A 72,089-nucleotide genomic window follows, 5' to 3' on the forward strand; every position below is an offset into this window, starting at 1 on the left:
GTTAAGATAAGTTGATTCACTTATGGTCATGCTTTCTTATCAAGTACATCTTCACCTTCTAACGTTTGTTTGATTCTGATGAATCGGATGACAGATCTATGTTCAAACATAAGGGATTTAGTTTTGATGATGGAAAACGTCTTCTATTTTTCTCAAATCTATTATCGAAAATTATTTGTCATTAAGATAAACAAAATATTTTTTCAAAGCACTATACATATAATTATGAAAATCTATATTCAAAAGATCGTATGTGTTGTTCGTCAAAATTGATTCAAAATGAAGCAAAATCTTCAAAATCAGTAAGGTCATCTGTCGACTGGTCAAAGTGACCTGTCGACCGATTTTTAAATTTTGGCCCAACTATCGACTGATACTTATGCATCTGTCAACCTGTAGAATGGTTGTTTTTGAAATGACATTCATCTATCGATAAATTGTTTATTATCTATCGACCGGCCATTTGTATTGACCTTCATCTGTCGACCGATGCTTACGCATCTGTCAACTAACAGTATGCATGTTCTAAAGGATGGTTTCATCTGTTGACAAATACCTCATCGTCTGTTGACCGACCTTATGTTTTCTTATGAATTTGTCGACCGATGCTCTTACATCTGTTAACCGACAGAATGTTAATCCTTGGTGCTTCAATAGTGGGCAAGCCATTTGTCGATTGATGTTTATGCATCTGTCAACCGACAGAATGTTTGCACAAGGAATTGTCGACCGACTTTTGAATTTCTACTAATCTGTCGATCGATGCCTTGCATATGTTGATCGTTTGTTTCGCAGAAACACATAATGGCTAGTTCATCCACTACTCTCAAGTGCTATCTCCACTTACAACGGCTTAATTCGAGCATGGGCTTTCAAGAGACTATAAATACAGGTCAAAAGGAGATTTCAAATCACCCAAGTGATCTATCTACAAGCTCCCCAGTGCTGAAACTATTATTATGCTTCATTGGTAAAAATGTTCTCTCTTTAAGGTTTTGTATTTATTTTGAGCAATTCATTTTCAAGTCTTGTCTTCATTTTTTAAGAGAACTTGTAGCTGAGAATATTATTTCTCAGACCCTCTCTTATCTTTTAACATCTTATATTTACTTAGCTTGTTATGATAGAGGGCCTACATTGCTTGTAAGAGGATTTGTAATACCTAAGCTTTGCCAGATGGCTTGCTTGTTGAAGCAAGAGGATTGTATTTTCCTAGCTTGGTGCTAGAGGGTCTACTCGGTGAGATATGAGGGTTATAACGAGTTGCTTGAAAATCCTTAATGATGAGCTAATGTAGTGGATTAGGCTTGTTTAAATCGAACCACTATATATCGCTTGTGTCTCTCTATTGCACTTACTTTTCATATCCTAAATTGTGTTTTGCAATTGTCTCAATCGTCTTTTAACGTGCATCAAAATTTTCATTCTTATCAAGTTAGAAAAATTTTCAGGTTTAAATCAAAATTTTAATTAACCCAATTCACCCCCCCTCTTGGGTATTATTGCCATAACTATTCGATTTTATCAGATTCTGTCTAGGCAGTTCAAGGGATGGTGGTATCTAATGCCTTAGGGAGGGGCTTACTCCAAGTGCATGGAGAATGAGATGGCAAGGTGGAGGGATCATCGGGTAAAGTGGGATGAGCATTGCCAAGTCCTCACATCACATGTCTGGTGGCAAAGGCAGGAGATCGAGAGGTTGCGAGCCTAATTATCGGAGGCTCAAGTTGGCTCCTCGAGCCTGATGGGGAGAATCAGGATCTCCGCCAAGCTAACAAGGACTGAAAGCAGAAGTTCAGCGCCCTATAATCGACACATGAAAATCTCCTTCAAGAACATGCCCCGGGGGTCACTGAGTTGGTTGAGAGCTAAAAGCAGGTGTAGGCTTTTGGGTCCTAGTGAAAGGAAGATGTATTTGCCACCTGTGCCGACGAGGTGAGAGAATATTGCCTATCCAAAGATTGTTAAGCAAGTAAGAGTTGTTATGCCTCTAACTTCACCAAGTACGAATTTTACCTTGCCCGCTTTTACTTGGAGATGTAGTGTCCAGGGGAGACACTCCCAGAATTGGTCCTTACATTGAAGGTGGAAGAATTCGAAGCCCCTAATTGGTGCAACTATGACCCGGACCCCTCAAGCCCCGACACCTGCATTAGATCTTGTCATGTGGATGACTTAAGCAACTTGACGGGCTCATGGGAGCCATACCCTTTTGACTCAGAGAGAATGAGATGATTGACACTTTTCAAGACCTAGGGGGTCCTTGGTTAGGATGGGGCTAGAGATGTGCCTCCTGAGAATGCTCCCCCCACCGTCGAGTAGGAAGACGGTGAAATCCCAAAAGCTCATGCTAATATTGATCCTGCCTCTTGAAAATGCTCCCCCAAACAGTCATTTACTTAGTTTTCGAGTGGTTATTTTCTTTCTTTTTCGTTTTCCTTTGGGTTTAGCATGTAATGCAATTCAAATTTCAATATTCATTTCTTCATTCTTTTATTTTATCAAGTATCACTACATATGGGTGTTAATTTCTCATTGGACATAAATAATAAGTTAAAATATGAAATAATAGATTAATAATAAAAAAAAGTAGAGGTGACCCTCTATGTCAATATGCCCGCCTAGGGTCTTATTTTGACTTTGGGATTTTTACCACATAGGGCTCGGATTGCTGAATCATGCTGCAACGAGGACCATGGGTAGTTTCATTCCATTTTGTAGAATTTAAACCCATGGTGGATCTTTGGCAGCTTACAAATTTGTTTTTGTAAGGTTGAACAAATTAGCCTATTAGTGGGACAACCCTTAAGTCCATGGCTGCTGGGCTATGAATAATGTATTGTTTGTGGGGCATTTTTCCATTCATTGTCAAGATCAGCACAGAGTGTTGTTGAAAGGACAATTTTTAGTTCGTTACCAGGCTAAGCAGAGTGCGTTGCTTACGAGATTATTAGTGTTGTGTGCTCTAATGCTAGATTTGGATGACATCTAGCGGGTTTGTAATTAATACATTCATTGTATCTTTGTATATATCAATATAAGGAAAGCTTATCTTTTTTCATAAACTCTCCAGTTAATACATGAATGAGTCCCTAGCTTCTGTTTGAGAATCTTATTCTTAAGATGTTAAGACTGTGTAATAGAATTCTCTAGTAACAGAACTTCTTAAATGATTTATAGTCCTTAGATTCTTCGGATGGGGACTCTGATTAGTCGAGTATGGACTAGCATGGAGGTTACTACCTCGTTCAATATAAGATACTGATGGGAGTGTGGTGTATCACACGTTATATGACATTGGGATGTTGCCAGTAGACCTACGGGTGGTTGTTGGAGAATAACGCACTGAATGTAACGCTGATGAGTGACCACATGGTATAGTGGATAATGGTCATGTTGTCAAGTTACGATAGTGTAACTGATCCTTAGACTAAACTGACATGGTTGTCTTGTGTATTGGTGTGCAGAATTTGCTAATGTGCCAAAGCATCTAATTGCAAGGTGGAGACGTTCATCTATGTGATTTCGTATTGTTGGTGCATGGAGGTAGGCTTAGGGAGAGGATATGTCACCCTCATCGTCTAATAGGGTGAACGTCTTATGTGATCTATTGTTAGTTTGACAGGACAATCCCTGGTCAGGGTAGATTGATTATCAAGAAATGTGTTTCCTGATATGTCATCTACTCACACTAATGAGGTCAAACGCATAGTTCCTGAGTTTGTGAGTTTATCACTCCATGACTCTCGTTCAATCGGGATGTTAGGTGATGGAAGGATTATAGCACACGGTAATTGACAATTGAAATAGGTTCACTAAAAGTGAAACTTCACTGCCACCTATATTGTCTTGAACCATTGCTAGGCGCTATTTAAGAATTCTCAAATTGTCATCAAGATATAGAGAGATTCTGGTAATGGGTCAAGGGGTTGGCCAGCACCGAAATAGGTTTTGGTGTTATTTGATTGCTAGCAGACAGTGAACCTAGAAAGTCACACACCATATAATATTGCATTTGGTATCGACATCATGTGTCTGGAGCATCTCAGGAATTGACGGGTCAAAAGCTAACTGGTTAGGCAGGAGAGTCAACTTTTCTTAAGAGAAAGTCGACTTCTAGTGCCTACAAGACTCGACTTTCAGTGCCTACAAGAGTCGACTCCCTTAGGCAATAGAAGTTGACTCCCAGTAGTAGGAAAGTTGACTTCCGACACTGCCTCAACCAAGGTTGGTGTGTCCCACGTGTCAATCAATTGGAGGGGTTGGTGGCTTAAGCGACAAAAGGTGAAATTGGACACGAGGGGTTAATTTGAAGAAACAAATTTCATTACTTGCTATGTCTTCTTCTTCCTCTGCTTCCTCTGTAATTTCTGCTACCACTGAAATTAATTTATGCGTGATTATCACGCTGAGAATTTTGAGACATGGGTGCTAGTGATACGAGCAGCCTCTGGTCTAGCATAGGTTGAGGTAACCAGAACGGTATCAGATTGCATGCTAGGTGTGAACAACCTAGGGCCACCATATGAGGTGGAATCTAGTCTTAGTATAGAAACAATTTATGTACCCCAACCTGACATCGAACTTCAAGTACGCATTTATTGTTATTCATGAGATGAATATTCATATCGCTTAAATACCCAAACTATGTATGGTATGTGTTTATTGTATTCCGTTGTGCATCTAGAATGTGTATAAAAAATTTTATGTTTACCTACACCACCATACATGTAATCCGTCAAGGATAATGATTCTTTCCCCTTCTTATTGTCAGATAAAACAAGGTAGATTGTTTGTGAAGTAATGGGTTTTTCCTTTCTTCATTGTTGAGCGAAACAAGGTAAGTTGTTTGCGGGATAGTGGATCTTTCATTTCCTCGTTGTCAGGTGAAACAAGGTAAGCTATTTCATTAGGATAATGAGTTTCTTCATAAAGGGGGGGACTCATAGCTAGTTAACCATGCACATTTTGTCTTGAAAAATAAGACATATAAAGGCAAATAACAATGTCATATGGATAGATAATAACTCATGCACATGAGACATAGATATTTTTTTAAGTGGTTCAACTAATTGTGCCTACGTCCACGGTCCTATTTCGAACTTATTTCATTATTTGTAGTTATAATTTACATTTTTACATGTTGGGAGGGAAATACAACTTCAAGTGATTTGCATTCTATGTCTTACCCATGGTCTTGCCTTGGAGTGTCTAAAGGATACACATATTGGGGTCGATCATTTCTTAAATGTGATACAACCCTTCCTATTTAGCTCGCAGTTTCCCATCCCTATGGAACATATTGGTAACAACTGATTTTCTATGGACCAGATCTTTTTCCTTCAAAGGCTTGTTTCTTACTCGGGAGTTGTAGTAACTAACAACTCTTTTGTGGTAGGCAGCCATTTGGATGGTATCCATATCCTTTTTTCTTTGATAAGATCAGGATGCTCTTTCAATGATTCAGAGTTGCCATAGCTGCCAACTTCTTCAAGAGCATTCAATTTGGGTGATTTGATAGTCACTTCCATGAAAATTAAGGCTTTTATCCTACATACTAAGTTAAATGGCGTTTCCCTTGTTAACACCCTACTGGTGGTTCGGTAGGCCCACAAAATAGTCGACAATTCGTCGACCCAAGCTCTCTTTGCCCCTTCTAAGCACGTTTTTAGGTTATGATGGTTTTGTTATTGATCTTAGTCTTCCCATTGGCTTGGGGGTACACCATCGATGCAATTTGTAGTTAAATTCTCAGTCCCTTATAGAAACTTCAGAATGAGTCACAGTGTCAATGACTCTTGAGACTCCAAATCTACATGCAATGTCCTTCCATACCATAGCTTCTACCTTTTTTGCAATAATCGTGGCAAAAGATTCAACTTCAATCCATTTTGTTAAATAGTCTGTTGTCACCAGAAAGAACTTCCTTTGTTTAGAGGCTTGAGGAAAAGGACCCAAGATATCCAAACCCCACTGAGCAAAGGGTATTGATTGGAATATTAATTACTTGAAGATTTGATATCGGGGCAGACTTGATAGGGATGTGCCTTTGACATTTGTTGCACCCTTTAACCTTTCTCATGGCATCTTATTGCAATGTTGGCCAAAAGAATCTAGTTCGCAATATTTGTGCCACCAGAGCCCTTGCTCCCAAATGTTTTTTACATATCCCACTATGAATTTCACCCAATGTATAGTCAGCCCCTTCAGGTCCTAAGCACTTAAGGAGTGGCTGGTGAAAACCTGTTTGTATAGTACTCCATTAATAATGGTAAACTGAGGCCCATGCATTTTCATCTTTCTTGCCTCAAATCAGATCATTTGGTAACTCTTCTTCAGTAAGGTATCCGTAGATGGGTGTCCTCCAATCATCTCCAATCTTGATACATGTGACCTCACTGTCTTCAATGTTAGGTCTTTGTAGGACATCTAAAAACATTGTTCTCCTAGTTGTTTCTTTGGTACTATGAACTTGGACGAAGCATCGACATGGCTATTGAGGGACCTATTGATTTGCACTAGTTGGAAATCCTTGAATGATTGGGCAAAGGGCCTTGAAATTTTGCAGATATTGCCTCATGACCAAATCCCTAGTTTCATACTATCTGTGGAATTGCTGGACAATTAACTGAGAGTCGTCATGGGTTATTAGTTGAGTCATTTCAATCTTTTGGGCTAAGTTCAACCTGGTGATCAGTGTTCATACTTGGCGACATTGTTTGAGCTAGGAAATGCAAATTGCAATGAGTACTCTAGAATTTCTCTCTCATAAGGGATAAGAACTATTCTAGCCCTACTCCATCAACAAACAACATCCATTCTAACTTGTTTTCCCCCTTGGACTCACTGATGAGAGTGCATTCAACAATGAAATCAGTCAGGGTTTGCCTATTTATGGCTTACCTTTGTTGGAACTGTATGTCATATTTGTTGTTGTCAAACTACAACAATTAAATTTATTTTTCTTGGCAATAGCTAAAGTAAAGTCCCTTGGGAAAACAGAGAGGTCTAAGATGTCGCTAAAGGGTCAACAGGGACTGGGGTCTAATCTGCAGCCCCGAAGGATTGAGGCTTCGGGGCCCCTGAAGGGTCTTCAAAGTCTTTAGGGGATATATTGCCCTCGGGAGGTCTTCGAGGAATAGTCTCAAGGGTCTTTAGGGAATGGTCTTAAGGGTCTTTGGGGAATAGTCTTAAGGGTCTTTCAAGAACAGTCTCAAGAGTCTTTAGGGAATAGTCTCAAGGATCTTCAGGGAACAGTCTCGGGGATCTTTGGGAAACAATGTCGATGATATCTGTAGCACAGAGGTAATAGAAGGCACATGAGGATCTTCCCCACGCGGGCCCTCTGATGCCTAAGTCAAACTTTGATATATGAGAATCGGATGCAGATGTGTGCAAATGCATATGTATGTGGTATATCCAATATATCTAGTGTGGGTCTTTGAGGGAGTAGGCACCAGATAGGTCGTATAGGGTCCAGAGTCTTGAGTCTTCTAGACTATGGTCTCAAAGAGGTTCGGTCAAAAAGGTCCATCCAAAAAGATCTGTTTTCCATGGAATAGTTGGGTATTTATAGACATTTAGTGGGGCCCACAAACAAGAGTCTCCAAACTCTCTAGGAAAGATGCATCAGTTGAGGCTTCCGGCCTAGAGGTATCTTCGGGGTAAAAACGCCCTAATCAGTACCCTTCAGGTGGGTCCGAAGACTCTTCAAAGCTACTAGGTGAGTTAGGCCTAGAAGACTTTAGGGGAGTCTTTGGGCTAAGCATGATAAGGCTCGACTACTCCGAAGACTCTCTAGAAGCTCTGGAGGACTCTTGTCCGAGAGACTCTTTATGGTCATCCAGGTTTATGTAAAATAATTTTTCGATTTTTAAATTTTCTTAGGGCTTCCCACAACAATACTTAATCAGCTCTACCAACCATTTGGTAAGCCAACCTAAGCATTATAGCTTTTGTAAGATACCCTTCAGTGATTGGTGTAATACCTAGACAGTTCAAGGTCAAGTCCAAAAAGGGACTCTAGAGAAGCTAGTATATACATCGACGATAGTAAGGAAGGAAACAACATCAGCTGAATACCTTTTGGGCTGAATGTGGATAAAGAACTTCCGAGTTAAGTATGCTTGAGCTAGGGTAGCTCAAGGATGGGTGACCCTTAGGAAGTTTGCACAGGCCCATCAGGGTAAGTTGATTCGGTCATTACTATCGCTTGATGGGGGATGTTACAGGTGGTATCAGAGATGACCCTTAAAGAAGGCGGTCCGATGAGGGCGGAGAGTGGCGTCGGGACACGAGAACCTGAACAAGGAACGACTCCTAATAGGCTTCTAGTTGTAAGGTCACATGGCGAGGATGTCATGTGCTCAAGGGGGGAGAATGTAATACCCCAAGAGCCCAATGTCAGGTCCAAGAAGGGATTCTAGAGAAGCTAGTATATATATCGAAGATAGTAAAGAAGGAAACAATACTAGTTGGATACCTTTTGGGTTGAATGTGGATAAAGAACTTCTGGGTTAAACTTGCTTGAACTAGGGTAGCTCAAGGATGGGTGACCTCTGAAAAATTCGCATAGACCCATCAGGGTAAGTTGATTTGATTCTTCCTATCGCTTGATGCAGAATGTTATAGTTGGTTAATCAAGACAATGATGAGTGAGCTTGAAAGTACAACCTTAACTTTCTGGAGGCATTGACTGATAGGGCTTAATTGTATATATATTTTTATTTTAACCTTGTGCTATTTTTCTTATAGAAAATGTGTGTTTATATAGATTTTACATTATTTTAATCTTGTTTTGTAGGAATCCAACAAATGAAGTAAATTTGAAGATTTGGGGTAAAAAGAAAAAAAATATTATAAAGTTAAGTTTAAAATTAATATTATAATATAATTAAAGTTACTATAATTAATAATATATTAAATATTATATATTAAATTATAATATTTATATATATTATATTATCTTATATTAGTTATATATATAATATTATAAAGGGCTATTAGTACCAAAAAGCCAAAAGTTTTCAGGTTTCGACAATTTTATCTAATGTTTTTAATTTTGGTAAGAATAACCCAATTTCTAAAATTAGTTACAATTTTAGCCAATGCTGAAATCAATTTTGACCGGCGTGTGGCTTTTCCCGGGTGGCATGCCACTTGGTATTTAATTTATTTTTTAATTATTTTCATTATTTTCTGAAGAAAAATGGTCTCTCTTCTCTTCTCTACACATACACACAACATATATATATACACACACGCATCAACATATATATATATATATACACATACAACAACATATATACACACACATACAGAAATATTTACACACAACAACATTTATATATATAAACATATACACACAACAACATATATACACACACAATAATATATATACAGTGGTGGGGGATGACGGCGACGCTGGCGAGAGGGAGAGAGAGGGTGAAAGAGAAAGATTGATAATGAAGTTCGATGACTTTCATAAGAGAAATCTGATCGGAATTCTCCGATTGAACTTCTTTAATCGGACTTCTACAGCCTTCATTATCGAACTTTTCCAATTGGACTTTTTTTATCGGGCTTTTTCGATCGGACTTTTCCAGCCTTCATTATCAGACTTCTACGCCCTTCATTATCGAGCTTCTCTGATCGGAATTTTTCGATCGAGCTTTCTCGATCAGACTTTTCCAACCTTCATTATCAAACTTTTATGCCATTCATTATCGGGCTTCTCTAATCGGAATTTTTCGATCGGGCTTTTCTGATCAGATTTTTTCAGCCTTCATTATTAGACTTCTACGCCCTTCATTATCGGGCTTCTCCGATTGGACTTTTCTAGCCTTCATTATTAGACTTTTACGCCCTTCATTATCGAGCTTCTCCGATCGAACTTTTCCGATCGGGCTTTTTTTATCGGACTTTTCTAGCCTTCATTATCAGACTTTTATGCCATTCATTATCGGGCTTCTTCAATCGGACTTTTCCAGCCTTCATTATCAGACTTTTACGCCATTCATTATTGGGCTTCTCCGATCAGACTTTTCTGATCGGGCTTTTCCGATTGAACTTTTCCAGTCTTCATTATCAGACTTCTATGTCCTTCATTATCGGGCTTCTCCGATCGGGCTTTTCCGATCGAACTTTTCCAGCCTTCATTATTAGACTTCTACGCCCTTCATTATCAAGCTTCTCCGATCGAGCTTTTTCGATTGGACTTTTCCAGCATTCATTATCAGACTTCTAGGCCCTTCATTATCAGGCTTCTCCAATCGGACTTTTTCGATCAGGCTTTTCTGATCGGACTTTTCCAGCCTTCATTATTAGACTTTTAAGCCATTTATTATCGAGCTTTTTCGATCGGACTTTTTCAATCAGGCTTTTCCGATCGGACTTTTCCAACCTTCATTATTAGACTTTTACGCAATTTATTATCGGGCTTCTCCAATCGGACTTTTTCGATTAGGCTTTTCCGATCGGACTTTTCCAGCCTTCATTATTAGACTTCTACGCCCTTCATTATCATACTTTTCTGATCGAGCTTGTAACACCCCGCCTTACACAGACGCGTACTATAAGGGAATCCCCGAGAATCTTTTTTTTTTCCAAGTCTGTCACACGTGGCGCCATGGGAACAATCTTCACATGCAGATGAAACATCTGTCGCATACAATGGCCGGCGCTCGCGATGATTTCAAGAGCAATCTTCACATGTAGGTAAAAATCCCGAGAACCCCATTCTTGCTCGTTTAATTAACAAGCTCAATAAACTTAAAACTAAACGAGATATAATATAATGCAGCGGATTAAATAATATCAAAACGTTGTGACCTAACGCGAGTTCCTTACAAGGTGTTCCCACACCGAAATATGTATTACAATCTATCAAATGATATCAACATTATCATACAACCGTTCATACATATATTAAAATAAATACTAACACCTCTAAAATGGTACAACGACTATCAACTAAACACCGTTGGCCCCACCGGCCATGTCCTCGACCTCACAACAGTCCCTGGCTGGAAAGTTGAATGTTCCAGGGGTATAACCCAGGTTAGATGATAAAACATCTAAGTGATGGCATGAAATAGTTTACATAATGCATGTAAGACATATAAACATGGCATAAACAAACAAACGACAACATGCAACATGTCTAACTTGAGAAATTTGCCGCGACGTACTTAATCCCTCGAGTGCCCTACCGTGTCACTCGTTCACCAGGATTAACCTTATCCCATTCTCCCCATCCCGTCCCATATGGACCCAATAATGACACGAAAATCGACACCCCGATGATACGAAAATCACACGCTATGCACCGACTCTTTTATAAGTTTAAAACAGTTGATGCAATATACCACATGTTCAATATGCATATGATGCCACAAGTACATACGAGAAAATACCTTTGCAAAACAACCCAAGTTCTAGAGGGTATAACTACTCACTAGAACTGGTTCAATCACGTGTATCCTAAGCTCGGGAGGGTAAAACCGCTCGCCAGAACCCACTACACACACTCCAACACACATTCAAGATAAGATAAAGGTAGAATCAAACCACTCACCTCAATTCGGAAAAGATTAGTTTTTGCCTCGAAAAACGTGTCACACCTCAAAAATCGTGCAATCCTTCTTCAAAAATCATGCAATCTTTCTTTCCAGCAACCCAATCATCTCCTATTTACCATTTAAGACCTTAGAAATCAATATTTCTATTTTTCTCAATTTTCTCTATTTTTCTCCATTTTTAAACCTTTCTTACCTTCGAAAATTTATAAAAAATACCTAACACCAAATTTCACCAAATATTTTTCCGTGATAATTCCTAAAATAATTTTATCAAAATTACAAAATTAATTTCAGAGAAAAAGCATACCTCACGCGCCCTCACGCGCCACCCAAGGACTCGGCGAGTGAAGCCCACGCGTAGCCAGTGCAGTCGTCTTCTCCGGCCTTCTTCTCTGACTCCGACGATCTCCGATGCTCCAAACGACTATAGGGGCTTGAAGGGCTTGATGAGGCGACCACGATGGTGCCTTCAAATGGCCAAAACAGTCACTGGAAAAGGGTTTAAAACCCAGTTGCAGGTCGCAATCCGGCTGAGCCTATTTTCCGGCGAGCTTCGCGAAACCCCTCCAAACCTATACCGTGAGCCTTCAAAGAACAAAACCCCCTTATCCGTGAGCCTCAATTTAAGCCAAAACGCCCTTAATTTCTCTCGATTTCTTTGAAAAACCCTCGGCCTCGGTTGTCTATTTATACCCGATCTCGATCCAAATTTCCACCACAAATCGATTGATCTTATCCCCTTAACCCTAGATCTAGCCTCCTAACGAATCAAAAAGCTCCAAATCGCGAGCTAAAGCCCTCGAAAAATTCAGCCAAATTGGAAATCTTTTCCTCCATTATTTCCGATCATATCAAGGTTATTTTCGGCTAATGGCAACCACAAACCACCTCATCATCACCTGGAGACCACCCTAGCCCTTCCAGGCGACCTTCCGGACACCCCCGGGCAGTTGGCCGGCGGCCATAGAGCGGCCGGTCGGATTCACACTATGATTTTTTTGGTTTTTTACACTTTTGCCCCCATATATTTTCTAATTGCATTCTCTCCCTATCCATGGCACCCCTAGATTTTTTTGTTAGTTCCTTGACTACCCACAAGTTCTATATTTTTCATTTCCCTTAGAAATTTCTAAAAAACTTGTCAATTCGACCTCTCTCGGACAGTTTACAAAATCTGTACTTTTGCCCGGATACCCCTAATCACGTGTTTTCGACCTCAAACCTTCAAAAATCTCTTGATTTTGTTGAATATCGCTTATTTGGACAATTTTACCTTCATTGGATTGCTTGACATAGTCCCTCACCCTTCGGTTGCATTTTGAATAATACACGTAGGCCCGAAATTATAGTAAATACCAATTTTGACCTCGTAACTTCTGAAGGTACTTTTAATATTAAACATTGGGTATTACAGGGCTTTTCAGATCGGACTTTTCCAGCCTTCATTATCAAACTTCTACGCCATTTATTATCAGACTTCTTTGATCGAACTTTTTCGATCGGGTTTTTTCGATCAGACTTTTCTTTTGTGTATGTATATATATATTAATATGTGTGTATATATGTTGTTGTGTGTGTATATGTTTCTTTGTGTGTGTGTGTGTATATATATATATGTTGCTCTCTGTATGTGTATATATATATTTTGCTCTGTGTGTGTATATATATATATGTTGGTGTATATGTTAGAGAGAGCATTTTTCTTCAGAAAATAATGAAAAAAAATTAAAAAATAAATTAAATGCTAAGTGGCATGCCACCTGGGCAAAGCCACACGCTGGTCAAAATTGATTTTAGCATTGTCTAAAATTGTAACTAATTTTAGAAATTAGGCTCTTCTTGTTAAAATTAAAAGCATTGGATAAAATTGCCAAAACCTGAAACATTTGGCTTTTTGGAGCTAATAGCCCTATTATAAAAGGATAACTATTATATATATATATATAATAATTTGTAACAGAGGCGTGAATCCGTGAGTGTGTTGTTTGTGTGTGTGTATATATAATAATATATTAATATAATAGATGAAATCCAATTGCAATGCAATTGGAACTCCATGCCTTACGTGTATATATATAATAAGAACAAAACATGAAACGAGGAGATTGGAGGGCTTCTGAGAGCGGCGCAGTGAATGAATCTGGAGAAGCAGCAACCAAGCACCTGAGGCTCACAATGAAGGAGATTGAATGGATGTAGTGCAGCGGCAGAACAGAACAGATGAACTAGAGGCCGCATAAAATAACGCAAGTAAGAAGGGGAAATTGTGACCCAGATCTGAAACATATATGGGCAGGGAGTTTTTTTTTTTTTTTCATTAAACTTTCAGTGTTTATTTTTATTTTAATTATGTCTAGCTAAATTATTTTATCTAGGTTTTGGATGGATTTTAATTTTGGGATTATGTGATTGTTTGTTTAGTTTGATTCAAAACTCGATTATTATTTGCATGAAGAGTTTATATTATTGCGTTTAATGCTTTAAAAGATTAGTCACATTTTAATGATTTAATGATTTATGCTTAACTGACTAAAGGATTATTATAAATTAGATCCATAGGGAATATAAATCACATGCTTGACTATGAGATTGAAAGATGATTAGCTCGTGTATGGAAATCAATGAAGCTTAGTGAGTCAAATTCCCTTCCGAGATTAGAGGTTTCCAAATAACTTAATACTTATTTATTTTATTGATATCTGCTCAGAAATCTGACAGTGAAGTTGAATTAATAAATTATTAATATAACTTGATAAAACTTATTAATTAATTGAGGGAAATCCACCATCACATGCAAATAATTATAAAATACTGTAAGAGTATTTTTAGTTTTGAATTGGACTGAATAGATAATTACATAATCTGGATTAAATGAAATTTAAACCCTAGTACATTTATTAATTAATTTTTCTCATAAAGAATTCAGTCTTTTCATTTATTTTTCTTTTTATTCATCTGATTAATTAATTAGTTCAACTTAGCCTAAATTAAAATTATTTTGGTATTGTGATCTAGTTCTCGTGGGATCGACAATCTTTTCATCACTATATGCATATTTGACTAGGGTACACTTGTCCGAATTAATTGTGCATAAATCAAACAATATTGACCAAGGAAAGCTCCACCTTCTCGGGGAAGGAATACCGAGTCTTAGCGCCTTGAAGGAACTTGTTGACATAGTACACAAGCCACTAGAGATAAATTAGAAATTTGTTCTAAGTATTTCTAAGAATTTTTTATTATGATGCCCAATAAATCTTTTTTCCTTTTAAATTTAGTATTTCAAAATGAATAAAAATTTTGAACTCCTTAATACAAGTTATAAATTAAATTTGGTTTGATATGTGAAAATGGGAGCATACACAAAGACCTCGCCTTAATAAAGTAAACCAAACATAACAATTTAAGTGAAAAAGTGAGACCACTAGAGATAAACCTTCACAAGCATTGTTTATGGATAATTTCTAGTAAATTTAAAAATAATAATAATAAAAATAGAAGATTAAGAGAATGAAAGTTTTGAAAGCAAAATATAATTTGTAAAGGTTGGTAAAGGGATTTTGCAATAAATGTTTTCAAAAAAAAAATAAAGGGTTTTGAAAATAAAATTTTTGCAAATTGTGATAGTAGAAACATAATCTAAAACAAAAAAATGGTAGGGGTGAGCAAACGGTCAGTTCGGTTGCTCAATCGATTCGGTTATTGAATCAACTAAACTATACTAACCGACTACAACTGAACCAAGCCTACTAACCGAACTAACCAAAAATCGAATTAACTAATTGCAATCCATGTTAACTGAACCAAAACGAAAAACCAAACTCCTGCTCACCCCCAAAATCAAACTAATTGAATTCCGAAACAAAAAATTGAACCCCCCAAAATCAATACAGAATGTTCTAAAAGGAAAAGAAAATGTATGAAAGAAGAAGAAAATTTAAGCATCAACTAGACAACATCAGAAAATTTAAACATCAATGGATTGAAAATCTACGCAACAACAAAGTCTTGCAAAAATTATATCTAATTATTAATCACTACCATAGTGCAAAGAAACAAAGGAATTTCAATCTACACAAAAAAACCAACAAAACAAGGAAATTCTCAAACTCACATCTATAACTCTGTCTTTGTGGAGTGTGGACTGCTAGTTTAGGGTTTAGGGTGAACAAGCAAGGAACAAGGAAGACCCAAAGGGACGAAAGGAAGGTCGAAGGTGGCCGATCGAAGCCAACAAAACAGTAAGGTGAGGTTAAGGTTAGGGTTCGAAATCGAATCATTCTCGGTCTCTTGAAAAAGATAGGATAAAGGAGACGAAGGCAAAGGGATGACGAAAAGACCAAAGGCAGAGGACCAAAGTCGACAGTGATGACGAATGGTTCCGATGACCTCACGATGAGGTTACTTAGGGTTAGGGTTCGAAATTGTCGAAAGCTTTGAAGAGTGAAGACCAAATAGAAAGCTCAGTGTTTGGTATGAGTCGGTTCTTCCTCTTTTCTTTTCTTTCAAGTGCTATCTACCAGACATAAAATGACATCATTTACAATATTGGTCGATTCGATTTTTTTGGCTATTCGTACCAAAAAATCGAACCGAATTGAAGAACCAATTTCCTTGGCAAAACTAACCGAATTGAACCACTTTAAGGCAAAAATTGAACCGACCAACTTGAACTGGTTATGTTCAGTTAATTATTTTTACCCGAACCCCTGCTCACCCCTAGAGAAAGGTGTTACACCTCTCATTCTCCTAAGTGATTCCTTCTATTCCGAATGACGTAAAATTGTCCCAACTCTTTCCCTCATCTTTTCTTCTACAGTCAATGCATAGACCATTAGCACAATATATAGAGACACTCATAGAAGGGACAATCACCATAGGGAACCTTATCGTAACCATTGAGGCAACGGTGAAGCCCATTGACGATCGACACGACTTTCTCTCTTTCTATATATTCTTTTTTTTTTTTTAATTCGAGGTAGAGTTAAATTATAGCAGCGACAATCCTTCATTAGCAATAAGACTCTCTTTATTTTTTTTAATTTGTAAAATTTTGTTGTTGTTTTTATTAGACTAACTCTTACAGTAATCTCTATCTTGCTTCCTATTATATTATAAATAATTCGCTCAGTATTCTAATTTTGCCTCAAAATTGTGTTTGATGTAACAACACTCCATGTTCTCCTCTCTATTTCATTTATTTATTAATCAACTCAATCTAAACATGTAATTTATTAGTGTATAATTTTGTATAAAAAAATATAAATATATTCAACACAGTTATCTCTAATTTAGATAACTGGTCACATTTTGTTTAGGAATTCATTTAATCTAAACATGGGATTATCTTTGAACACTTAATACACAAAATAATCAAATACACACATATACAAAATAAATAATCAAATACACAAATCAATAATTAAATACAAAAAATAATCAGATACATATATACACATAATCAACAATCAAATACACAAAATAATCAAATACACGCATATACAAAATTAATAACCAAATATACAAAATAATCAGATACACACATATATATAATTAATAATCAAATATACAAAATAATCAAATACGCACATAACAAAATCAATAATCAAATACACAAATTAATAATTAAATCACAAATACACAATATCACTCATCCAATACAAAAAAAAAAAAAAAATACGAAACATCCAAAGTCACAAACCAGGCTAGATTTGCTGGAAGCCGAAGAAGACGCCATCTCCGCCGCCGCCGCTGGTTCTGCTTGTCGTCACCACCACCTCCACTGGTGTTTACAACTCGCTTGTTGCGCCTGCAACTCGTCTTTTTTGGATCTACTGTCGCCATCTCTTCAAAGTCTTTTCTTCGGTCAATTTCGCCTTCATTGCGTCCGATTATCCTCTTACAGTGTTAATGGCCATTGGGAGGGGGTGGGGGGAGAGATGACGAGGAGGGTTGGCAAGATTTCGATTACCAATTGTGGCGAGACTTTTCAAGTTTGCCAAATTTTTTGCGATGGGAAATAGCTATATTGAGCACTATTGGAATTGGATTTGTGGATTTGGCTCTCTTTTTTGGCTTGATGAGTAGATTTTTCCATTGTTAGAGTCAACCTTATTACATTATAGTAGTGTTTGTTAAAATGAGTAAAATAAGGTTGTATTAAAATAAGATTGGAATGTTTTCTGAACTAAGATTGAAATGGTTAAAATAAGATTGAAAAGCATTCTAAGATTTTTGTCAAACTATATGTTAAATTTTTTGGAATGTACTAAATCACACAAATGTCATTTTTTCTTATCGATAAGGACTAAAATATGCTTCTCTTGAGTGAGGGAAAAAGATAAGCATATCTAGAAAAATTCAAATAAGAAGTCACATGACTTTTTCTTTTCAAGAGTTATCAGATAAGTTTAACAAATATATTGAAAATAACAAAAGTTTGAAATCTATATCTTAATTAATAAATACTATTTAAAGAGAGAGAGAGAATGAAAGGCATTTTGAAAATATAAAAATTGTTAAAAACTATTTACAAATGTAGGGAGACAATGTGATTATGAAACTGAGCCATAGATAGTGTTTCTAGTGGAGTTAATTGACCCATTGAAATTTAGTTATTCTTTTAATATAAATTTCTGGTGAGGAGATATTTTACTAAGGGCAAATTTACTTTACTACCTCCGGAGACTACAAACCTGGTACTATCACGTCTCTATCTCAGGAAGCCTGAGTGTCCCCCGGATCTCCATCCTAGATTTGATTTGAACAAGAAGGACTAGATTAACCAAGATTCTCTCCAACGTCCTCTTTCAAAGGTTTTCTTATCTCTTTAAAGTGAGCTTTACGCCATCTATAAATAGATGTCAACTTCTACATGTATGGGCATCTAGCTACTGAGTGACTTTCCATTTCGGGTATTTTCTTCTACTGACTTGACCGTCGGAGTCCTCCCGGGGGATTAAAGCACTGCCCTTGTAGGTAATTGGTTCGAGGCAGACCTCGATGATAGGTCCAATATCATCATTTGGCGCCTACCATGGGGCCGGTTGCTCTATCTACTCTTGTTCGTCGAGTACCTTAGACGAGCTCAAGTTGCCCCTATTATGGTGACAAGAAGAAATCCACCGCGAGCGGCTAATACCCAACCCGTCCCAGATTAGAGTCAAAACCACCCATCCGAGAATGGCCCTGTAGGGGGTCATCACCCGAATCCCTCGCCATCACAAGATCATGTCGCTCAGTCAGAAGGACAAGTCCAACGCTTGATGGAATTGCTCAACACCTTTTTAACCCAATAGCAGCCTCCAGAGGTGAGATAAGAGGAGTACTCTAACCACGACAGCCGGCACTAGAGGGACTGCCACTCTAGTCATAGAGAATTCCAAGGTGGTGGATCCCCTTGTGGTGGGAAGGAGTCTTATCGGGACGAGAGAAGGAGTGAACCCTCTAAGCGTGGCGAGTATGGAAGGCCGGGCTCTGAGGAAGAGGAGTTCTCTAGTCCCGATTATGCACGGGCCGGAGGGGCCTAGCGAAAAAGACGTTTGCGGCATTTGGAGAGGGATATTGCAGAGTTGAGGCGGAGGGAGGAAGAGCCACATGACATTATTTCCAATCAACCACTAAGTCGGGAGATCATGTCAATTATACCATTTGAGTGCCTTCGAATCCTATCCATTAAGCCATATGGAGGCAAAACTGATCCTGCTGACCACCTGAATCTCTTCGCCTCTCACATAATGGTCTAGGTAGCCCCTGATGCAATGTGGTGTAGAGTCTTCCTGGCCACTTTGGAAGGACATGCAAGGGCCTGGTATTCAAGTCTGGCACACCGGTCGATTGCTAACTTCGGATAGCTTCAGAACAAGTTCTTGGCTCATTTCGCTCCCCTCCGAAGGCACTGAAGGTCAATCATGACCCTTGTGAATCTCAAGTAGAACCAAGGGGAGTCATTAACAGATTTTGTGGCCAGATTTAATATGGAGGCATTGAGCATTGAGAATCTTGATCAAAGTATTGCTATGGTGGCTTTTTAGAATGCCTTGAGGGTTGGCCCTTTTACCTAGTCAATGGCTAAGAGGACTCCCTAGACGTTCACGAAGATCTTGAGTCGAGCCACCAAGTACATTAATGCCAAGGAGGTAATGCGAGCTAGGAGAATTGAGTACTCGGACAAGAAAGAGAAGAAAATTCAGAATAGGGAGTAGAAGCCTAAAGATAAACTGAGCCGATGAGGGGAAAGGTCGGGCCCCCGATGGAGTCCAGTCAGGTTCACCCTGCTTAATACTCCTCGAGTTAAGATCATGGCTACAATTGAGAATAAGGATTATTTGAAAAAATCGAGACCTATGAAGGCCCCGGCTAACAAAAAGAGTAAAGACAAGTATTGTCGATTCCATCGAGATCATGGACATGACACAGAGGAGTGCCATCAGTTGAAAGAAGAGATTCAGGAGCTCATCAATCGGGGTTTCCTAAGAAGGTTCATGACTAAGGATACTGAGCCACAAAAGGGTGAACGTCAGAGATCAAGGAGCCCCCCTCGTAGACGTGGTAGATCCCAAGAAAGGTGTAGGACTAGAACCCCACCCAGGAGAGAGAGTCGTCAGGGGGAGGGGAGTCCTCCACAACATTTAATTTTTCATACTCTAGCGACTAGGGTAATGCCAGGAAAGGAGTCGGGGGAAATTTCTAATCTGCATCGAAACGCGGGAGTCAAGAGGGCTCGACTAGGGGATGTTATCTCCTTTATAGATGACGACTTGCCTGGGTATCCGATTTCTAATGATCCACTGGTCATCACAACAAAATTGGAAAAAGCTTTAGTGGATCCTCGTGGACCTAGGGAGCTCTTATGAGGTTTTATATCGACAAGCCTTCTTAGGCATGAGATACAAGATGGAATAGTTGAAGCCAGCTTGTGTCCTTTTGATTGGATTCGACGGGGAGGTGGTATATGTGGACGGTATGTTCCAGCTCTCGTTAACTCTTGGAAAGGGTTCTCGGTCTATCCGAGTCGTGATATTTTGGTGGCGGAGGTCCTCTCGGCCTACAATATGATCCTGGGAAGATCGGGACTTAATGCTTTATGGGCCTTGCCAAGTACTTACCACATGGTGCTTAAGTTTCTCACTGTTCCTGGGGTTGTAGAAGTCAGAAGAGACCTAAGGTCCACTCGGGAGTGCTACATGGCATCCTCAACACGGCTAAGGGTATCATGCAGGAGCAGTCAGAACCCCAGGAAAATTCTGGACGGGGATAAGGCCTTAAGGTGGGAGAGGTCGGGATTTCCCCTCCTGCCACTATCAGTCTTTTACTGGAGGGTCCAAAGAACCCAAAGACTGTTGAGCCGGTGGATGAGCTCATAAAGGTGCCATTACACCCAGACCAACTCAATAGATGTGTAAAGGTGAGCGCCCACTTGAAAGACCCTCTTCGAACTTGGATTGTATCCCTTCTTCGCCAATATGCGAATAATTTTGCATGGCCAGTCCATGACATTCCTGGCATAAACCCAGAAGTGATGACGCACCGTTTGGGAGTGAAGTAGGGATACTAACCTGTTATACAGAAAAAGAGGAATTTTGCCCCGGATAGAGCAAGGGCTATAGAGGCCGAGATGGAAAAACTTATGGCAGCACAATATATTCGAGAGGTCGATTATCCAGAGTGGCTCGCCAATGTGGTTCTTGTCTCCAAGGGAGAAGGTAAGTGGAGGTTATTTATTAATTTCACTGAGCTTAACAAGGCTTATCCGAAAGATAGTTACCCACTTCCCTAGATCGATGCCCTAATTGATGGCACGGCTGAATACCACCTCATGATTTTTCTAGATGATTTTCAGGGATATCATTAGATCTCGTTGCATAAGGAAGATCAGAAGAAGACGACGTTCATTACTGACCGGGGCACCTATTGCTATATTGTTATGCCTTTCAGCTTAAAGAACGCAGGGGCTACATACTAACACCTAGTAAATAGGCTTTTTCATGACCAGTTGGGTTGCAACATGGAGGCTTATGTGGATGACATGCTAGTAAAAAGCTTGCTGGCAGAGGAGCATCCAACAGATCTGGAAGAGTGTTTCAAAACCATGCGCAGGTTTCAATTGAAGCTTAATCCCACTAAGTGTGCTTTTGGTGTCTCTGTAGGGAAGTTCCTTGGGTATATCGTGTGCACCATCATGGGATCGAGGTGAATCCTGAGAAGATTAAAGCGATACTAGAAATGTTGAACCCAAGAAGCATTAAGGAGGTCCAACAACTCACGGGAAGAATAGCGGTTCTAGGGAGATTTCTCTCCTAGTTAGTAGAAAAAGGCCTCCCTTTCTTCAAAGCCCTATCCAGGACCAAGGAGTTTGTCTGGGACATCGAGTGCCAGGAGGTCTTCAATGAGCTCAAGGAATGTCTGGCATCACCGCCAGTCCTCACCAAGCCCAAGACGGGTGAGTCGCTATACCTCTACTTGGCCGTAGTAGAGGAGGCAATGAGCTCAGTATTGGTGTGCGAAGAGAATAAGAGGCAGAGGCCAGTATACTACATGAGCAAATGATTATCTGGGGCAGAGGCTCGGTATTCCCCCATGGAGAAATTAGCATTTTCCCTGGTCATCTCAACAAGGAAGTTGCGACCCTACTTCCAAGCGCACTCTATCATCGTGCCTATTGACCAACCTTTAAGGCAGGTTTTGGGGAAGCCGAAGCTCTTAGGGAGAATATTGAAGTGGTCAATGGAGTTAACAGCATTCGACATAGAGTATAAGCCCCGTTCGGTTATTAAAGCCCAGACTTTAACAGACTTCATTGTCGAAGGATTTTAGCTTGGAGGATCATTAGATGACAGCCTAAGACCATGGATGCTGGAGATGGACGACAGCTTAAACTTTAGGGGTGGTGGAGCGGGGCTGATGATTAAGAGCCCCGAGGGTCAGTCTTGGCTATATGCTTTACATTTTGAGTTTTGGGTGTCCAACAATGAGGCAGAGTATGAGGCTCTTATAGTTGGTTTGAGGCTCGCCGCACAGCTCGGGGTGAGACATCTGAATGTACAGTCTAATTCTAACCTGGTGGTTCAGTAGGTGAAGGGAGAATATGAGGCCAGGGAGGACCACATGTCCAAATATCTAGTTTTTGTTCAGGAATTGATGAGTTATTTCAGATCTGTGAATATAGAGCATGTGCCCCGATCCTAGAATGTGGAAGCAGACACCTTATCCCGGATCGCGTTGGCCTTTTTCCCAACCAATTCCCAGCAGATTTTTATCGAGACACTACCCTAGAGAAGCATTGACGAGGTCATGGAGCAGCTATGTCTCGACCTAGAACCAAGTTAGTTGGATTCCTTTGTTAGTTATTTGAAAGACGGAAAGCTATCGGAGAATGATTTAGAGGCTCATGAGGTAAAAATGAGGGCTTAGAAGTTTATACTAATCAACGAAGAGTTGTATAAGAGATCCTTCATTCAACCACTCTTGAAGTACGTGAGACCACGCGAAGCTGACTATATTTTGAGAGAGATCCATGAGGGAATATGTGGGAATCACATAAGAGCCCAGACTCTTTATCAGAAGGCCCTTCGACAAGGGTATTACTTGCCGACTATGGTGTTTGATGCCGAGCAGCTGGTCAAGAAATGTGAAAGATGCCAACCGGTCTCCAACCTAATCCATGTTCCTAGTGCCATGCTCACCCAGCTGGTTCAACCGTGCCCCTTCTCCCAATGGGCGATTGATATTCTGGGTCCGTTCCCGCCTGCTGTGGGACAGGTTAAATTTTTGATTGCCGCTATAGATTACTTCACCAAGTGGATAGAAGCCGAGCCGCTGGCCTCTATCACTGCGCAAAAAGTGAAGCAATTTTTATGAAAGAATGTGGTTTGTTGATTTGGGATCCCACGGGTAATTTTTTCAGATAATGGGACCTAATTTACAGATTGGACAGTCAAAGAATGGTGTCAAGAGTTGGGGATCAAGCAGCACTTCACCTCTGTAGCTCCTCCACAGGCTAACGGATAGATTGAGCTTGCCAATAGGACTATGCTCCATGGATTGAAAGCCTGGGTCAACAAGGCAGATGAAAGCTGGGTGGACGAGTTACCGAGCATCCTTTGGTCTTATCAGACCACAAGGAGGGGGTCCACTGTGGAGACCCCATTCAGCTTATGTTACAGCTTAGAAGCCTTTATTTCGATAGAGATTGGAATCCCAACTTTTAGAGTGGAGCATTTTGACCCAGAGTCCAGTGAGCAAGGCTTAAGGAATAACTTGGATACAGTGGAGGAGCTTCGGGATGAAGTAAGGGTTTGTCAGGTGGCTTATAATCAATGGATCGAGAGGTACTACAATCGGAGGGTGAAAGCTCGGAGTTTCTTACCTGGTGATCTAGTCCTTCGACGAGCAAGTGTTAGCAACCCCCGAGATTCTAACAAATTGTCGCCAACTTAGGAAGGCCCCTATCGGGTTGTCGAGACCCTCAGCCCCGGGGCATACCGGCTCGAGACCATGGACGACACTCTTATAAAGAATACCTAGAATATTTAGAACATGAGGAAATTTTATCAATAGTAGGATACCCCCAAGGATGTTGGAGCTACGTATTTTCTCAATAAAATCTCATTATGTTCTTTTTATATCTGCAACTTTTTATTATATGGGATCCTTCTAAGGGAACAAAAGAAAAAGGAAAAAGCAATGGGCCAGATATGGTCCCAGGGGACCACCCCTAAGTACAATGGAAAAAAAGGCTAGGGGGGTGGAGATGACCCCTAAAGAAGTCGACTTAAGGGGTCTCGAAAGAGACTCCTAAGGCCCCACCTCCATATCAAAGTTTTAAGGGCTAAAAATAAAATGGGGCAAATGTGACCCTAGGGGACCACCCCTAATGAAAAGGAACCGAGGGGAACAATACCTTCCGCCATGCCAACATGAGAGTTACAAAGGGGCTGCAAGATATCAAATAACAGAGACCACCCAACTCGGGCTATTACAGAAACATATCTTCAAAGGAGCTTTATTCAACAAAGTGACAAGGGACTAGTACAACTCGAGCTCAAGGCAAGAAAATACATATGGGGCTAAAACTAGCAACTAGGCTTCTTCTTCGGACTCCTTTAATTCGATGGCGGAGGCTTAGGAAGATGATGCTCGGGTGAGCTTAGCGATCACGTCATCCATGGATTTAACGGGGGAAAAGTCAAAGTCAGGGCAGGCTTTTTGCACTTCCTCCTTGCAACGAAGGAAGCCTTTCTTCCAGACACCTTGCAACTCTGGTCTGATAAATCCTTTCACCTTAGGAAGCTGGGTAGGGTTTGCATATCTCTCTTCTAGCTCCCGGATACGCTCTTGAGACTGTCCCAACTTTTCCTCCATTGTATGGCGGCTAATCTTGAGCCCTTGGAGACACGTCTCTAACTCTGCTACTCGTTGATGTTGAGCCCTCAGATCCTTATCCCGTTGCTCGATGGTCCTATGGTAGTCTGCAAGGGTATAATCCAACTCAAGCATTTTTTGAGAGTTCCTCGCCATGCGCCTCTAGAGCTCATTCTGAGCGACAATACTCTGTATTCAAATAGCAAAAAATTAGAATGTGGGGGCCCAAAGTTCTCGACGTTAAGGGGCCGAGAAACTAACCTGAACTAAGCCCTTGCAGTAGCAAGACTCCAAGGTCTCCGAAGTCAAATCTGCAGCCTCTTCCATATCCGCTTGAGTCGGTAGACCCTGGATAAGCTGAGTCGCCACCCAAGCCTCACTTCTATGGTCTGACTCATGGACTTTCCAGTTCGACTGGTGAAGAGCCCGGGCGGGGATGGAGGCCTCATCCTCCTGGATCATGTTAGAAAAGTGCTCGGTGCCTTAAGAGTCCCCTACCTCGGGTCTGGACAAAGGCGTGACAGAGCAGGACCTAGAGGCCTTCAATTTTTTATGCCGAGGTGGGAGACGAGATGTAATACCCAGGAATAATTTAAGGCTATAAATGGTATTTTATAAAGGATATAAGTGGAATTATCAAAATAATAAGGCTATAGGGTACACTAACGCAACTTTATATGATCGAATCAACTAGAGGGAGTACCCCGAACCCTAGATAGCCAATGAAAATGGTATAGTATCGACAAGTGATTCGAATTATGATTTTTAGTGATGAAAGAAGCGGGATTGGAAACAGTTTTCGGTACAACTATCGACCAAGCTGAGAAAACCAAATTGACGTTCGAGATATCCAAAAAATCAACGGAGAGTGTCAATGACCTATATTTTATGTATAGAACAACCCTTAAGCGATTTTGGGTTGAAACGAAGGGATTTAAGGTCAAAACGGGCAACTGGGCCTAAGTGTAATTTTCTAAATTTGACCAAGGGAGGTCGAAACGATAATTTTTTGGAAGTTTCGAGGATCAAATGAAGAATGCTAAACTTTTGGGCCTTAGTGATGATGTTAGATAGGTCAGGGGTGTCATGAAAAGGGCATAAAAGTTATTTGAAGAAATTAGGGGGCTGAAGTGCAATTTAGCAAAAATTGGACAGTGTGAACACAACAGGGAAGTCAGTCGTTGCCTTCCATCACACGTGGTCGTCGTTTTCAGTGATGGGACGGTCGAGGGGTAGCTGGGGAAGGTGGTATACGGCCTGGGGAGGCATTGGGTGGTGTCCATTAGCCGGAATTGGTCAAGTTGTGACCGGAATTAATGGAGAAAGCGACTGAAAATCTAGCCGAGATTTTTGAAGGATTATCCTCATGATTTAGGGCTATTCGAGGGTGTTAAAGGCTAGATATGGTGCCTAAGGGATAAGATTAACCAAGATTTGGATATTTTCGACCGAGAAAATAGGTATAAATAAGAGCAAAGTGGCCGAGGGTTTTGAAAATTTGGAGCTTCAAATCGGGTGGGTTAGAGGTAGAATCGAAGAGCATGGTTAGAGGGATTTTGACCCTCGCATCCAGGAGAGAGGATCTGGAGCGTTTGGTAAAGTTTGGTGCGCGTTTGGAGGCTATTCGAAGCCAATCGGAAAAGGGAGGCGGTCCGCCTTGCTGGACCTGCAACTCGCCTTTTCGGGTGTTTTTCGGTGGCCTTTCGGCATGAAACCGGTGGGGTTGTGATTGAATTCAAGTGGGCTTCAAGAGGGTGTCTTCATTTTGGTCGTCGGAGCACCCGTCGTCGACTGGAAAATTGGAAAAGATGATGGCGCGTGGCTGCACGCGCCAGCCTTCATGCGCAGTCACGCGCTAGGCGCGTGACAAAGGGCAATTCGGTAATTTCAATTCTAGTATTTTTCTTTAAATATTTTAGGAATTATGGTGTTGAAATATTTTGGAAAATGTTTGAGGAAATAATTATTTTGGAATTATCAAGGTGGAAATTGGGAGAAAAATAGAGGAAATTATGGAAAATTAAGGAAAATGGATTTTAATGCTTCCTTAATTAAATATGATGTTTAGGAAGTATCGTGGCTCGGGGTTGAGTACAAGTTCAAAGGTTTGTGATTTGGCATGCAAATCGAGGCAGTGTACGAGGATCGAGGCGATCCGAATACATTCGAGGTGAGTGGATTGACTCTAGTTTTACCCTTATTTTGGATATGTCTTGGTATGAGTGTAGTGAGTTCAGGTGAACGAGTGACATGGTAGGGCACTCGAGACCAGAACTCGGGATGCTATGCTTATGCGTTTTATTCATGTATATATGACATCATTTGTATATTGATCATGTGGTATATTGCATCAACTGTTTTTACTTATAAAAGAGTCGGTGCATGGCGTGTGATTTTCATGTCATCGGGGTATTGATTTTCGTGTCATTGATGGGTCCGTGTGGGACGGGATGGGGTCTTCTTGAGAATGGGACAAGGTTAATCCTAGTGATCGAGTGACACGGTAGGGCACTTGAGAGATTAAGTATATCACGGCAAGGTCAACCCCAACGGTGTGTGGAATGGATTTTCCACGGGAGGTTGAGTATGTCAGGGAGATTTCTCAAGATAGACGTATTGCATGTCGTTTTGTCTGTGTATGCCATGCTCGTATGTCTTTCATTGTAACACCTCCTCTCCTAGAACTAATCGAGAAAAGGTGCTACGGGGATAATAAAATAAACTGGCTGATAAACTGAAATCTGATATCATGACTGAACATCTCAATCAACTGAAATAAAAACTCTGAGTCAATATAGACTAAAAACCATAAACTCTAACTAAGGGACAATCCCTCAGTTGAAATGTAAAATAAATCTAAACTGACAAAACACTATAAAACTCAACAGACTCCCAGACATCTTTTATCTTGAGCGGCTCCACGTACACACATTACTGAACACTGCTGCTAGGCTTCACATCTAATACTCCCCTACTAGAACCTGGATGGGTGAAGAGTACAAGGTGAGCTATAAAATCTCAGCAAGTAATAAGCTGTAAAGAATACTGAAGCTGAATCGAAGAATATCGATACTGATAAATAACTCACTGAACTTGCACTGTATAATCACTGTCTGATTGCATTCATAAAAATGTAATGCACATAAACTGTAAACTAAATGCAGGTATGCAACTTTGGCTCATAGGCCCACATAATCTGATAAAACATACCCGACTGATCTGAAACCTGCATACATAAAAACTGTAAGCACATACTGTGGGCAAAGCCCCTAGCCCCCTGGTTGCCACCAGGCGAGCAACTCATAAACTGAGCTAAAACTGAAACTGATGGGATCCCCGTAGACAAGCCGTCTGGCGCGCATAATGCAATGTAATGCTCACATAAATGCTGGCACACGATATGTAGTGCTCCATATAAAGTCATGCTCAATGCTCATACCAAAATGTATGCACGTAATCTCACAAAATAATGCTGAACATGATATGATCTTCATCTATATATTAGAATACAAAGATTCAATGAACTATGATTTAGGGTATGGGTATGATTAACTTGTCATGTTCTGGCTTATGAATTCATTGCTGGAAGGTATTGAATAAATTAATTGAATTAAACTTGAATTAGGACTCATTGGAAGCTAAATTGGATTTCTGGAAAAGTCATTCGGATATCAGGAAGGATATCCGGATATGATGAAAGACATCCGGATATGAAGAAGGCTCATCCGGATACACTGACATTCAAAGCAAAAGCTATTCGAATATGTTGGAAAGTATTTGGATATGAACTAGGACATTTGGATATGATTCTGGTCATCCGGATATCTCACTGATGCATTCAGATATAACTAGGGACTATTCGAATGAAAAATTCAACTTTTGAGGGAGGCATCCGGATATCAGGCGAGACATTCGGATATTATCTTGACCTTTCCAGATGTATAAACAAACCATCTGGATATCATACTCGAAGAACTTTAGATACATCCGGATACGATACAAGGTATCCGGATATTAGAACTTAGAGTAATAGAACTTGCAATCCAAAATGGATAACGATTAATAGAACTTGCAATCCAAAATGAATAAGGATTAATGGAACTTGCAATCCAAAATGGATGAGGATTAATGGAACTTGCAATCCAAAATGGATAAGGATTAATGGAACTTGCAATCCAAAATGGATAATGATTAATGGAACTTGCAATCCAAAATGGATCAGGATTAATGGAACTTGCAATCCAAAATGGATGAGGATTAATAGAACTTGCAATCCAAATGGATAAGGATTTATAGAACTTGCAATCCAAATGGATAAGAATTTATAGAACTTGCAATCCAAAATGGATGAGGATTAATGGAACTTGCAATCCAAAATTGATGAGGATTAATAGAACTTGCAATCCAAAATGGATGAGAATTAATGGAACTTGCAATCCAAAATGGATAAGGATTTATAGAACTTGCAATCCAAAATGGATGATGATTAATAGAACTTGCAATCCAAAATGGATGAGGATTAATGGAACTTCCAATCCAAAATTGATAAGGATTAATGGAACTTGTAATCCAAAATTGATAAGGATTAATAGAACTTGCAATCCAAAATGGATAGGGATTAATGGAACTTGCAATCCAAAATGGATAAGGATTAATGGAACTTCCAATCCAAAATGGATAAGGATTAAATAAACTTGCTCATAACTTCATTGTTATACGCATATATATATATATATACGTCTCTACTTACTGATATAAAATCTGAGAACTCAATGAAGAACTGGAATAATCTGAAAAACTGATATGAACCTATAATGGAAGGGTTTACATGAAGAATACTTGCCTGATAGAACTTTCTGATCGAACCCTGGAGCGATCCCGAAGACTCTAGCAAGCCTTAGCTATCTCTTGGCCTTTCTGTTCTTCACATGGCATGAAGAAAAGCTAAGCTAATGGGCTCTATATATAGACATAAAGCCCTAGATCACACTTCTTCTACAACTTGGATTCCTTCTCCAAATCTAACTAGGAGACTCTCAATCCAAATCTATCTCATACATGGATTCTCATTCTCCTTTAAATATATAATCTCACTTCAATAATAATAATACATAAATTATTATTAAAACTCTCAAATAATAATAAAACTCCAAAATTACCTTCATGCCCTTGCATTTAATTTTCATAAAATAAATGCCATTTAAATGCTATTCTCTCAATTAAAAATCTAAATTGCCACCTTGGCAAATTCCTTTAACTTCAACATTAAAAAGAAATAAATGCTATTCTTTTCCTTCAAAGTCTCTAAATTGCCACATTAAATAATTAATTGACAAAATCTCTTAATCAAATACTTGAAAAATTAATTAAATAATTCCTGAATAAATACTGGGCCCTTTAATGGGTCGTTACATTCATGCATTATGTAAACTGTTTCATGCCGTCATTTAGATGTTTTGTCATCTAACTGGGTTATGCCCCTGGAACGTTCAATGTTTCAGCTAGGGATTGCTGCGAGGGCAAGGACATGGCCAGTTGAAGGTCATTGGTGCTTAGATTGATAGTCGTTGTAACCTTTTTGGGTTTTTAGTATGTATTTTAGCTTGTGTATGAATAATTATACAATAACTTCTTGTCATTTGGGTTATCTATATTACGTATTTTGTTATGGAAATACTATGTAAGAATCACGGTGTTTGATGTTAATGTATCTGCTGCGTTATGATATGTCTCGTTTGGTTGTTAAGATTATTAATCTTGTTAAGTTAAACGGGTAAGACTGGGGTTTTCGGGATCCGGTATGTGTATGTGAAGGTTGTTCATGAAGCACTGCGCGTGATGAAATTATAAAAAAAAAAAAAAAAATTCCCGAAAATACCCTTATAGTAACACGCCCGGCGAGGCGGGATGTTACACGAGAGTCTTTGGTATGCCTCTTAGCATTCTTCCAAGCCCGTTTGGCCTCTTCAGCGGCTTACTTATCAGTCCCCCATAGCTCCGCATCGTCAATCATCTTGGCTGAAAAGCATGACAAAATAAGATGGGGTTAAGATGGGGAAAGCACACATAAATTAGAGACATGAAGCAAAACAAGAGGTTTGAAAAAATCAACCTAAGAGAATGTCGGCTGCTGGGCATGGGTATTGACACACACCCCTGAGAAACAGAGTTTGCTCATTGATTAATCTGGCGATGCTGATGTGCTCCAGACTCATCAAAAACTCAGCATCTCTCCTCTCTAATGGGGACATTTCGCGCGGAAAACTTGTAAAGGGACACTGACGCCAGGCGGAGGGCACACCCATAGAAAGAGAGGAAGAACCCATGAAGAAAAATCGATTTTTTCAACCCTTCAAGGAAGACGGGGTATCTACGAGGAACTTACAACCAGGGTATGCCATGAAGGAATAGCAAAATTTAGACTTGTTAACAAATACAAGGCAAAATAGTTTTAAGAAGAGCTCCGCCCTGAGAATGATACCTTTTTCCCGACAACATATAACGAAGGCGACTAAGCTCCTCCACCCATTGGGCACTAGTTGAGAAGGACATAATCCTACGAGACAAAAGATCTCAACTAGGTTGTCTTCGAAAGGAAATCGATACCTGGCTTCAAGAGAGGCCTCATAGATAGCTAAACCACTAGAAGGGGATTGATGGGCTCTAAGATTAGAGGGTGCAGTGTACCAAAAGCCCTTGATGGGGAGATGATATTTTTGGACGATATTTTTGGACGAGTTCAGAGACCTCGTCCTCGGATAAGGTGGAATAGGCATGGGTTAGGTCATCAGGGAGACCGCTACGATCGACCTCTAACTCTATGTCATTGTCGTTATCAAAAGAGAAGGCATCAGGATGGGGCCGTGAGGTCTTGGCATCTCTTATTGGCAACTAGAATGAGAAAATAAAGAGCTAGATAAGCTAGAAGAGTCCGAACTACTCTCGTCCGAGTTGCTAAAGGAGATTATGGGGATTGACTTACTAAAACAACGAGACATGGGAAAGAAAGACAACGAAAAATCATAGAAAATAAGAGAAATGAAGCAAGAGAATACCGGCTGATGAGAAGAATTCCAAAAGCGAACGGAAAAATGCACAGGATAACCCTTAGAAAGGAGTCGGTCCGTCCCCTGTCAAACTTGAAAACGCTCGTACCCCGTGAGAAGCTTGCACATAAAGGCCAACCAAGAAAAACCAATTAGAAGCAGGGGTTAAGGGATCTAAAAAAAAAGGGTCCAGGGGTTACGGCGTGGGGCTGAGGCATGCGGCCTCAGCCAGCATGTAGGCTCAGCCTTGGCCAGGTGCGGCCGAGGCGCACAGCCCCAGCCCGAGCAGCTGAGGCGCGTGACCGAACCCGCGCACGTCAACCAATGCAGCCGAGGTGCGCGACCGAGCCCGCGTACCTTGGCTAACACGGCCGAGCTCGTGCACCTCAGCCAGCGCAGTCGAAGCGCGCGGCTGGGATGCGAGGCCTCAACCAGCAAGGCCGAGACCAGTGGTCTCGGCCAAAAAAAAAATGGGGAGAGATCTTTTACCTCTTACTCTACTCCAAAAATGCCTTTATTCAAAGAATGCTTAGAAGGAGGGGACCATATCCATCCCTTTTTATAGAGTTTTTTTGGAGGCATGAGAAGTGTGAGGTGACATTGAGTTGGGAAGCAAGCCCAATATTTGAGATAGCTAACCCTATTTTTTGCAGAACTCTTTTTTGCAGGAGAGCAGGAACAACTTGGATAACTACTCCTTCAGTTATCCGAGCTCCTTACCCGCACAACTCAGGGAGTTGGGAGGGCCAAGTGGTGAGGAGATATTTTTCTAAGGGCAAATTTACTTTACTACCCCTAGAGACTACCAACCTAATACTGCCGCGTGTCTATCTCAGGAAGTACCGCGTGTCCCCCGGATCTCCATCCTAGATTTGATTTGAACAAGAAGGACCTGGTCAACCGAGATTCTCTCCAATATCATATTTCAAAGGTTATTTTATCTCTTTAAAGTGAGCTTTACGCCATCTATAAATAGAAGTCAACTTCTATAGGTATGGGCATCTGACTACTGAGTAATTTTTCATTTTGGATATCTTCTTCTACTGACTTGACTGTCGGAGTCCTCCCGGGAGATTAAAGCACCGCTCTTGCAAGTACTTGGTTCGAGGCAGACCTTGGTGATCGATCCAGCATCATCAATATCTATAATTTTATTGTGGATAAACAAACTTTTAAGAATTGAAATTTTGAATCACCAAATATAAAGGGGTTTAATATTTTGATTTTTAGGAGTTTTGGTTCATAGTCAACACTTAAACATACGCATGCCACATGCCACATGCCATATTTGAATTAGTTTACCCAAAATATAAAAAATCTAACTCAAATTAAAAGAGCATGGCTATCAATAATATTCGGGCCAAGGGCAAATCACAACCGTTCATCCGCCCCGACTCTTCCCACCTATAAAATGTACCTCCGTTACGCATCTTGGTTTCCGATCATTCCACAAACAGAAAGCTAGGGTTTCGACTTCACCATCGTTTCTCCGTTAACGCGTGAATCTCTCTTGTAGCTGGATAAAAGCGTAAGATTTCGTAAATTTATTCGCTGCCCAGTTCGTGCGATCTTGAATTTGTGTCTGTTATTTTACGTCTCTAAAGTTCTGAGTGGGAATTTCTTTGCGTCGGCAATCAGATCGCCAAATCTATTAGCCTCGAGGCTAATTGTTCCTAAATTCTCTTGAGCTTGTGCTTCGTTGATTGGTCCGTGAGAAGACGAGCACAGCGGTACGGTCATGGCGGGAGGCAATTTCGTGCACCGAGTCATGTCTTACGTCGTTAATGAGCTCGTGGTTAATGCGCTTGCAAACAGGTATTCCTTCACTCATCAATCTCCCTTTCTATAAATTCTTTGGCGACTTTTTAGATGTGAATACGTTATAATTTCGACTAATCCGGAAGAGAAAAAGAAGATAAGATCTTTTCTTGTTCTTGATACATCTTCTTTTGATGGCATGTGCATCATGGGTGTAGGAGCACGAGAAATTGGCGGATACACCATACATGTTTATATTCAACTTGTCTGTTCTGTCAGTTTTCAACAAAAAAAAAAAAAAAAACGAAAAGAAAAGAAAGGAGAAAACTTGTTCTCATCGATCAGTGAAGGAGAAAATACCCAGCGTTGTTACTTTAAGAAGTAATTTGTGTCATAACATAATAGAAAGACTATTATAGTTTTTCTTTGAACAGAGGAAGGATTTATTTTCCTATTATCTGCATGTTTATTAGTTTCTCTAAGTATCTGCCAAGAAGTAGATACGATTACTATTATTGCATTGATGGGTATGTGTGGAGAAAGTCACATTCGGGCATGTGTAAAGTAAAGAACCAGCTGTGAGTTGCAGGGATGATTACATATATGTTAAACGTATAAAGGGCCAGTTGTTTTTAACTTTACATTTGACAAGTTGTCTCTGATTTGCAATTGACCTGAAACAACTGATGTTACTGAAATCTGATGGTGGGAAAGCTTCCTTTTCCCCATCCAGAGGGTGTTTGGCTCAGCTTAAATTATGGGATTTTATAAGCTTTAGAGCTTTTAAGCTCTGGAGCCTTCTGTTGTAGATGTTAAAATTTTGAGAAGGGCATTTTGCTCTTTTACTTGGTCAATTATGGCTTTTTTGATACAACTTATAAGCTATCCAAAAAAAAGCTAGGGGTACCAGCTTTTGGGGAAAAAAACTGTTGGAAGAGCTTATAAGTTTTTCCAATTTTGCCAAACAGATAACAAAAAAAATTTAAGCTTTTAAGGAGCTTTTAAGCTGCCTTTGACCAGAAAATAAGCTAAGCCGAATAGATCTTGCAATTTGGTTGAGTGTACCATATAATGGAGTCAATGCTTAGTGGTTGTAAGCCATTCAGTATGGCCTAACTAAGATTCAACTCTATTCATGGTATGTAAGTGCAGTAAAGCATTATCCCTTGTATTCTTCAAGGGCATTGCAATGTAATTGGATGATTGGGGATAAAAGGTTTATTTGATGTTTTATGTTTATTATTTGTTTGTGGGGGTAAGGATACTGAAGACCAACTTTCTGAGCCTTGTTGGGGGCATTTCTCATAGTTAAATGTTCTCTTTTACATATATGCATACATACATGCAGATTTATATTTATTAGTTATCCAATTTGCTAGTCATTCATTATGCTTGAACTTATAACAGTACGCTACACATTGCCTTCTACACAACCTTGCGAGTTTGAAATGTTCATTGGTGAAAGATTGCAAATTATAATTGTATGGCCTGCATACTTCATGATTCTCTGTCGGTAAGGTGAATAAAATGTAACCACCTTATGGTGGCAATTCATGTACAAAAAATGGCTTAAGGGGTGCACCATATACAAAAGAATTGTCAAATCTGAGAGATCTGATGCGAATTCTTGAGAATTCTGTAGAGAATTCTAGAGAATAGGGGAAGAATTGATAGAAGAACAGAGAGAGAGATTCAGAATGATTTGAATTCAATTTCTCGATGCCTCAAAACAGGTGGGATCAGGTCCTTATATACTGGATCCCACATCCTTCATCCCACCAAAAACTGAATTACAATTTACATATAAGCGCATTCTAGAATCAACTAACAGCTTCTATAACTACTTGCACATGTAGGCTTGCCACTTGCACGTGTAGGCCCTCTCTAGGTACTTAGAACGTGACAAGAATGTGGGGGAAGTCAGTGGTTCACGCTAGAAGTTGGAAAATAACAATTATTCAGAAACTGTACATTGGAGGACACAAAAAAAGTTCTATTTGCTGTCAACCCCGAAACTTGGTCCATAATATTTCCATCTCTTCATCTTCAAGTTTTGAGTTTGTATTATTATATTCCTGTGTGAAGCTACATGGAGAGGAAACTCTCCTAAAAGAGAGATGGAATTTAATAATTTGCCTAATTTTGTTTCTGCTTGTAGCCCGGCATTCCAAAGATTTGCAGTGAGAACTTCAAGGAGGATGGAGGATATTTCAAGTAAAGGTACTTACGTAATACGAAGTTTCATTTTGTACATACCAAGTGGTAGTGTTAATAATGATGCTATAATGTGGGTTATTGGATAATTTTCCCAGCTGTTCAGAAGAGGCAGGAACTTAATGAGCTGGTGAAAGATTTGTCAAAGAATTTTGAGGTAAGAGTGGCATGGCATTATTGGTTAGTAAATGGATGCAATCTGTGTTTATTTTGTCATGGGCTCTGCCCAATCATATTTCTTGCATTTGATGCAGAATTTTAAAAACCAGTGATGTAGTTGACATGCTCCACAGCAACAGGCAGGCAGGAAGGGCGTTTGTAAGACATCGTCGGCCTACTTTAATCGTAATAACAATGTGTGGGTGTCTTGGGGGCTGATAATATGGGATTTTGGAAGATGCAGACATTTTGAGGTTACCGAACTGCTCTAATGAGGGGTATTGGTCATTCTGGTTAATTTTATAGCATGTGTAAATGTGATCATCGTAAAGGTTGTGCTTTTGCCCGATACTTGGGGCCTGTTTGACTAAGCATTTTTTTAGAAATTTTTAAACTGTTTAGTTTTTAAGTAGTTTAATTTTTTTAAGTTAGGTAGTATTTAATGTGTTTAAACTGTTCTAATTTTTTAATTTTTTAATGTGTTTAGATAAATATATTTTTAAATTATTAGTTAATAGTTATGTGTTTTGTTTTAAAAAAAATTATTAAGTTATTAAAATTTGAGAAAAAAAATGGACATGTTAAATAATATAAATAAAAAATATAAAAATATTAATTTTTAATAAAATTTAATTATAAATTAATGTTTAATGATAAAATTTTATTAAAATTATATATAATTATCAAAAAATATTAATATAATATATATATATTAAATATATATATACACCCACAGATCATCCCCTCTGATGGATTGACACCAACATCAATAGGTGCAACAGCTGGGCTGGGCCACTTTACATTGGTCCATAGTTTTAATGATGATAAACAGTTTCCGTGATGAAGTTGGAAGGATTTCAATCAGATGTTAAAGCAGAGCGAGTCGGGGACTGCACGGTGGGGTCCTCATTGCAAATCAAAAGTAAAGATAATAGAACAAAGTACGTTACTTCTTAATTTTTGTTTTTTAAACCTAAAACTGTACCATCCATTCAATTATTCTTTGAATAGCAGCACTTGAGCAAGGGAAAAGAGAGAATTATTCCCTACCTCATATTTATGCACCAACATTTTTTTTTTTTTTTTTAATTCATTACCATCCTTTACACTAGAAGATCCCATAAACGAACAGAACAGTTAAATACTTCATGCATAAGTTTATATGCTTTTTATGCAACAGAAGTGACATTTTAGATGCTCCACGATTATCCAAGCAAGGATAAAAGGTCCCCTTACATGCATGCACAAGATGTTGATGCTATATATATATATATATATATATGTCTATTATGCATAAGATGCATGTCGATGATATTACCAATACTCCATTCCCCATTTTACTTACATCACCAGCTTAGCTTCACAATTGCCCTGCTCTTGCTCCTGCCACCCTATCCATGCTCTCATTCTTTGCTTCAAGCTTCTTGACGCACCCTCGCTCGCTCGCTTACAGTTAAGGGTGGACAAAGAAGCCCCTGCAACTGGTCATAAACATCATTCATCTTCGTAATGAGAGATATCCGTATATACTAAACACAAAAGAGTAAAAAGAATAATTAAGGAAGTATGATAGTTACCTCTTCAAACATCAGAAACAACGGGTCTGCAAAATTCTGAGCAAACAGCATTTATGGGTCCAGGTATTCAGAGAAGTTTGCATTGCCCAGATACACAAGCTGCATCTCCTCTCTCCATATCTGCAAAATCATGGTTTATTTCCAGTTGTTAGGACGATATACTTATGGGCAAAGCTCGTATAATGAAGGATACAATGTCTGGTTGGTGACATAATTGGCAAGACAGGATAACATGTTCATTGATTTACATATTATATATTAACAATTAAATGCCGTTTCAACCTGAATTCAAACTAACCACAACTATTCCTTGAATTCAGTTCCCTTTCCTTTTTTATCTTTATACGGCAGTAGCTATTTTCTGAGCCACCCACTTAATCTAACTAGTTCGAACTATAGAAGAACATAAGGTGCGCACGTAAGCATATAACAGACCAGATTTTAAAGGTTCCAGAATCCGAGACATACCAAATCACGAAATTCCAACCGGATGCGAGGCACATTTGTCCTGTGGATATCATTTCCATCGGGTCCTCTGTTGTAGTACTCGCTACCAATCCAATGGGCCTAAAAACATAAAATCTTAACGGCTCAGATACGGCATTTGGATGTTATAAAGCATAAAATCATAACGACAAAACAGAAAATTTCCAGAGGAAAATCTATTTCCAGAAAAAAGACCATTGCAAACAGTGGCGTGCTCATATACAGGTTAGCACCAAATGGATCAGTTGGCATGTGAAAATTGAGCACGGTAAATACTTGCTGCCCTTTAATCAAAATGAGTAAACAAAAGGCTACTCTAAATTATTTTACCGAGAATCAATAGCATATACCATTCTAGTTTTAACAAGATGTGCACTGTAAACCAAAACAGTCCCAAGGAATCATTCTTTAGCCACATGTAGCTTATAGTTGCTACTAGATAGCAACACACACTAACTAATTCTTGAGTTTAATCAACAGAGCAGCCAACAAACAACTTGAGAATGAGAAATATCATACCCCTCCCCACTACTGCGCCCATAATCTATTGTCCTACATTCGTCTTGAGCACATCAATCCACTGTCAGTTCAATTGACAGATTCAATTTCCAACCGTGCGCAAAATTTTCTCAGGATTTTCTCCAACTTCTTGTTGGCTTAATTTAATTTGTATTTGATGTCCTTTAATTTAACTTGATTTGGAATGTAGCTTGCACCCATCAAAAAATAAAAAAAGAAAAGAAAAAGAAGACTCAAGTGACTAATACATTAAGTTGCCTCGTATAATGTACACAGGCCATGTTTATAATAAACAACTATCACAACAATTTTACAGTTAAATGTGCACATATGGTAACTAGTAACTTTAAAGATTGCTAGTTACACTTTTACTGGAATTATTAATCACGCAACGAAAAATATCAACTTTCCTTAACATTTTCAGACACTTCCAGTGGAAATATTAATCATGTAATAAAGACTACAACAAAGGCATTAATATGCTTCACTTTGAAACAAAGAAGAGTAACAAATTTTCTGCAATTATTACTATTTAAACCAAATATTTATTGAATTTTGTTGCTCATACCATCAAGGACTACAATTTTTTTTTTTTCACTCTTCTTGCTTGGATTCAGAGAAGAAGGAAGAGTGAAAATGGTTAAGTATATGAATAAACCCTCAACCTCAAAATAAGAAGAATTCTGATAATACCAGAGAGTAAAACCACCTCAAAGATAAAAATTAAATTTGATCCAAAATTCTGTCATACATAAGAGTATATTTATAGAGAAAAGGAACCCATTTGTCTTTAAAATGAACTTTAGAAATAATTTCGAGTTAAACATACTTGTCTGACCTGTAGGGCTTATCTAGTGAAATAATCAAACCTTTATACTTATCCAACTAGGGATCACATACATAAGCTAGTAAAAATAATTATATCTCATTACTTCTGGACGAAATTATGTACCTTTAGAGCATGTGAGAAACCTGATTGGTAGACTGAATTGCGGGCTATTTCACAGAGGTCACAAGAGCTTAACTTCCAAACCTGAGAGAGAGAGAGAGAGAGAGAGAGAGGGCCACCCTATTAAACACCTTTTTATCATCTTATGCATATAGTGAAGACAGGGAAAGAAGAATACTTACTGAAGCAGCTATACTGTATTCTTCCACCAATGGCTCTTTTGTTAAGTGGATTTGTAATGGATCATCGGTAGAAAGGGAAACATTGAGGCCACGTAAGAAAAACACAGGGAAAGGGTTGCGATGGTAGTCCAAGAATAAGGAGTTGTTGCTTAGAGGAGACATAGCCAGTCCTATCTGATGACCAGAAAATCATCATAACGTAATTAGAAATGTCATACCTGAACATGCCTCAATGTAAGAAAAAGTCTGCTTTTTACTATACCTGAGCCAGGTAATACAGATACTGAAGTACAGGAGACTTTCTCAAGTTGATTCCATGTGCAATATTATGGGCCGTAAGAAATGTTGCAGCAAGATGATCAATGTCACCAGCCTGAACACAAAAAATACGAGTATTTTGTACAGTTTTTTCTCCTAACAAAGGCAAATCAAAGAAAGCTCCAAAGAAATACCTCCCCTGAATGTGGGCGTAATTTAATAGTTGTCATTCCCTTTGACTCACGGAGCTGAGACGTAATGTTAACAAATTAGGAAATCAACTACAATTTAACAAGTAAAACAGAAAAAGTCAACTGCAACTTAAAAATTATCTATAAACATGGGATACAGAAAAGGGAACCCTACAAATGCAGTATCCATTATTATCCTTGAAAAACAAGTTATTATTAAAGAAGACGAATGAAGCACAGACAGAGGGTCATAATTGGTGCCATATCAGAAGACAAGCTGCTACAGCTTGTGGAATTAGATATAACAATGTCTATTGGCAGGAAACAGCTGAATCGTGGTAACAAGAAAGGCAACACAAGTGGCTTGTAGCAAATTCCGCTACTAGTGCTGGAACAAGTACATCTCAAGGCATGGAAGAAAGCACTTAACATGGAGAATCAAGTCAAACTGTTAGTTCTGAGATGCCCCAGAAATAAGTCCCAACAGGTTTGAACATATAGTAACTTGAAAAATGATATTTCACATTTGCAAAAACAGAGACAATTTGTTTAGGAGATGTCACAATACAACATAAAAAGTCTCAACATCCCATGTCTTCAAATATTTCTAGAAAGAAACATCATATGCACGGTCAACATAGAGTGAAGCAAGCAGTGAATAACATAACATTGAAAAGAACAGAACTCATAATACACAGACGCCAGAGTAGGAGTTTGCATTATAAAAATTAATTTTCTAGAATGTTGTCTTCTACATTTTGCAATTCTTTTGAGTATAAGTAGAAGAAATATAAAGATATTAGAAGTTGTCATGTGGCTACCGTGTCAGTCTGGGCATTTTTTAAAATGATTTGCTGGGTGAATCTTTATCCTCTAGAATACCTATCCGTGCTACATGGTGGATATGAATGCAACTTCATTAAACTTTTGTGTTTAATCAATATTCATATACAAGGCTTCGGATGGTAAGGATGTTGATGGATATGAAACAAACAACTGATATGGATGAGGTAGGATACCTAAAATCCAAAAGTAACTCTTCACCTTCTTAAGATATGACATATACCTTATTCAGAGTATAAAGGTTAGCATAACAGTAGTACACATAGTATGAAAATGCAGGATTGAATATATTAATCCATTGAGCTGGTGTGGGCATGTGTTTTGTAGGGCGTCTTTCAGGCTTGCTCTCATCGTCCACCAAATCGAATCCAACAACCTGAAATCCATAGGTGAAGACAAGGTAAAAATCATAGTCAGTAATACCAAAAAATAATGAATAGGAAAGAAAGAACAAGCAAGGTTGCAACTTTAGTTGAACTGAACAGCATCTAATGGTCAACATCTTTGCTATGATTGATGTTGAATCAACATTGGATGTGCTGAGATATGTGTCAACAATCAGGTTCGTCTCTAACACCAAAATCCTAGGGTATGGAGCAGATTCAGATCCATATGTGCACCCCAGTTGTAGAATTGCTTGCACAATATATTGTAATTTAAGCAAGCAATCTGGGCCATCTTACAATATTTTTTAATGAAGTATCATGAAATGAACACCTAGTTGTCAAGAAGATGAAGCCATCCTACATTTTTAAGGCACACTTCAAGAAATTAAAATGCTTTTAGACATGTGTTGAAATGGGTAGGAAACTGTTGGACACCAACACCAAGATCTATATACATTCTGGCACTCATCCAATCAATCCTCCATTTGTAGGCCACACTCAAACAAATGATAACACTTCTAATTATGTGTTGTATTGTGCTGGAAATTGTGTTGGGTACTAACACCTAAACAACACTTATGGGACACTTGTCTAGGCCTCTCACATCAATTTGTAGCTTTCTAGCACACAACACTTGTTGGATTCTCTAGGCTGGCCCACTTGTGCCCCAAGTTAAGAAATTACAACTGCATCACATATCTGAAAGCATAAGTTGAAAATTGACTATAACATAAAAAACCATATGGATTCATATCAATTAGTCCATCCTACTATTAACCTTTCAAGAACTTTTGTTCACATTTCTTTCCTAATCCATTGAACATGAAAAATACTATCTTATCAAAACAGGTTTTGATTTCATATATTGGGATGTTTTTGTTTCTTAGGACACACTAAATACAAGGTCCTCTATTTAATAATAACAATCAACAACAGATGTCATATCCATGTTTAGTTCTTTATCCATGGTTTCCCCAATGATACGAACAGTAGGTATGACTCTAGAACTTTATAACTGATGCAATGAAAAGATTCCATAAACGATAAATTGCAAACCTGCTTCAAGAAAAGATGCAAATGAGGGTGTGAATCTGGATCAACAGTAACCTCGAACAAAGGAAGAAATATGTTGTCGAGAATGTTTTGAAATGATGTCACAATTCCCATTTCCTTGTACACATTGTACAGTCGTGGAAGCTGAGAAAAATATGATTCAAATGCTTTTAATTAGTGAATCAATTTCCAATATAGGAAAACAGAAGTTCTAAACATCAGGCATTGTTCAGCCCTAACAATATAACGGATGAAAAACAAAAATCTCAGGCTTGACATAATACCTGTTTCTATAAATTACCAAATTGAAAACAAATATATAAAATTTGGTCAAAGGAATGCTCATCCATCATATTCATAAGTAACAATTCCTACAAAAAGCATAGGGCTTGTCCATTAGGTACTGAAAAAGATTGAAAATGATCCAAAACAACTTTCTAGACATAGCAATAATGTTCAGAAATAATATTTTTCTAAAATTTAGTTTCAGAACAAATCATTTTTTAGATGAAGATCTCCTCACCTTCATCAATTTCTAGACATGCTAAATTTTGCCTACAATAATCATATGTCAATAAGCTTTTTGCATTTTTTTTCCTACATGTGATGGTTTCTCTTAGGACCAAAGAAATTATAAGGCATGGAAGTACTGATAATTCAATGTCTAAGGTTTGCAGAAAACTATTTATTTATAGATCCATACACCTGCAGAGACAAGGACACAATAAAAGGAGTGTGCATGCTTCTGTGTCTTAGTATGCATATCTGACTGCACATGCACAGGCAGAAAGAGAGTTTCTAGGTCAAGTAGAGGCAATTGGATATCATGAGCGAGGTCAGGACCATGGTCTTGTCTTTTTAGCAGTTAAGTTCTATATCAATTATTTTTGGTTAATGTGCTCTCAACATAACGTTCCAATGCTCTTCATATTTTTAACAAAGAATATTCCCCAATTTTCCTGGCAACCCGGATAGCATTGGCAACCAATATCTATTTATGTAACTTGATCATCACGTTTGGCCCTTAAATTACTTTTACAAATTTTTTTTTTTGGTCAAAGTCTCAAGGAACCCATTTTTTTGAAGTCTAAACCTTAGTGGACATAGGCCTAGTTGAGAAGATCATAGAAATATAAATGCAGTACTTCCAGGCAGCAATAAATCCAACTTTGGTAGTGAAACCTAGAAAATGCACACAGGATTTAGGGAAGAAGTTGCAATCATGTTAGGAACATGGCTATATTTGGTTCATTGATTTCAGACACCAAGGAACAGAAGGCAAATGAAATCACATTCCTTATTCAGTAGCATGAGAACACTAAGGAAGACAATAATTATAATAAAAAGGTGGGGAAAACTTTTACTGACAATAACACACTATTTTACCTGTATTATATTATTAACCACTAAGTCATCAAAAAAACTTAAATGTATTAGAGACAAGGATAACTTCATCTTATAGAATAATATTTATTAAGGGTAAATTTATTTTTTATAATAATATTTACACTTCTCAACACATTACAACTAGGCAAAATACTATGAGGTTTGAGACGAGTAACTTCATCTTGTATATTAATACTTATACTCAACAATTTTTTTGCTGAACTCTTGGATTTGTTTAATTGGATGTCTTATCAAGTAGAAAAGAGAATATCTAGGGAAACAGTTCACGAAGCTAAAATGTCTCTAATTGATTTAGGAATTTCTAACTCTATTTGTGTTAGAATTTTATTTATTCAGAGGAATTTTTGCTTTTACTTAGATGTATTTCAGTTTTATTATGACTTTTAATAGATTGTAGTAGAACTTAATTGATATTATGTTACCATATTAGGTAGGAGTACATTCAGAAGAGTTCCAGGTGTTTAGGAGCTTTATTAAACTTATAAATGTGCATTATTCATGTAATTCAAGATTATGGTTCTCAGTATGACTAGAAGTAAAATTTGAAAAGCTTTTAATTCTCCCTCCCTCCCTACCTCTTTTTAGCTATTTCTTTTGAATGCCCATTTGTAGCACAAAAATCAAGCCCAAGGAGCTTGGGCCAGTATTTGACAAAGATTTTGCTTCTTGTACCATAATTACCACCAGACTTAATGTCTTTAGTTTTGCATTCAAAGCTTGATTACATGTCTATAACACTGATCCCAGAAAATAAATCTTCTTGCCTCAATAAACCATCAATAAGTTGCTGTCAACAATTTTTTTGGAACCAATCTCCATAAATACCAAGAAATCTATTCTAGCCAATCCAACTCTAAATCCTGTCTGTCCATGAACTTTGCTCAAAGAATTTCAGTATAATGGTAACTCACTGCCCCCATCCAAGAGATGAGAGGGTACAGCAATAGAGAGGGAATGAGAATAAAAGCAGTGAACATCAAATAGTTATTATAGTATATATAAAGAACAAAGTTTCTGAATGATACAAAGTCTAGCATGTACCTGAATTAACCAAACAACATTCTCACTGTATAATTCGTTATTCACTATCCAACTTGCCAGTTGATCCCACTCACTCATCTTTCTGCCATATATAGATACCCTATATTCAGCCATCTGTTGCAGCAAAAACTTCAAACATTTAACATGGCACATCAGAAGTATATAATAGAATATTGAAAAAAAGAGGAACAGGCCATTCCCAAAGGAGGAAGTTAGAAGGTGAGGATCTGTAAGTTCAATCATAAGATAAAATTTAGACATGATGCAGAATTTCCCAATAGCACACCATTTAGAAAGAGTAGAAAGAACACAAAATTACAAACAAAAACAAAAATTTCATTCCTAACTGGTTGGTCCCATCAGGAGTTGATGTTAAAAGACATGGACTGCAAACACATTTTTCATTACTTTCCTGAAACATTTTGTAGAAAATTTCTTTTCCTTATTTCTCTTTCCCTGAAAAGCAACATATTTCAGCCAAACAACACATTTGGTTGACTGAGTGGAATAGAAGAATGGCTAAGTACCAATAAATAACTGGAAAAAAAAAAAAAAAATCTGCACCAGTATCTTAAAATCACTTGTATTATATTCCAGCTTAACCCTGCCAACAAGAAAGGAATTCAATCAAATGCATAACTCTCAAGTAGAGAGGTACAATGCAAACCAATTGGGAGCACAGTTGAAGACATTAGCGAGCTTCTCATGCCTAAAGCTGTAGATTCACACAAAAATATGTATGATTAATATTTGTCTATCCTTAACTGTCATAAGAATTAATAGAAAACGGCCTTGGAACTTTAGGGGCAGTTTAGTTGTGGGGTACAGTTTCTGTTTTCTGGAAATTTTTTCCTTGGAAAACGTAAGACTAGAAAACTTGTTCAAAAGACAAATTTTTCCAATTAGAAAACGGAAATTCAAATTTCCAATTTTCCAACTTCATACCATGAAATGGGAAACACCAAAAAGCTGTTCTCAAAAGTTTTACTTACAAACTTGGACTGCATTTTCCAAACAGAAATATAGTTTTCCCCTCTAGATTTTCTCACTCCTTGCACAAACAACTATCAAATCTTTGTAACAACAATAGAAAGGGCCCTGCACCATCAATCATCATTCCCATACCTGTCACCAAACTAAAAAGGTATGTTACTTCTAATCTTCTCGAGTTTGGTTCGCATAAGGAAAGGGTTGCCTCTGTGTGCAACAAAAAACATGAGGGAAGGGTTGCACTGTTGCAGATTTGAGAGTGTTATTGCGCTGCGGCAGGCTACCTTTTTGCTGTTTGTTTGAGTAGGAGATTGTTTGCAACCAACATCGGATCCAGATTTCTCTTCCTATCAATGATTCCTAAATCTTATATTAGAAGATAAAAGGGGGTTGGGGGAAGTTCAGATTGTCAGATTTGAAAGGATGGTATCAATGGAGTAGCCAGTCACAAGTCACTGTTGTTTGGCTCCAATTTTGACTATTTGAAAAATGACTATTTTGAACATATTTTCTAATTTTTTAGAATAGAAAAATATTTTCTATGTTTAACATTTGAACGTGTTTCCAAAATTTTCCATAGAAAAGGATATTTGGGGATAAAGTAGAAATTGGAGATAGAAAATTGGAAATTGTTTTCTACAACTAAACAGAGCCTTATATTTTCTGAAGGTACATAAATAAATTGGATATTTCCATTTCAAAGTAAGACAGCTGTTAATTATCATTCACTATATTGTTTTGCTATTGGTTTCCAGATCAAACTTAGGAAAAACAGAATTCCTCCATAAGGAAGTATGAAGTTGCAGACTATTGACAAACAAATGCCTGAGAACGGATAAACTGGTTTATCGAAAGAAATTCTACCCATATATTATGATAGAAATGATCCAGAATTATACTTAAAATTGTGATGATAACCCTGTCCCAACCCCTTCAAAGAATGAAAAGGGTAAGAGACAAAAACAGGCCAAGTGAATTATGGCACCAATGAGGGCTCATTACATTCAGTGAACATGTGACAACCACTTAGGCAAATAAACTGACAAACAGAAGCAGGAAGTGGATTTTCAATAAATATATGATAATCTAACAATTCAATATATATGCAAGGAAATATAACAAAATGCACCTGATATTTACTGGCAGTTAGATCTGAAAAAACTTGCTTTGTCAGCTCGGCAAGGAAGCGACCTGCTGTATGATAGAAATGCTTAAAACATACTTCAAAAGAAAAGAGGAAAATAATAAATTTCTATTATGTATCTAAAGCAAAATAAACATAGACATCAAAATGAAAAATCATAAATGAAATCAAAGGGAACTAATATAGAAGGTCAATGAGAAAGTAAATGAACTAATTGCGTAAATAAGTAATTAAAATAAATTTTACCAAGTCCTTTTCCAAGACTTGATTGTACAATTCTATTTCAAGAGACCAAAATCAGAAATATGAAGTTTCAAGTACACAGGCACACAGACGTGTATATATATATATATATATATATAAATTGAGAGAGAGAGAGAGAGAGAGAGAACCTTTCGACAACTATTCAGGTAGCTGAAGAGACCCAGGATAGACGCAGAGCAACCAACCATAAAATTTTTGAAGTACTAAATAGGGACATAGCAAGAACGAATGCATAAAAAGATGTATATAAGTTAATAACTACGAAAGGCATCTGAGAGAACTATTTGCTGGAACTTCCACATAGAAATAGCAAAAAGTGTCATAACTATGATGAGTATCCGAGACGACAGACTAGAACTATATAAGATTTGTATATAAGTTAATAACTATGATGAGTATCCGAGATGACAGACTAGTACTATATAAGATTTGTATGTAAGTTAATAACTATGATAAGTATCCGAGATGCCAGACTCGTTAAAACTTCCACAATGACAACTGCATAACCTGGACTTATAAACTTGAAAAAGTGTCATAAACATGGTGCAATTACTGTGGCTCCTATATTAAAGGGAAAAAAATGAATACATATTCAACACTTGCTTGCCAGGATGGGAAATAACATTTTGGTTGTAAAAGTTTATACACTGATAAAATGGGGCTACAATTTTCCCATTTCCCCCAGAGTGTTGAGACATGAGAGAACGGTCATATAGCTGTCTGCAGTTCCAGGTTAATTGCCTGGATTTTAAGAACAACTTTATTCCCACTGAAATGACATGACAGAAAAGCTAAATGACAACCCACCATTCATCCAGCACAGTAATGTCAATTCATTAACAGTGGAATCATTTCAGACAACTCAAGCCCCTATTGAATTTCAAAGCTATCAGATGCAAAACAAGCATGGGAAGCTCAAGAAAGAAAAAAACAATAGAGCAGTAAAGAAAACCACTTGTAACTTCAACATCTTACCCAAGAAGGAAACAACATAACATACCCTGTAGAAGGTTCTCTTGCTTCAGGAAAATCTCCCGTAGCCTACTCTGACCACAGGGATTGTACTTCAAGTTGAACTTGTCAAAACGATGGAAGGTGCTCTTGTCAGCATGGACATCTAAAAGGTCAACATTCAAGTCGTATCTGTTTCAATAAATGAAAAATGAAGAATTTAATGATAAGAATGATATGCTGGAAGATGGCATTCATCGTTCAGGGTGGAAGTTGTGAAGGAAATTTCCTTACCCAGTTAAATCCAAGCTCTCGAAAACTTCTTTCAGTGTCATATATGTTCCATCTCGAAATATTACAACCTAAAAGAATAAGAAAAGAACAGAACAAAGCTTAAGAATTGGATGAAATTGCAACTCTAACATCTTCACAGTAAATTCTAGTCATTAACTAAGAAACAAAAGATTTTTTTACATTCAACAGCTGCCAAGCAAGTTCAACAGTTCTGATTTCGCTAAAAAACACCTTATAGACAAAAAAAAAAAAAAAAAACACTGCCGAAAATCTGGAATGAGAAGAAACAAGCAGGACATGCTTAGATAAGCATAAACAGGCACAGTCAAAGCATTACCTCATCAGGCTCCTTCCTCAACTTTGACTTTATAAACCTTAAAAGATGTTTCTGGTTCATGCACGCTGAATGATGAACATGTGTGTCAACTTTCCTAACATTGTAGAAGTCACGATGTGGTGCACTCTTCTGAGCTAGGAACTCCCTATCCGCATTGAGCATCAAATGAAGATTGAATTTCTGAAAGGACAACCAGACAGACATGAAATTAATTATATATTATCTCTCAACATAGTATGCATAGAATTGTTTTCTGTGAAAAGAGAAGAAAATAATGGAATGGATCTACTTGTTCCAAGAGAACCAGCCGGTTATGACATAATGTTCGAATGTTCCCAGCTGCTATTACTTTAAGAATGTGATGAAGGTCAGTAAAAAAGGTTGTTGCATCAGGAACAGGAAAAAGCTTCTCTGTTGCTGAAAGAGAGACAAGAAAAGATTTAGGGAACACAAAGAAATTCATATCAAACAGCTGAATAATTCATAATGAACAGCAAGGGTGAAGCAAATCAAAATTTTGTCAGCTTACAATCTCTGTTTGCATAAACATGAACTACTCCATCTTCCATCTGAAAATGATGCTGCAGGTAAACATAATATGTGATTGGAAAGAACAGTAATAGTGGAAAGCCTCAACAAGTTATGACCTAGCATTCACGTAACACTGCCAACAAGCAGTCAAAGAGTACAAACTCACATCAGATTTCCCCTCAGAAGTGTAATCAAATGGATTTGGAATAGGCTTTGGTGTACATGGATCAGATATAATTTCTTTCTCCCATGGAGCAATTGCTTCCTTGAATAGATATTTTTGTCGCAGTTTAAGACAAGCTTGCAGATTCCTATAGACCTCAGCCTCCTCAGGTGATGGTACCTCTATCAATTAGAGGGCAAAAAATCAGAACTACAGATTTAAAAGCATTGAAGGACTTCATTTTCAAAAGAGTGGCCAAACTCTATACAAACAAGAAGATGACAGATATTCAGGTGGCTTAACCACACATATATCAGTAGTGATTTTTTATGAATGAATGGATTAATTAGTATACATGAGGAGCACACCGAATTGACAATGGAAAGAGAAGGAGAAGCAAATTTTATTTTGTCGAAATCCTGCTTACAGTAGAACAATGGAAAAAAATACCTCACCACCTAAATCTATATAGACTTGTTCCCTCGAAGCAGAAATTGGCTCACTCTGTCTACATTTGCACCCTTTCAAGAGAAAATAGTAACATATATAAAGTTGGAACAGATGCCCTCACCCTTACATTGGATTTGAAAAAATTATATTTCTCTGATAAACTGGATTGGAGTACAGAAATCTTATTTTACCTCTAAATTAAATTGGGTTAATTATTGGAGTTAATCTATGAATTCGAGACAAACTCAACAACACCCAAAAATTTCCTTTTTGGTCACTTCCCAATTATACCTCTACAATAAAATAGACAGATAAAACCTATCTTTTGTTAAGTTTTCTTCATCATGTCAAAACAGTTCCTCTTTTTGAATGTTTTGTAGTTTTCAGCAAGTTTTATGGTGATTTAGAATGTTTTGGTGGAAACAAGGTAGTCAGGGGCGAAAGGTGCCCTTAAGGCGCTAAGAACGTTACATCGCCTTGAATGAAGTGAGGCACTAAATTGACCCAAAATATATATTCATATATATTTACTATGAAAAAGACAATTAAATAATGCATACAATAATAAAACATCTAAAACACTCTCAAATACAAATTCTTCTAATATTCTTCAAACAAACTATATATTAGAATAATACACAACATCATAAACTATATTATATTAACACAATATAAGTTTTTATTACATATCTTCAATATTACATAAGGATAAACAATGTTAAATACTTATAGCAAAGCTAACAAACAATATAATTAAAACATAAAAAATATATTATATTAATTAGCAAATATATATTTAAATGATATTATAATTAATATAAAGATTCCAGCTGCAGCAATGTTGTCCTAAATATAAATAAAGGGGGCTGATATCAAAATGAGAAAACAATAACCAAAGTGAAAACGATAAGCACACTGTACAAATTCTGTTCTGAAAAGTGAAATAATAGCTGCAGCTGCCTGAAAAGTGAAAACACAGTTGCAGCAATAGTGAGTCTTGGAAAGTAAAATTTCTGAAAGTGAGTTTGAAAAGTAAAACCCTAAGTAACCAACAAGCTAAAAAGCAACACTCTCTCAAAGAATAGTATAAAAGGCATCAAAATGGCATAAAATAGTAACAATACAAACAAATAACCAAAGAAAGAAAGAAAGAAGAGCAACACCAAAGACCAAACAACGAACAGTGCATGTGGCCCATTTACAACAAGAAACCAATCCGAAATTGGTTTTTAGAGAAGGGATGGCCACTGGAGGGTTGCCTGTCACAGGCAAGCCTGCCAGTAGTGAGCCAGTCGCCAGAAGGGTTGAGGAATTCACAGTGGGTGTTTGATCCTTAGGTGAACGGCAGTCAACAGGCAGAGGATCCAGGTGAGTTTTCTGTTTGCTTCTCCTTTTGTTTTGTCTTTTCCTCTTCATTATACTATTCATTTTTTCCTCAAAGACCCTTCACATTCCTTACCTAGACACTCTTTTATTTTTCCTTCAATTTTCATCGGAGCTTCTTTGGCACCCGACACTTGACTAGAGGCGCTCACCTAGGCAGCGCCTGACTGAAGGAGCCTCGCCTAGCAGTAGGTGAGGCACTTCAGTCTCGCCTTAGGTTGCCCGAGTGCCTAAGTCAGCCAGGCGCTCGCCTTTGACTACACTGGATGAAAATATTGAAATTTTAGTTTTCTAGTGATATTTTGTATCGTTTTCACTGTAAAGAAAACCATTTTACCCATGTTGATAGAATTAAAACAAATTTTGTTGCCATAACATTTTAATTACAAGTTCCGAAACACTTTGTGCATTTCTACCACTTTCCATTGATGGCTATGGTGGTATATGAAACCAACACACACCAAAGTTTTAGTACACAATTCCATGATGAATTAGAATACCTTCGCCATCTTAGTCAGTGTGCTAATATATATTTCAAACACCAAATACAAATATAAGGAAAAATATACCAGAGTGCCTACAGCTTCTTAAGTCCTGAAATGCTTATATCTTGCATATATTGCTAACTATGCATTGTAAATTTCACCTAATACTTCATTATGCTAAAAAAAGGAAAAAAAGGAAAAAAAAAAATGTTAGTACGTCATATGTGTAAATACAATATCTATCAGTTCATTTTCTATGAATACAATTAGCCAATTTATCTAAAAACTTAAACTCATAAAATAAAGGGATAACTTTACATTTTAAATTATTATTTTTTCTCTCAACACGCCTCATAAGGATGGTTATGAATACCCCTAGCAAAGCCACAGAATCTGGGACAAGTTGAGATAAAGATTTTCTCAATGAGGCAGGTATGGAGGGCAAAAAAAAATTCCCTTTTGGTGAGGGGGTACAGGTCCCAAACTGCACATACTTTAAAAAAATTATTTTATTCTATTAGCGTTTAATCCCTTTTTTGTATATATATGTGTGTGTGACTTTTGGTCTAAAAAGTAATATTTTTAATATTTTGAGATACTACACCCCACAACCATATTTGAGTCTCTGACACATTATGATTGCTATTTTATTTGTAAACTTTTTATTTTATTATGGACAGTAATGTTTTGTTTCAGTGAGGTGCACTGACTGGGAGACGTGGAGGGTGAAATACCCATTACATCCTTGCTTCTATGACATCATTCAAACAGCAAATCATTATCCTTTTATTTTGCACTTCAAATCTATTTTAGCTATCAATTTATTTTTGTAGTATTTCATGTTATAAATTCTAATACTAATCTAGGATGTAGGACATCTATATGGTGGCCAAAAATGACTACAAACACAAAACAATTTCTAGAGCTAAATTATTATTTTAATTATTTTTAACTTTTATATAAATTGGTCAGATAACGGGTATTGAATAAACAGGTGTTAGCAAATAGTAACCCTGGGGGGAGGGTAATAGGTAATCACATACACTACCCAAGTGGGACAAAGAGAGTGATGGAGACAAGAACAGGGATACAAGGACAAGGGAAGGGATCCCAAATCCATTACCATTCCAAGCCCCTCAAGTGTGGCCAGAGTTTACCACACAATTGGGCAACAGATGTGCAACAAAATTTAAAATATTGGGTTGGCAATAAATTTAAACTCAGGATATTTAGCTACTAAAAAGAAGGGTAAATTTAGATTGTAAGTATTAGGGATCAATAGGTATCTGCCTAAACTGGTAGTTGCCAAACATGCCTCAAATATGATAGATTTAGACATAAAAATTTACCTAACCAATTGAGTACAAAAAAAAAAAAAAATACCGATCAAGGATGAGCGCAGGTACAAGGTCTTCAACCCATCCTCGACTTTCACAGAATTTTAGATATTTTTTCTTTTATTCTATTTATATATAATCTTGTCTTTTTTCTATCTAGATATGGGGCTTTCATTAAAAAAATAAAAAGAGAAGAAAACATATAGCTTTTAATCTTTGAATTTGCTCCCTTCCATTATCAAATTTAATCCTATCATATTTTATTAATGATGTTTTATTTTTAAAACTTTTGCTTTATTATTGAATTTTTAAAATTACTATATATTTAATGTGTTATTGCACATTATTATTCTTTTTTTTTTTAATTTTAGTAGTAACCTAATATGTCGAACATTTATATTCTGGGAAAAAGGCAAGATTGTAAACAAAAAAATATTTTAAAAGTAAATTACTTTTAAATATTGATAAAACTAATTCGATAAGAGGTATCAAATGGGATGAGAATAGAAAATTAAGTACATTACTCAACGGAATAAGGTCAAGGACAAGGATGAGATAGGGATGAAAAAGAGGATGCAGCGGAAGGGACAAAGGGATTGATTCAATTGACATTCCTATGTGCTATTATTTTTACTCACAAACTCCCTTTCAAGTGTGGCCAAACTTCACTACAAAATTGTTTCTTAATTATTAACGTCAAGGCAATGTCATTTAAATACCACATAGTGACACACCATATGCATAAGAACATAAAAGCATACTTGGATTCCATCCAAAATACAACTAAGTTCTTGATTAGTCCATAGACTAGCCCAATAGTTAAGTAATTGTCCATGCTGCAAGATATATTAGTCAATAGGCAGTTCGAAGAATTTCTACCCCATAAAGTTTTGTGTTGTCATCTCACACATATGAGAAAGTTTATAAATTTATGGAAGTTGGAACACAATAGAGACAAAACCGTCCAAGGCAAATTTATGAGTCCATAGAAGGATGCCATACGCCAACAAGAGAAGCATAAGAGTATACCATTCGGGCTAATGTTCAGCCGTACAAAAGTTTCATCCTCTGGCTCTTTCCTAAGAATATCTGCTGCTACAGGATCAGGTGGAACACCATGCAGATCACCAGCTACACTATGGGTGCGGATCATACTTGACGCAGCTACAGAAATTTGCTCACCATTGGAAGTATTTTGGTTCGGTAAATCCTTGAACAGGTTATTACACTCTGGCACCTGCTCATTGTAAGGTTCAAGTACAATTTAGGACATAATTGGAGGATGTTCTGACATATAATTAATAGGATGGCAATATGCACTAGGAGATAGTTCAATAAATCATAACTTCATGGAAAGCAGATATTTTGCAACTAATGCCAAAGGCAATATCAATTAAAGAGGGGTTACTTTAACAACTTACAGCATTTCCATTAGCATGCATATATGCAGTTATTTTAGCACTGTCAGCTGTATTATCTTCATCATCTGATCCTTCCACACTTTCAAAAGCACTAGCACTAGCAACAGGGGACTTTGGAGAAGTTGGTCTAATTAGATGCCCAGATCTTTTGTTTGAACTTGCATGGCCAGGGGATTTCCCTTGAACCAAAAAAGAAACTTGAGTTAGAGGCCAAAAAGCATTTTCTCTTCCAAAAACTAAAAAAGAATCCATGAGATCTACATAAACATCACATATGAGAAATTTCAAGCACAAGTCAAGTCAACTGGAACAAATTAAACAATTTCATCTCAACGACTTCGATGCAACTACACGAACCATTTTTTGCCATTTTTAACAATTGTGACCTAGCTATGACTTGAACCATGTGATAATTGAAGGAGCTACTATGCTCCATACAAGAAAAGATTTGTTTGGCCAGGTTGTTGACTAACCAAATAGCGCATATATAATTCTAGATAAGATAATTAGTTGACAAAAAAGGCAAAGCCAAATACAAACACACACGTGGACATAGACATAAACAAGTTTCTCAACAAAACCACACACTAAGATTTAATATGTCTCGCATTAATCAGCAACCTTTTGCAATCAGGCAAAAAAAATCAGCAACCTTCTGCATGCATCTGTATGGTTTTAAGGAACTAGCAGGACATGTGCAATAATTGAAATTCCAAGTCCTAGAAAATTGAACAGTATAAATTCCATATACTACGAGAGTAGAGGCTACAAACTACAAAGGAAATGAGGAGATTATCTACAACCTTAAAAACAAGTTCATCCCCTCCAAAATTATTTCATTTTGTTTTTTCAAGAAAGACGATTTAATAGGTTGATGGGAGCTCTCCAAAAGAAAGATGAATCAAACATGAATCCCTATAGAAGAAGGTTGCTTTTTCTTTATAAGTTGCCTTTCACATAATTAATGCACTACTTCATTCTTTCACGGTCAATCAAGTTTATGCTAGTTTGGTCCTTGCTTCAGTATCATAGCTTCTAATTCAGGAATGTTTCAAGGCACCATATTCAGAAAGAAGAACCAGGTAGTATCTTACTCTATGTCTTCTACATCTCAAAAAGCATTATTAGTGATTTTGAACAAGAGTTAAACATACAGCTCCAATAATTTTCCAGTAGATAAAAGGGATAAATCATGATAAATAGTTATCTGGAATACTGAGCAAACAATGCCCTTGGTTATACCCAACTAATCCCAATCCTAAATTCAGATGCAAGATGTGCATTACATAACTCAAACATATACGAGAACTTGTTAATCTACTAAAAAACTAAACATTTTCAGTTTATTTTATTTATGCCAAAAACAAAATGGAACATATGTGCAACAATCCAACTCCCGTTCTTAGTTACGCGCTTAAGACGTGTTATTCTACAAGTGTCAATTGCCTGCAGCAGGAAGGTAAGTGTCGAATATGGTATAACAAAACCTTGTGTGCTGCTCGCAATAAATTAAAGAAACGCACAATCAGAATTTTAGCAGCCGTAATATAAATTGCCCGAACCAAACACGTTTCACCGCATTGTTCGACCATGGAAGGAGGACTACATATATTCACCACAAGTCCATCGCCCCAACGAGAAGGCTGGAAAACGCGTACCTTCACGAAGACTGTGCAGCCTCGGCAAACCTGGCGGCACGCCGTCGACCGCAACAGTCCCATTCCGCGGCACATCTCCCTCGCCGTCGCCGGAAATCACCATCACGTCAGGCATCGACGCCGAGGCACGGCGGTAATAGCCGTTCCCCTTCCTCCGGCCGTGTCCCCGGCGCCTCTCGGCCGCGGGCGCACCCTTCCTCAAATGCTGCTGCTGCAGGCGAGGGGAGTCGCCGGCTGCGGCGTCCTCCTCGGCCGCCTCCTCCCTCTCCCTGTCCCCCCGGTCCACCGCCTTCGCGAACTCCAGCAGCTGATTTAGGGTTTTCCGGTGCACGTAGTACGCCGAGACCGCCACCACAGACGCTCCAACGAGCGCCGCCACCGCCAAGTGCAGAGCATACGCATCCATCGCCTCTCTCTCTCTCTCTCTCTCTCTCTCTCTCTCTCTAAATATAGAAATCCACAGCTCAACACGCCGCACTATATACGCTCACAATCCCTGTCCGTATGCACTGCTAGTCGGTGTGCGCGCGCGCGCGCGAGAGAGAGAGAGTAGCTAGCGAGAGTGAAGAAAGCTCCGTTTTTATTCGAAAGAGAGAGAAGTACACGGCTTTGGCTTTGTGGCCGTATTCATTTATATATGCGCTCACTATCTCTCTCTCTCTCTCTCTCTCTCTCTCTCTATATATATATGTTATATATAAATATATGCTTTTTGGCCTGAAATCAGAAGCGTTGTGAGTGCTATCTCCGTATAATCGCCGCTTTCCAAATATTCATTATTATTTATTGTTATTATTGCTTTCCAGTCTTCACTTTTCATCTCCCTTTTTTTATAAGGAGGAAATAAAACATGTTGGATGAGGGAATCGAAATGAGATCCGCTATTTATTATATTTTCTATATAATATTTTTGTAATTATTATGAATTAATTTAGTATGTATAATAATAATTTATTCATATCTTCTTTAGTGCCCATTATTATTATTTTTTCAGTGGGCCCACGTGCAGGGACACATGTCTGGTATAGGTGCACACATTATTTTATTTTTAATTTGTATGCTTATTCTCGGTGCTAATATCCGAAACCTATTTAACTTTTAACTCATCTACTCTCACGTTTCAATTATGTTTCAAAGCTATGGGTCTCTTTGATATTGTTTTAATGTGTTACAGATAGATACTATGTTCCTTCTTGTGTTTTTAGTATTATTATATCTTAGTAGTAAAAATAAATATTAAATATGAGACCTTACAATAAAAATTATTTCCTATAAAAAAACAAAAGGCAACGGCTTAGGCTTCGGCTTGTTGGGTTCATGTATCTGAGGTTGCTTCATTATAAAATCACATCATATGGTATTTAAGAATAAAAATGTCACAAAAACATTATGATATATGCAAATAAAAGAGAAAGGATAAATTATTGATAAAAACCCTACTAATTTCCGGTTAATTTTATAGTCATCCTGTGAGCGAAAATACCTACAAAATTAAGGGTTAGTGTAAGGATTAAATCTTAATCAAAATATAAAAAATATACAAATAATCAAAGAACTCCCTTCGGCCAATGAATGACAGTCACGAAAATTATAGATCAAGACTCAGATCTGGATATCCAACACTACTTAGGTAACACTAAGAATAGGACTACCAAGCTACCAACGGGCTCAACCCCAAATCGCCTTTCTTTCAACCGAATCAACCCTCTTGCCAAAAATAACCCTTTTTTTCCAGAATAAGTCAAATACTCTACACGAAGTAGAGTCTACAAAAAGAATAAGAGTCACAAAGATATGGGATTGAAGAATACAAGACAAGAACTCCCTAAAGAGAGAGCCATCGAAGAGGTTAAATAGGCGACGCAAGAGGCTTCATTAGATCGATCATAACGTCAAAAGGAGATCCAAGAAGTGTAGCTCAAGGCAACAAAGAGATGACGCACACAACGTCAAGGAGGCAATGCACATGGTGTTGCCAACAACAAGGATGGGGGGAGAGGATTTGGTCGTCATACTTGAGAGGGAGAGAGAAGACAAAACACTTATATATAATAAAGCTAGGGCAAGAGAGGCAGTAGGCTAGACTCGCCTTACTGAGCAAATGGGTTTAGCCCCATTTCTCCTCCAAAGTAAAGCTTAATAGGCTTATGGCCCGACTTTTATGTTAGGCTGCCAATAAGTGGTGTTGGACTTGATTGTTACTTCAATCATAGGCCGAAACTTATGAAGTTTAAACCCATCTGGTACAATCGACACCGCCTTGGGCTTTATTAGGAAATACGAACTCAACAAATCTCCACCTTGATTCCTAATAAAGTCAACACACAAGAACACATGCATAAATGATGAACAATAAACATACCAAGTAGTTTGAAAATATTACATACCTTTACCAATATTTAAAAGGGCAAGACAACTTCTAAATTTTGTCAATGGGAGCACTTTAGTTCTCATATCTGAAGAATTATATTATGAAAGCATTTTATCAAGTCTAATAATATCTTGAGACACAATATCACGTATAAAGTGCAGTTTAACATCAATGTGCTTAGTGTGTTCATGAAAAACATGGTTCTTACACAAATGGATTGCATATTGATTGTCTGAATAAGAAATCACATTTTCACTTAAAACACATAGTTCATTAAGTAAACCTTTAAAGTAGAAAGCTTCTTTAATAGCTTGCGTAGCAACAATATATTCAAATTTGGTGGTAGAAAGAGAAACAATATGTTGAAGTTGAGACTTCCAACTAATGCAAGAATCACACAAAGTGAACACATAGGAAGATATAGATTTCCTATTATCTCTATTACCTGCATAATTAGAATCGGTAAAACTCCTAAGTTTCACACTATCAGAATAATGTTTATATACTAAGCCCACATTATAAATACATTTCAGATATTTAAGCATCTATTTCAAAGCTTCCCAATGATTGGGACCGGGATTTGTCATAAACTTACTAAGAATGCTAACGGAATGAGCTAAATCTAGTCTAGTACAAACCATTAGGTACATCAAGTCTAATAATATCTTGAGACACAATATCACGTATAAAGTGCAGTTTAACATCAATGTGCTTAGTGTGTTCATGAAAAACATGGTTCTTACACAAATGGATTGCAGATTGATTGTCTGAATAAACAATCACGTTTTCACTTAAGACACATAGTTCATGTCGACGTTCAAAATTAGCCGACTGTGATTCGTAGACCCGCAATGAGAAAATGACCCAAAATGCAAGGAGGAAGAACTAAGTAGAAGCAAAGATAAGGGAATTTTACGTGGTTTGGCTAGAACGATGTCTACTCCACGACTGTTCTCTGGGTATTCCGGTAGAGTAACAATATAGTATTATCAGTGTTCTCTCTCTTTTACAATGGTGTTTCAATCCCTATTGATAGCGAGGGGTGCTTACAATTGCATAAAATACAAAAGTGGAAGAATGACATCATGGAGACAAGATGTTTTTATCAATTTCATAAAACTGTGAGTGGGGCTCCATATTACCAGGTATTCAGTTTGCATCAGATAAAGTAGATGGGTCCCTGCCTCCGATTATTCAGCAACAATGCTGTTATGCGAACTAAATAGTGTGACCGGTGAGCTGACCGATTAGGTCAGCGAGCTTAAAGCCTTGTTGGTAGCTCATTTGATATGTCGCTAAGAGCTCGCTGAGAGTTCACTTAATTCCACTGTCTGAGCTCTGATTTCAACGATGTATGAACTTACCCTGACAACCTCAGCTGGGCCTACTGGACTTTAGGCGATTAGGCCGGCCTGCTGGGTCAAGCCCAACCCATAAGAAGTAGTACGAGAAATACCCGTAACAATAAGCCTCTCCAGCTCGCAGTGCGATCTCCAGACTGGGAGCTGACGCGTGCCAGTTATTACAACTTTGAATCCATCTTTCAGACTTCTGCCCAATTGCTTTGATTCATGTTGTTTCATGCTGCACGTCTTGTCTGAGGCGCATTTAATGTGCTCATTCCCCTTATTACAGGGCATAATTGCTATTGCGGGGCCCACGAGCCGTCGTGCAGTTGGCAAATGCAAGGCATGCCATAAGTCGTTTCCATTCAACGGTTGAGATCATCTGAGCCGTATATATAAATAGTAGAGGAGCTTTACCTTTTCCCTCTTCACGCCACTTTGAAAATTTTCTCGCTTTAACCTCCTGCTCTCGAGACTTCCATTGCGACCAAATTCCTTCGATTAGAATCGTTCTGGTGCCGTCTGTCTCTTAAGGCTTGCTTCTAGATTCCAGCACCAGCGGGAGGTTTTTTGATAGGTAAGCCGTCGGCCACTCTTGTCCATTTTCTTGAGATTTCTTTGGGCCGTCCATCGTCGATTCACCATTGATGGTTCATTGGCCCTTTCCGATTCTATTAGCGTTACCTCTATTTTCTGGGGGACCGATTTGCATGGGTTTGTTAGGTATGTACCTGGCTCTCGAGCTTAATGACCTTAGGATTAGTCTTTCATGGAATATTGGGCTTGTAGTTGTAGCCTCTCTGCCTTAGGCGGCATCCCGTTACAAAGCGCATGACCTTTCAATTAGGGAGTATTTTTAGGGCTTTTCCAGTTCTTTGGGGTCTGGTCTGCAACCTACGACCTGACTGTTCTTTCTTTCTCTTTGTAGATGTTCGATTTTATTCAAGGGAACTAGGGTCAAAACCGTTGAAACCACATCATAGGAGAAGACGATACCTCAAACTCCGAAAACTGCCTTGTGATAGAGATGCATAATCCCAAGAGAGCAAGTTTGAGAGCTGCTGAGGTCACGGAAGGGACGTCTTCAGAATCTGTTCCAACTGTTAGTGGGCAGATCGATGAGGGGAGCATGGGGCACGGGGTCTTTAAGCAATATCCCTCCAAAGCCAAATTCCACGAGGTAGGGACTTGCACTCAGGAGTTTCGTCTTCCGAAGGATTGCTGAGTGTATATCCCCTCTCTGAGCTTCCATGCGGCTTATCCCCCAACTGGCTTCATCGCCATTAGCCCCCAGCACTTCGAGTCTGGGTTTAAGCTCCCTCTTACATCATATCTTCTTAACCTTCTAAACGAGCTTAAGCTCGTACCCTTTCAACTAACACCGAACTCATATGCCCGACTCACTTCCTTAGCCATCATATTCCTTAGGAACAAACTTTCTCCCCCATCTCCAAAACTTAACAAATTCCTTTTTTCCTTTAAGAGTGTTAAGGACGGGATGTACTACTTGGCAGCTCGTCCTTCTTAATACAAAGTCATTCTTCTCCAGGGCAGGGCAAAGGGAAAATCCAACGTAGGCGAATACAAGTCTAGTTGGTTCTTTGTTTCCTGCCCTTCCCTTTTGACACTCAAAAGCCTCAGCTTCACATTGAATCCTAGTAAGGGCATATCAATTCGCATAAGTTCTTTTTGCCTTGTATATATGTGTCTTGATATCTTTACTTTGATATGCAGATTTCAGAAGCGAGAGGCCAAGCTTGTCGATTAAAGAGATCGAAGTCCTTGACAAACTTATTGCTGCGGGAGTGGGCTTAGAAGATTTCGAGCTGACGGACGAACTACTCAGGGACTTCCAGCTCGCTCCTCTCCTTAAGGTTGAGATCGTAGTGGGAGATCACATCGTGGTTCAAGGCTCGAAGCTCGTTCCTTCCACTTTCGAGCTTGCCTAGATTAGTAATAGGGGGAAAGAAGATCAAGCTACAGATATGGTGAACCTCAACCTCACCATGTCGAAGAGATCCAGGGCCAGATCGGTTGTTGCTTCGTCCATAACTCCGAGCTCCAGGTCACAGGACGGAAGGTCGGAGCAGCCACAATTGCGACCACAACCTCAAAACCAACAACAACAACAACAACCGCGACAATAACAACAACAACAACAGCCACGACAACAACAACAACAATAAAGATCCCAACCGAGATAGGAGCAACAACGCCCCTAATAGCAACAAGAGCAGCAAGCTCTTGTTTCTCATGATTGTGGGTCTGTCCGAACTCGTGGGAAGGAGGTTGCTAAGGAGATCGCGAATGAGGCTTCCAATACTCCAGCCACCGGGTTAAAAAGGGCATTAGACCGGCAACGGGAGGACGATAAGGGAAAAAGGGCTAAAGTCCTCTAGAAGGAGCTAACCCTGGAGGCAATGCCGGGAGGGACCTACTTCATCGCCCTCCTAGACTGCATGCCCACATTCTTGGGCGCGGGTGCCAAGCCCCTGGATTAGGAAGGGATGAGAGGGCCGACCCTTTATGATTTCATTGCTCGCCATGGCATCGTAGTAAGTTTTGCTTTCATTTCTTGGATTTTTGGTTTTTCCTTTTCCTCGAGCTGATTTTTTTTGCTTTACAGCTCTCTTTTGCTGTCATGATGCTAAGAGGGAAGAACCAGGACTTCGAGGCACAACTCGACGTAGTGAACACGTCCCTCCAAGGTGAGATAAAGAAGCTCGAGGAAGAGAAGAAATCCTTGCTCGCCGAGCTTCATGAAGCCCAAAGAAAGGCCGAGGGCATTGAGATGTAGCTAAGACAAGCGCATCAAAGAAATAAGGACCTCGACGAGCAACTCCGCCGGGCGAAGGATATGTAGGAGCTGGCCAACTCCAAGCTCACCAGTGAACTAAATAAGGCTAAGGAGGAGCTACGAAAGGCCAAGGACAAGCTGAAGCTGGCTGAGGTATAGCTGCAGAAGGCTAAGGATGAGCTGAAGTTAGCTGAGGACAGGGCTAAAAAATGCGAGCAGATGGCGAACGCGACCATCGATGAGATTAAGGCCGGCATAGAGGCCCGGATAGACCAAGCACGCAAGGAAGCCGTGTCTGACACTTGCTCGGGGTTCCTTTACACTCTGTGGTTGAACCATCCTGAGATGGACTTCTTTGGTGAAGAGGCCGTCGAGGAGGTAAAACAGTACGCGATTGAAGCTGTTGAGGTCGCTGAGGCTTCTACCCCGCTGAACTCATCCGAGATCGCCTCCCTAGCTGCAAACGTCGAGATCCAGCCAACCGAAGCTGCCGAGGTCTATCGAACGAAAACTGCCGTAGTCTAGCCCACCGTAACTACTGTTCCTAGCTAAGCTCCTTTTTGCTTTTCTTTTTACTTGCTTTGTAACATATGTATTTCATTAATGAAATCCTCAATTTTCTGAACTCACGCTTCTTGCTTTAATTTTGCAACGAACTTAAGCCAATTAGTCTCAAAGTTTAAAAAAGACTTAACTAGAACAAATCTTCATAATATAACTTAAGTCGATCTTCCTGACTTGACTTTCACATGAGCTCCAAGATCTTGCATATTTGGATAAGCTCAAAGGTATAACTTGGAAGAAGTCTTCAAGAATAGAATTGAGAACGATAAACCCAGATAGATCCAAAGAATTCCCACCTCGCAAATTAGCAAGTTTAAAATAGGTCATCGACAATAGACGTAATAACCATCAATGTGTGTCTAGTAAAGTGTGATCTTCCAAACTTTAGGCAAATTAAGACAACCCTTAGATAACATTGTTGGCAGGACTTCGCTTAGCAAATGAAGTGTGAGCTGAGGCCCTATTAATTTTCAGCAATTCTCAGCTCGTTGTTAACCAAATACGGGGTGAATATCAAGCCAGGGACACAAAAATGGTAGCATACTTGTAGAAAGTACGCGAGCTCCTGGCTGCCTTTGAGAAGTATGAGATACGCTATATTTCCCGATCTCAAAACTTTCACGCAGATGCACTGGCCCGATTGGCGATTGCCAAAGATGTAGAATTCTTGGGGCGATATCAATAGAGTTCTTGGCTACCCCGATCACAGATCAGCAAGCCAAAATTCTAACGATTAACGTGCCCTAAGGCTCATGGCTGAATCCCATTCTAGATTACCTCCAAAATGAGAAGCTACCGGAAGATAAGTTGGAAGCACGAAGGTTGAGAGCTCGAGTAGCTTGGTACTGCATTTACGACGATAGATTATATAAGAGAGGGTTTTCAGCCCCGCTTCTGAGGTGCATTGATGGCACTGACTGTCAAACCGTGCTGAAAGAGATTCACGCGGGTCACTGCGATAATCATGCCAGAGCACTTTCATTGGCGCAGAAGGCACTTCGACAAGGGTTTTACTGGCCCACAATAAAGCAAGATGCCATAGAGCTGGTCAAGAGATGTGACAAGTGCCAAATGTTTGCTAAAGTCTCGCGAGCTCCTCTAACCTACCTAAAGCAGATGAGCAGCCCATGACCTTTTGCTATCTGGGGTATGAATCTGATTGGGCCGCTTCCAACAGGTCGTAGAGGATGCAAGTATGCCATAGTGGTAGTTGATTACTTCACTAAGTAGGTGGAAGCCAAACAGCTTGCGCAAATCTCTAGTTCAAAGGTACAAATATTCATATGGGATAATATTATTTACAAGTTCGAAGTTCCATGGTAAATAGTGATGGACAATGGAACCCAATTCACCAGCGAGCAGTTCATTCAGTTCTACGAATTGCTAGGGATCTAGAAAAGTTTCACCGCTGTGGACCACCCCCAAGCCAACGGACAAGTTGAGGCTGTGAACAAAATAATCAAACAACTCTTAAAGACCAAGCTGAAGGCTAGAAATGGGGCTTGGGTGGAAAAATTACAAACGGTACTCTAGGCCTATCGAACTACAGCTTGAAGCACCATGGGGAAAACCCCATTCTCGATGGTGTATGGGTCCGAGGCCATGATCCCAGTAGAGAATGAGGTGACCAGCCACTGGAGGGTCACCTTCAATCCAAATGATAACTACGAGCTGCTGGCGGCAAGCCTTGACCTACTCAAAGAGGCGAGAGATATAGCCCGCATGAGGGTCGCCATTTATCAACAAAGGGTGGCACGGTACTATAACAAAAAGGTCCGGATTCGACGCTATAATGTCAGAGACTTGATATTGCGCCTGATACTTCCCGGAGCTCGCAAAGCAAGTGAAGGCACTCTTGGCCCTAACTGGGAAGGACCCTTTATCATCAAGGAAAACTTGGGAAATAGAGCATATCATTTGGAAAATATGGATGGAGCTATTCTCCCACTAGCTTGAAATGTGGAGCATCTCCGTCCTTACTACCAATGAATGTAATTATTCTGACTTATGCTCCAAATTTCTATTTGCAAGTAATTTTCATGATTCTGATTGGAATTTATGAATTACACTTTATTTTTATTTGATTGAATATCTCCAAAATGAGGGGTTGAGAAACCATGGTTTGCTAGCTGGGGCCCATTCAACTTAGCCACCGTGTTATGGTTTGTGATTTAACTGAGCATTCATCTTAGTCCCCTCTCAGGTCGTGGTTTACGAGCTGAGACCCATTCCTCTTGACTTAATGTCATGGTTTGGCACCTACTGAGCAACCACCTCTATCTTTAAAGCTAAATGATCATTAGTAGGGGTCCTTTCATCTTGACTCAAGTCACAGTCTGTGACCCACCTAGATGTTCCCTCTTAGCTCATTAAACTTGTAAAAAACCATGGTATGTTAGCTAGGATTAACCCATGATCCACTTAGGCATATAACTTGGCAACGCAAGTCGAAGGTTCACTAGTTGAGGTCCTTTCATCTTGACTCAAGTCATGGCCTGCGACATACCTGGGTGTCCCTTCCTAATTAATCAAACTTGTGAAAAACCATGGTATGTTAGTTGGGATCAGCCTATGATCCGCCTGGACATATAGCTTGGTAATACAAGTTAGTCAAATGCAAGCAATGGTATGTCAGCTGAGGTCGCAGTAAAATCTACCTAGACATATATCTTGGCAAGGTTATCATTGTGACCTATATGTTACGTTATGAAGGACGTGTTAGCTGAGGTTTGTCTTAATTTGCCTAAGTATGGCTATTTGTGACCTACCGAACACGCATCTTGATTGTCAATTATTATGCTCATCAATCACGAGCTGTTCAGCCATGGCATATTAATTGAGATCTTAAGATGATCTACTTGGACGTACCTCTCGACAAGGTTTTCAATATGATATTGTTAAAGACGTGATTAGTCTACATATAGCTCCCAAGAGGGTCCTTCCGAGCTTTCTGGTTCCTCTTCGGTTGGTCTAGTGAATTCAGCGATAAAGTTTGCCAATGCTTGCCCCTTTATTGTTGTCCTCGGTTAGTACCCTATATCGAATTGGGCGAGTTCGATGGCCCACTTTAGTAAGCGACCTGAAGTGTCTGGCTTTTGCAAGATTTGCCTTAGTGGGTACTTGGTCAGGACTTCAATCTGATGAGCCTAAAAATAAGGCTGTAGCTTCCTTGATGCCATTACTAGGTAATAGGTTAGCTTTTCCATTGATGTGTACCTTGTCTCCGCATCGACCAAGCTCTTGCTAACATAATACATGGGGTGTTGCACCCCTTTATCCCCTCAAACGAGGGTTGCACCGAGAGCATACTAGGATACTCCCAAGTATATAACCAGCTTTTCTCCGTCTTTAGGCTTAGCGAGGAGCGAAGATCGTCCCATATATTCCTTCAGCTGTTGAGAAGCGAACTCACATTCTTCTGTCCATTGAAAATATGGTGCATTTTTCAGCAGCTTGAAGAATGGGGCACATTTATCAATTGCTTTAGAAATGAATCAGCTTAGGGCCGCAACCTAGCCGTTGAGGCTTTGCACTTTTTTTTTCGGACGGGCGACCTCATATTGAGCAAGGCCTTTATTTTCTCCGAATTGGCTTCAATGCCTCTATTATTTACCATAAATCCTAGAAATTTTCCAGAGGCTACCCCAAAGGTACACTTAAGGGGATTGAGCTTCATCTGATAGCTTATGAGGACCTTGGATATCTCCCCCAAATCAGAAGCGTGATCAGTCACTTGTTTTGACTTTTTCAACATGTCATCAACATAGACTTCCATGGTCTTGCTGATAAGCGCCTCAAACATCATGTTCACCAATCTTTGATAGGTTGCCCCGGCATTCTTTAGCCCAAAGGGCATCACCTTGTAGCAATACAACCCCCGATTAGTAATAAACAAGGTGTGCTCCTCGTCGCTAGGGTTCATGGGGATCTGGTTATAGCCCAAGTAGGCGTCCATAAAGCTGAGGAGCTGGTGACCAACAGTTGCATCCACGAGCTAGTCGATTCTTGGGAGAGGAAAGTTGTCCTTTGGGCAAGCCTTGTTTAGGTCGATGAAGTCGACACGGGTCTTCCACTTCCCATTTTTCTTCTTTACCAAGAATGGGTTAGCTACCCAAATTGGGTAGTGGGCCTCCCTAATGAACTCGTTTGTTAAGAGCTTATCCACTTCTTCTTTAAGAGCGGCATAACACTCAGGAGTCATTGGTCTCCTCTACTGACGCACTAGCTTGTAGCTAGGGTCTACATTAACCCTGTGCGACATAACCTCTGGGGCTATTTCTACCATATCCTCATGATTCCATGCAAATACATTGATGTTAGCTTTAAGGAAATTGGTAAGTTGGGACTTTACCTCGGGGGTCAAATTCCTCCCTAGCTTGAGGCATCTTTCCTCATCCATCTCTCTAGCTAGAATGTCTTCGAGCTCTTCCACCAGGTCGGTGGTCCTGTCATAGTTCACGTCACGGGGGTCTAAATCGTAGCTGAAACCCCTTTGGCTGCCAAGCGATGGGTCACTTCTTGCTACGAGATTCACCTTCTTCCCTTTAACCTCCATTTTTATGGCGTCTTCGTTGCAGCGCCTTGCAAGGTGTTGCTCACCTCACACACATCCTATCCCGTTGGGGGTAGGGAACTTGATAGTCAGCGACCTGGTCGAGGTGACCAAATCTAGGTCGTTCATTATCAATTTCCCGAGCACGACGTCGTTCATTGTTAGTCTCCCGAGCACAATGTTATACACCGAAGGGCGGTCTACAATCAGGAATTCCACTAATGTGGTGGCCTGGCGATCTGTATCTCCAACAGTAAAAGGGAGACTAACCCGCCCAACAGGGACCATTGCATCACCCGTGAACCCATAGAGTGGCTTCAGGGATGAGCTCAACTGCTCCGACCCCAGACCCACTTGATCAAAGCAAGCTCTGTACATTACATTCACCGAGCTGCCTATGTCCACTATTATCCTTCGCACTTTGGCATTGCCGATCCAGGCCCGTATAACGAGGGTGTCATTGTGTGTCCAATGGACATCTTCAACCTCTTCTTATGAGAAAATGATATTCTCTGCCATCCTCCTAGCTCGCTTTGCGGGTGTAACTTTCTTATTTGACCCTACCAACAAGATATGGTTAGCCTCATGCACGTACCTATTGTGGGACCTGTGGGAAGTTCTAGGGAGATGAGGTCCACCATGAATTGTGTAGATTGTCCGAACTATTAGTAAGTGTTCATCATCAGGGGGAGGTGGTTGCTGTGTCGGTTGTTGGGTCGGCTGATTGGTCGGTTGCACCACATAGTCCCTTAGCCGACCACTTTTGATGAGGTTCTCAATAGCATCCCTCAAAGCCCAGCATTCAGAAGTGTTATGACCCACCTTTTTGTGATACGTACAAAATTTTTTCTTGTTTCAGAATTTGTCGGGGGTTTTTATTTGGTTGGGCTTCTCAAACTCCTCCCTATTTCTCTCCATGGCGAAGATCCTCTCTCGGGGATTAGACAGGGCACAGTAGCTGTTGAAGTGACCTAATCTCGGAGGTCAATCTTCCATCTCCGCCTTACGAGCCCACTTGGAGACCTGGTTGTTCGAGCGTTCTCCCCGAGCCTCTCTTCATTTGTCTCCGTTATTTCTTTTCTTATTCTAGTTGGAGCCCCCAATCTCTTATTTCGGTCCGATGGGCTTCTTCGAGCCAAAAGCCTCTTCCCACTGAATCTCCTTGGCAGCTCCTTCATAGAATTCCCCCAAGTCTTTAATAGGGGTCCTATAGATGCTCTCATAGAGCTTCCCATCTTTGCGGAGGCTTGCAGAGATCACAGTCAGAATGCTTTCATTGGAGGGATCTTCGATATTGCTCACCTCGCGCCTGAACCTGGCGATATAGTCTTTCAAAGACTCATTTATCCTCTGGAACACCGTGGCGAGGTGACACGGAGGGGCGAACAATCTTCTCAGCGCCTTGTATTGATTGAGAAATCTTCATTGGCACTCCTCCCAACTACTGATACTGCAAGGCGGTAGGCCCTTGAACCAAACTTAGGGAATATCACCCAAGGTCGCTGGGAAGACGCGACATTTGACTAGCAAGCTGGTTGATTGCAAATCCATCTAGACATTGAATGTGTCCAGGTGGTCATAGGGGTCACTGTCCCCATTGTATTATGGCATACTCGGGACTTTGAATCTACGGGGGAGAGGTTCGAGCTCAAATTCTCTAGTGAATGGCGTTCTGTCCCCACAACCATTATTCTAGCCACAAACCCCCTATTGCGCCTCTAATTGCCGGACCCTTTGACACAACTCCTCAACCGTAGAGTCCGGGTCCGCAAATCGTTGGGCTTGCGATCACCTACTTCTTTCCCATTCCGGAGAATGATGATTTGGTGAAGGATAATTATCTCCGATATCCTCTTCACCCAGTGGGGGTCTCTCTTCCTACAGATGGCGAGTCCTACGGGATGAAGGGATTTTTTGTGGTCTCTGGATAGCCTATGCCTTAGCTTGGGCGAGGACCCCGACAACATCAACGAGCTGCATAATCGTATTCTCCAACGCCTCTTGGCGTTGTTGCCAGGCCTGGATCGTCTCCATTCTGGCGGTTGGAGTGACAAGTTAAACAGGAACCCGTGGAGGTATGACGATGGTAACTCCAACCGACAGTGGAATAGGGGCACCCATTGTAGAAACAATGGGTCCTCTGGCTGATGGAACATTCAGCAGTTGATCGCGGTGATTTTCTGGAAAATCAGCCACCGCATCAGAGCTTCGTGTGTTCCTTCCTCTTTCCATGGCAAACGATCAGAGTGTGCCCTTCCTCTAGCGCCAAAATGTCGACGTTCAGAATTAGCCGACCGTGATTCATAGACCCGCAATGAGAAAATGAGCCGAAATACAAGGAGGAAGAACTAAGTAGAAGCAAAGATAAGAGAATTTTACGTGGTTCGACAAGAACGATGCCTACTCCATGACTATTTTCTAGGTATTCCAGCAAAGTAACAGTGTAGTTTATCAGTGTTCTCTCTCTTTTACAATGATGTTTCGACCCCTATTTATCACGAGGGGTGCTTACAATTGCATAAAATACAAAAGTGGAAGAATGATATCATAGAGACAAGATGTCTTTATCAATTCCATAAAACTGGGAGTGGGGCTCCGTATTACTAGGGATTCGGTTTGCATCAGATAAAGTAGGTGGGTTCTTGCCTCCGGTTATTTAGCAGCAATGTTGTTGTGCGACCTAAATAGCTTAACCGGCGAGCTGACCGGTTAGGCCAGCGAGCTTAAAGCGTTGTTGGTAGCTCGTTTGATATGTCACTGAGAGCTCGCTAGAAGCCTTGCTGGGAGCTCGCTGAGAGTTCATTTTGTTTCGCAGTCTGAGCTCGAATTTCAGCGATGTATGAGCTTACCCTGACAAGCTCGACTGAGCCTACTAGACTTTAGGCAATTAGGCTGGCCTGCTGGGTCAAGCCCAGCCTATAAGAAGTAGTGCGAAAAATACCCATAACAGTTCATTAAGTAAACCTTTAAAGTAAAAAGCTTCTTTGATAGCTTGCGTAGCAACAATATATTCAGATTCGATGGTAGAAAGAGAGACAATATGTTAAAGTTGAGACTTCCAACTAATGTAAGAATCACACAAAGTGAACACATAGGAAGATGTAGATTTCTTATTATCTCTATTACCCACATAATTAGAATCCGTAAAACCCTTAAGTTTCACATTATCAGAATAATGTTTATGTACTAAGCCCACATTATAAATACCTTTCAGATATTTAAGCATTCATTTCAAAGCTTCCCAATGATTGGGACCAGGATTTGTTATAAACTTACTAAGAATGCTAATGGCATGAGCTAAATCTGGTCTAGTACAAACCATTAGGTACATCACAAATCCAATAGCATTAGAATATGGAATTTTTCTCATATATTCCTTTTCTTCTTCATTATTAGCAGATTGGTCTTTAAACAAAATGAAATGATTTGCAAGTGGTAATGAAACATGTTTGCAATCATGCATGTCAAATCTTTTCAAAACCTTTAGCACATAAGATGATTAATGCAAAAACAATAATGAATTTGATCTATCTCTTTTAATTTCCATGCCTAAGATTCTTCTAGCTATTCCTGGATCTTTCATATCAAATTCTCTACTTAAGGCATTTTATCAAGTCTAATAATATCTTGAGACACAATATCATGTATAAAGTGCAGTTTAATATCAATGTGCTTAGTGTGTTCATGGAAAACATAGTTCTTACACAAATGGATTGCAGATTGACTGTTTGAATAAACAGTCACATTTTTACTTAAAACACATAGTTCATTAAGTAAACCTTTAAAGTAGAAAGCTTCTTTGATAGCTTGCGTAGCAACAATATATTCAGATTCGATGGTAGAAAGAAAAACAATATCTTGAAATTGAGACTTCCAACTAATGCAAGAATCACACAAGTGAACACATAGGAAGATGTAGATTTCCTATTATCTCTATCACCCGCATAATCAAAATTAGTAAAACCCTTAAGTTTCACACTATCTGATATGAATCAGCTTGCTAAATCCTCACAAGATCTGTTGAGCATTCATGGAGGCCCA

At 39.1% G+C, this 72,089-nt stretch overlaps 4 protein-coding genes across 6 annotated transcripts; 3 read left to right on the forward strand and 1 right to left on the reverse strand.

Moving 5' to 3' along the window:
* The first annotated feature begins 19,879 nt into the window (after positions 1-19,879).
* On the forward strand, positions 19,880-20,434 carry LOC127788080 (uncharacterized). The gene has a single exon (XM_052316197.1). The coding sequence runs from the start codon at positions 19,880-19,882 to the stop codon at positions 20,432-20,434; it is 555 nt and encodes a 184-aa protein (XP_052172157.1).
* A 12,918-nt stretch (positions 20,435-33,352) lies between these two features.
* Positions 33,353-36,530, forward strand: LOC127788541 (uncharacterized). Its single transcript, XM_052316955.1, has 5 exons — positions 33,353-33,515; positions 33,626-33,802; positions 35,904-35,965; positions 36,058-36,116; positions 36,214-36,530. Exons 2-5 carry the CDS (start codon positions 33,726-33,728, stop codon positions 36,229-36,231), a joined length of 216 nt encoding a protein of 71 aa, XP_052172915.1. The 5' UTR covers positions 33,353-33,515; positions 33,626-33,725; the 3' UTR covers positions 36,232-36,530.
* A 534-nt stretch (positions 36,531-37,064) lies between these two features.
* On the reverse strand, positions 37,065-57,017 carry LOC127788540 (AMP deaminase-like). 3 transcript variants are annotated; one of them, XM_052316954.1, is made up of 20 exons: positions 56,419-57,017; positions 54,761-54,939; positions 54,369-54,576; positions 49,688-49,866; positions 49,520-49,571; positions 49,280-49,407; positions 48,991-49,170; positions 48,654-48,721; positions 48,409-48,551; positions 47,130-47,191; positions 45,011-45,124; positions 42,566-42,706; positions 41,347-41,499; positions 40,284-40,337; positions 40,094-40,204; positions 39,832-40,005; positions 39,653-39,733; positions 38,164-38,262; positions 37,696-37,815; positions 37,065-37,599 (listed from the first exon to the last, which is right to left on the reverse strand). In XM_052316954.1, the coding sequence occupies exons 1-19, from the start codon at positions 56,822-56,824 to the stop codon at positions 37,747-37,749; spliced, it is 2,601 nt and encodes an 866-aa protein (XP_052172914.1). In that variant the 5' UTR covers positions 56,825-57,017; the 3' UTR covers positions 37,065-37,599; positions 37,696-37,746. The 3 variants fall into 3 exon arrangements, with proteins under 3 accessions (XP_052172914.1, XP_052172913.1, XP_052172911.1); XM_052316953.1 differs by having other exon boundaries at positions 37,065-37,593; positions 47,130-47,194; XM_052316951.1 differs by having other exon boundaries at positions 47,130-47,194.
* A 6,134-nt stretch (positions 57,018-63,151) lies between these two features.
* On the forward strand, positions 63,152-64,627 carry LOC127788082 (uncharacterized). The gene is made up of 2 exons (XM_052316198.1): positions 63,152-63,427; positions 64,289-64,627. Exons 1-2 carry the CDS (start codon positions 63,152-63,154, stop codon positions 64,625-64,627), a joined length of 615 nt encoding a protein of 204 aa, XP_052172158.1.
* Positions 64,628-72,089: the final 7,462 nt, after the last annotated feature.

This window comes from Diospyros lotus, chromosome 13, assembly GCF_014633365.1.
Source record: "Diospyros lotus cultivar Yz01 chromosome 13, ASM1463336v1, whole genome shotgun sequence".
NCBI classification, from domain to species: Eukaryota; Viridiplantae; Streptophyta; class Magnoliopsida; order Ericales; family Ebenaceae; genus Diospyros; species Diospyros lotus.

What these genes read in the sequence shown, in the direction of transcription:
- LOC127788080 (XM_052316197.1), top strand. Translation starts at nt 19,880, where the DNA reads ATGGCTACAATTGAGAATAAGGATTATTTGAAAAAATCGAGACCTATG.
- LOC127788541 (XM_052316955.1), top strand. Translation starts at nt 33,726, where the DNA reads ATGGCGGGAGGCAATTTCGTGCACCGAGTCATGTCTTACGTCGTTAAT. An exon ending in GTTAATGCGCTTGCAAACAG is followed by an intron (nt 33,803 to 35,903) that starts GTATTCCTTCAC and finishes TTCTGCTTGTAG; the next exon opens with CCCGGCATTCCAAAGATTTG. An exon ending in GGAGGATATTTCAAGTAAAG is followed by an intron (nt 35,966 to 36,057) that starts GTACTTACGTAA and finishes TAATTTTCCCAG; the next exon opens with CTGTTCAGAAGAGGCAGGAA.
- LOC127788540 (XM_052316953.1), bottom strand. Translation starts at nt 56,824, where the DNA reads ATGGATGCGTATGCTCTGCACTTGGCGGTGGCGGCGCTCGTTGGAGCG. An exon ending in GAGAGCTTGGATTTAACTGG is followed by an intron (nt 48,552 to 48,653) that starts GTAAGGAAATTT and finishes TTATTGAAACAG; the next exon opens with ATACGACTTGAATGTTGACC. An exon ending in GGTTGGAATTTCGTGATTTG is followed by an intron (nt 37,816 to 38,163) that starts GTATGTCTCGGA and finishes ATGATTTTGCAG; the next exon opens with ATATGGAGAGAGGAGATGCA.
- LOC127788082 (XM_052316198.1), top strand. Translation starts at nt 63,152, where the DNA reads ATGGCGAACGCGACCATCGATGAGATTAAGGCCGGCATAGAGGCCCGG. An exon ending in AGCCAACCGAAGCTGCCGAG is followed by an intron (nt 63,428 to 64,288) that starts GTCTATCGAACG and finishes CAAAATGAGAAG; the next exon opens with CTACCGGAAGATAAGTTGGA.